Source organism: Tympanuchus pallidicinctus, unplaced genomic scaffold (assembly GCF_026119805.1).
Source record: "Tympanuchus pallidicinctus isolate F22 unplaced genomic scaffold, pur_lepc_1.0 scaffold22, whole genome shotgun sequence".
Taxonomy (NCBI): Eukaryota; Metazoa; Chordata; class Aves; order Galliformes; family Phasianidae; genus Tympanuchus; species Tympanuchus pallidicinctus.
The window spans coordinates 14,057,885-14,127,741 of NW_026294739.1; the positions used below are offsets into that span (position 1 = coordinate 14,057,885).

Below are 69,857 nucleotides of genomic sequence, written 5' to 3' on the forward strand. Positions count from 1 at the left end.
CGTCGGGGAAAATCAACCGGCGGCCTCGCAGCGCAGCCCCGCCGCAGGCCCGGTACGAATAAATAAACGCACACGGCTGAGAGATGGGGCATCAATCAACGCGCCGTATTTTCATCCAGGGCCATACATTTCCATACTCGAACAACGCTTGGCCGCCGGCCCCATCTCGCTCCCCCCGAGAACCCGGCTGCAAAGAGCAGTGCAAACTGCACGGGCCCCCCACAGTCCCCCCCCCCCAACCGCAGCACCGCTCCGTGTCCCCGTGCCGGCGGAGCCCCGCCGGGTGCACACTTACGGGGCCGCTTTTTGCAATAATAACCACAACGGCTACAAAGAGCGCGAAAGAGTCCTGGGAAGAGAAAAAAAAATGCATCAAAAAAAGAAAAAAAAAAAATTGTCACAGTCTTTTTTTTTTTTTTCCTATTTTTTTTCTCCTTTTTCTTTCTCCTTAAAGATTCCAGTATTGAGAGCAAAGCCAAAAAAAGAAAAGAAAAAAAAAAAAAGAAAAAAGAAAAGAAAAAAAAAAGTAATATATAGAGATATATAAAAGATAAGAAAAAATAATTAAGATTCTGAGAGGGGAGAAAAAAGGGATAGGGTGCGCACAGGGGTGTCCGGATGGAAAAAGCTCCGTTCCCCCAAAGCGGATCCCACGAGCAGATGGATGGGTTACCAAAAATTTGCTAAAAGGAAAGAAGGGAAAAATAATGAAAAATAAAGAAAAATAATGAAAAAATGTAAAATCCGGTGCCATGCAGCAGGATGCTGGCTTCAGTCTTAGGGGGGAGGGCGACGCGCTCAGTGCGAAAGCGACCCCCAAAAAGCAAGAAGACAACAATTAAAAACCATTTCTCGTTATGAAAGAAAGCAGCAGCGCTTCTCGCAGCCCTCGCCCCGCGCCGCGCTTTGGGGGCTCCGTTCCGCACCGCTCCGCTCCGCGCCCCGGGACCCCCCGAACCCCTCCGCTCCGCGCCGCCGCGCGCCGCTCCGCGCCCGCGCGCCGCCACCCCGCCGCGCCCCCACGTCACACCGCCACCCGCCGCCACGTGACCCGCGGGCCGGGCGCGACCACTCGGGGCGCGGAAAAAGGGGGGGCGCGGAAGGGAGCGCGGAGCATCGGGGGGTCTCTCCGCAGCCGCCGCCCTCACGGCCCGGCGGAACCCCCCGCGCTGAGCCCTAGCGGAGTTCGGCGGGGGGCTGTCGGGGCGCGGGGGCGCGGCGGTGACGGCGGAAGCACGGTAGGGGAGGTCCTCGTCCCTCCCCGCGCTGGTGGCGGTGGTAGAGTCTGCAGCTCAAATTCCGAGAATTGGGCTCTGTTGATTCTTAGAACTGGGGTTCTTAGAAGTGGTGATGCAAGGAGTTTCTAGGAAAGCCCGGAGACCAGGTGATTGCTGCTTCTATTGCCGCGGCCGATTTTACCCTTTAATTCTCTCTCTCTCTCTCTCGCTCTCTCTCTCTCTTTTTTTTTTTTTTTTTTTTTTTCCTCTCTTTTTTTCCCTCCTCTCTCTCCCTCCTCTCTCCCTCCGCTCCTGGCGCTGAGCCGCCCCTATATATTTCTTCCCATTCCCCCCCGTTCCCGCGGCAGGTGCCCCGACGGCGCTCGGATATATTAAAAAAAAAAAAAAAAGCAACAACGACAACAAAAAAAAACCCAACCCAAACAATCTCCATCCTTCCATCCTCCCCCCCGCTCCCCTTTTTTTTTTACCACTCGCTCCGTGGCCCTAATTAACTAACCGACCCCCGGCGCTCCCCTCTATCCACGACGCGAGAGAAGCGCTGCCCCGTGCCTCCCGAGGCCGTGCCCGCACCGCGCTGTCCCGCTCCACCGCTCCGTCCCCGCAGCGCCGGCAGCGCGGCCGCCCCGCACCTGCAGCCTTCGGGCGGGCGCAGCGCGGAGCCGCTCCCGCAGCCCGTTCTGCCCGGGGCCGCTTTGCGCTCCCGGGGCCGCTTTCCTCTCTCGGGCCGTGTTTTATATTTTTATTCTCCTCATTTTTATCTCCCTTTCTCCTCTCTTTCTCTCTCTCTCCTCCCCCCCCCTCGCGCTGTCCTTCTTTTCCACCGCGCGAAGCCGCCCCGCAGCCTCCTCCCGGGGCCTTTTCCGCATGGTTTCCATTCCCTTTTGCTTTTATATTTTTATTACTATGATGATTGCGTTCTCCCCGCGTTTCGATTGTTGTTGTTCCGTCCCCGATGCGGCTGCGATTTTTGCAACCTGTGGCGGGGCCGCGCCGCGATCTGTCAAGCCCCGAGCGAGGAGCGGGCGCTGATGGAGGAGAGTTGCGGCATTTCCCGGCCCGGGGAAGGGGGGAGCCCGCGGGGAGGCCCGGCCCGACCGCCGCACGTCCTCTCCCTCCCGCCGGCCTCGGGGCCGATGAACCGCGCTGGCTTCGACGGGGAACCGGGGTGGCTGTGAATAAAGCGCGGTGCGACGCTTGGGAACGGGAGAGGAGGAGGGAAAGTGCGTGAAGCGACTCTGAAAATAGCACGCAGCGCTCAAAATAAGAACGACGTTTAGGAACGGGGGGGGGGGAAAAGTGCGTGAAGCGACTCTGAGTGTAGCGCGCAGGGCTCAGAGTCGGGATCGTAGTAACAAAACCGCGGGGAGGTCCGCGCGGAGCGCAGCCGCGCACGGAGCGGGGATCCCGGCAGCGCTGCGTCGGGGTTCGGGGCAGCCCCCGGTGCCCCCAGCGCGGCCCTTCCCCTGTGTTTACTACCGCGGCGCGTTTGGCGTGGGGACAGAGCTCGTAAATCTGCCGCCGGGAGCCGCGCGGTTGGCCCCCGGCCACGCGCTATTCCTGGAGCGGCCGCGCAACCTCCGCGCTTGGCCCCGCTGCGCTGCGCAGCCCCTCTTCCCCCCCCCTTCACCCCCCCCCCCCCCCAAAAAAAAAATGCAAAAAAGAGGTGTGCGAAAAGAAAATTCCACATTATCATTATTATTATTATTATTATTATTTAGCGGTTTTTTTTTTTTCCACAACCCACCCCCCCCCCTCCATTAAAAAAAAAAAAAAGACAAAACAAAACCGAAAAAGCCCAACTTTGTTGTGAAAACTTTCGTGATCGGGCGGCAGCGACCTCTCTCGGCCGTGCCCCCCACCCCGGTCATTCTACCCCCCCCCCCCCCCCCCCCTTCCTCTCCTGTAGTTTGCAAAGTCACAGTATGAAATGTTATGAAATCGCCTCTTGGGAAGGAGGGAAACAGAAAGCAGGGCGTTTGTTTGGAAAAAACTGGCAGCGGCCTCTCAGATGTGCCTAAAAAGCTGCCTTTGACCCCCTGTTGCATTTCCAGGGAAGAGGCAAATTTGGGCTTAAAACCGTGAGTCGAAACCAAGGCAAACAGAGCCGGCCTTGCTTTTGCTTTTTGCCACTGATTTCAGGAGTGTGGGGTTGGTGCAGAGCTGGGCTGGGAGCGGGCAGATGTGGGACCAGGGCAGCTCCATGCTGAGCCACATCTGTCTGAGCCCCAGCTCTTACCCCGTGGAAGTGTCACTGATTGGGGTCAGCCCTCCTTCCATCCGGGGCTGCACGCCGAGCCCTGGCCAGAGGTTTTAAGTGGTTAGAAAATGAGGATTTGCTGTATTGTTTTGACTGCTGGAGGGATGAGAGCTTTGCGAATGAACGCAGGCTTTCTCCATCCGTCCTTGGGGGGTTACAGCTCAAAAATCCCTTAGAAAATATTGTAGGGCAGCCTTCTCTCTATCTATAGAAACAGAGAGTGAGGCAGAACCTGAGCTCCTGTTATTTTCTTCTAACGATGGGATTGCTGCTTTAAAGCCGTGTAACGCAGACAGCAATTTTTGCCCCGTGAAACAAACCATCAAGCCATTCAAATATTCAGAGGGTGTCGAGCAATTTTCCAGGGGAATGGATTATTGCGTCGTTCCAGTAAGGAAAAAAAAAAAAAGCTCTGTCTGCAAGCAAAGCAGATCAAAGAGGTGGGGATGCATTTCGGTCCCAATTTCCAATCCCCCTCCGTTCCGACTGAGTCAGTATTCGGAGGGGAAGTGAGGGTGAACCGGGTGGTTGTTGTTGCAAAGGAAGAAGTGGGAATGAGAAGTGATTCTTCCCGATCCCGCTGAAAGAAAAAAAAAAAAGAGAATCTGTCAGGAGTCGTCATGATACTTTGTAGACATCGCAGGGAGGACCTCCAGGCTGCCCGATGAGACAGAAAGAAACCCCGCAGGAACACGAAGATTCGAAAAAAAAATAAAAAATAAAAATTAAAAAAAAATAACAAGGCTGGAAAAGCTCATAAAAAAATAATAATAATAATAACGTCGCTCAGACGCGTTTTAAGAGAAACAGAATTACATCGAGCAAATTATATGTTTTCCAGGTTTGGTCGGAGAGTTGTGTTTTGCAAAGGGGAGAAGCTCCGTCCCGCAGCGCAGCTGACTGCTGCCATCCAGCGGTGCTGCGCGCTGCGCGGGGACGGCGCTCAGACAGCGGCGATAGACGGCCGTGGCTTTTTTCCCTTCCCCCCCCCCCCCCCCTTTTTTTTTAAATCCGAATTTCTGCCTAATTTAGAACGGGACGTAAAGCTGTGCTGCTTTTATTTCGTTATTTATTAGTTTGTTTTTACTTTCAGCAGCCTGATGTTGGACTTGTAGGATTGTTGTCGTTTTGGGTTGGTTTTTTTTTTTTAGTAAACGCATTGACTCTGCCCTCCAAGTCCCATTACAAAGCCAGGTGGTAAAACTCGGTGTGTGCTTTAGCAGCGGGGGTGGATATCCTCTTAATGTGTTTGAATACCCCATTAAAAAGATCCTGTTGTTACAAAGTCCATAGGTGAGCAGAACAGAGCTCTCACCTATGCATTTCTCAATGCAGTTTCTGTCCGTCCACGTATTTCTTGTGGTGAAGAACCATTTCATGCCCATTTTAGTGCTGCAAAATCCCGATGAAGGGCTTTTATGGGTTCGGACGGAGCCTAAAATGTTGTTTTCAGGTTTCTGAGAAGTTTGTAAAATCTAAATTTGGTGGAAAGTTGCCTGCGTTCTCGTAACCTCTCATTCCGTTTTATAGCAGCATGGGAGTCTATAAACAGGAGCCCTGTGTGTTGAGTGCCTGTATTCTTTCCTAGATCTATTTTTAAACCATTCTTCTGTTTGGCAAAAAGTGACACTCGGTTTCCATGTTTACAGCAGGCATTGGCAAACCTCAGGAGTTCACAGTTTGCAGTTGGTTTAGATGGATGTCCGAAAGTTAATGTCTGACCAGTCGGCTTCAGACTACAAATTTAGACTGCAAATGGAGTCCTCCCTGCATTTACTCTTATTTCTTTTTAAATCCGCTCTAGACCTTCTGTTCCCACTGCAGCAGGGCAAGTCAGCCAAAAAGGCACACGTACCCCTGAAGCATTTAGTTCTCCAAGATGCATGAAAACCCCTGCGGTGCCCGTGGAGCTTCATACCTGAAGCAAGTAGCTGGGAGAGGAGTAAAAATTTGGGGTCTGTATTTTCTCCCCCCATTTCTCCTTGCTGATGTGCTCCCTTTGGGCTGCCCACTGGGATCCTCTGAGAATCCACGGGTTCTGTGAGAAAGATGGGACTGCTGCTGGCAGCAGGCAGAGCTCAGGATAAGTACAGTGCAGGACAGTGGGACCCAAGGAAGATGTCCCCTCCTTAAATCTATTTGGCTCTACAAATACAGAGGTGCTCTCTCCTGGGTAGTGCACCCCGTGCTGCACTTGTCCCACTGCAGCCAGGTGGGATGCTGGGATCCTTGCTGCCAACTATGCTGCGTCCGTACAGCACAGAGATGGGGACGGCCGGGTCGGTGACATATGGAGCCCCACGGGGATGGGGACTCTGCCAGCTGAGCGGTGCTCAGCCTCACTCCATAGCTTCGGCTGGGACGTGGCTGCTGCCTTCCCTTGAAAAATTCATGTGCCAAATTGCTTGGGGTCATTGGGAAGGCTGCAGCAGGCTCAGCTCCACGCTTCCCAAGGGCTCTGCTCAGCTCCCAGCTACGTGCCCTCAGTGGGAAACATCAGGGGTGGCTCTGCTGCGCTCCCCCCGCGCTGCGTGGATGGTTGGTTTGTTGGTTTTTTTTTTCTGCAAAGACCAAAACAATGTAGAGACTTAAGCCGGGCTGGCTTTCAAGGGCAATCCTTTTAAACCCTCTTTTGAAGTACGAACTATAAAGTTCCCCGCAGTGCTCAAGAAAATATGCAGTTTTCCTGGTTCCAAATGCTGATAATAAACCCGTTCAGATAATGTATTGCATTTCCTAGAAACATTTGTTTGCTGGCAGGAAATTGGATCAGATTGAAAGTTAGCAGAGCGCTCGATAGAGCGAGTGCAATCTGCTGGCGGAAGGGGACGATGGAAAAAACGCCGGGGCTCGTGCTGGCAATGCTACGTTTGATCTGTGCTGACAGTGTGCTAGGACTCTTCTCTGTCTCTCCTTTGCTTATTATTAACCAAGCCACGTTTTGGCCTAGACGCCAACCAGAAGCTGCTAAATTAATAAAAAGTGCGCTGTGACAGCTAAAGGACGCTCGGTGCCCCTTGATTGCGTGGCACAGGGAAAGCTGAGCTGGGAGCTGGCATACCCTCAGTCCCCCACACTTCATTTCTTTGTCTGCCTCTCGGCACTGGAGGAACCTAGCATCCATCTGTGGGATGGGGGGCAGCTGGCAGTATGCCCAGGCTGGGGGTGGGGGGGCAGGATGGAGCTTCCCCTGGGCGGGCAGTTTCGGAGTGCTGTGTGGGATGAGGTTATGGGGAAGAGAGACTTCAGCCATCCACTACTCTGGGGTGATGCAAAGGAGTTCGGCACTGCGGGCGCTGGAGGGGTAGGAGAACAGGTGCTGGGGTGATGGGTGCCCTCCTTCAGATTATCAGTATGGGGGGAGAGGGTAGGGTGAGGAGAAGCCTCCGTGCAAAGTGGGATAGGAGAGGAAGGAATCTCCTCTTTGTGGAGGGTGAGGGGACGGACGGACGGATGGACGGATGGATGGATGGATGGATGGATGGATGGATGGATGGATGGAGAGGGATTCCTTAGATGAAGGAGTGGATGGGTGGGAGGAGCTGCCTTGTGCTTGGCAGAAAGATGGAGAGATAGGGGTTGCAGCTTCTCCCCTCTCTGTGGTACAGGGGGCAGCTGTGGGGGTCTCCCCTCTTTGTGGGGTGGAGCTGGGGGTTCCTTCCCCACACAGTTGAACTGCTTGGCACTGGCAGAGCGGCACTGGCCCTGGGCTCCCTTCCAGGAATAGGCTTTCTCGGGGAGGTGCCAGCAGGGAAGGGCCGTTCCCTGAACTGCTGGGGCAGACCCACTGCCTTCCTGGAAGGCAGCGAGCACTGACAGTCCCATGTGGCCACCCCCGAAATGGGCCCCGACCTTCCTCTCCGGGCACAGCAAGCCCCGGCATGCAGCCTCCAGCACTGCCACTGGCCCACACCTCTGAGGTACTGGGCAGGAAAATTTCGGGGTGGGGGACGTTGGGGTGACGCTCTGAATGCAGCTGAACCTGAGGGAGCATCTGAGGGTTGGGGGCATGGGGATGGAGAAGATCGTGCTTGCCCATGGTGGTCTTCTGTGCTCCCCATCGTTTCTCTCTGCTCCTCATCATTGTCCCTTTCTCCTCAGAGCACCCTCCCTGGAGCACGGAGGTTGGGAGGGGCAGGGTTAATGCTGCTCTGTTAGAGAGGGGACGGAAGGATCCTGCATCCTGCAGTCAGAATGCTTGGAATGCACCTGCCTGCCCCAAGCACTGCGATGGGGAGAGGGGATCTGGGAGGGTGCATAGGGTCTGGGTGTCCCCCACCCCCCACACGCCCCTGACTGCTAATGCTGTGAGTAAGGGAATTTGGCGACAGCAGCAGCTTCTCACGTGATGCTCACAGGCACAGAGTTCATCTCAGTTTGTTGGTTTACAGACAGGTCAGTCCCTGTATCTGTGACACCGGGGTGAGCCACCGGGAGCGCAGCCAAGGGCGGGATGTGACCCAGCAGCCCCAAATGGTGGGAACACAAATGTGTGCTGAGCTCCTTGCAGAGCCCGGGCTTTCAATTGCGAGTGGCTGGCGGTGAGCAAGTACAGAAAGGTCAGAGCCTGCAGGATTTGGGAAATGAGTCACTTTTTGTGCGCAGGCTCAGAGTGGCAGGTCTTGAAGATTTGCATTTGGTGGCTGCAGTGGGACTGTAACACCCCTCTAGGCTCTGCTTGACATCACGCCTTAAATCATGCCAATTCTTCCTATCCCAGCCTCTCTGGAGCAGGAGGGGAGCTCCATCCACCTCACCTGCAGGTACAGGGCTGCACATTCTCTCTGCAAGTGCTGGTGGTCCTGCTGCATCACTCCAGCAAGCAGAGTCAATCACTCGCTAACTGTACATCTCCTTTTTCCTGCTGAGGACTTCCCCCTTTGTTGGTGCCAGGTTCATTGTGTTTGCTGGTTTTTAGTAAATGTGGAAGTAACAGTGTGAGTTAACTCCTGGGTTTCCTTGCCGTGCTGCCCCAGCCCTGCTTCCAGTATCGCCAGCTGCTGGAGACAAAGCTTGAAGTCTGGGGAAGGCTCTTCCAGCAGCTGGAGGAAGGCATTTGTTTGGGTCCTCATCCGTCCACGCCACCAACTTCCTACACGATCTTGGCCAAGTCATTGTGGCTCTTGACATCCGCATCCTCCCGCCTCTGTCTGGCAGTCCTGTCCCATAGTGCTTCTCCTGCTGCTCAGTAAGGGTGAGAACGGCTCGGGAGGACCAAACTCAGCTGCTGTCTAGGTTTCTGAGAAGAGCAGCAGCAAGTGCTGATGTGTAAGTCATACCTGTTAACGAGGTGCTGGGAGCGTGGCATTGGTCTGGACGTGGCGTTGGCTGGGAATTTGATGTTGGCAGGGGAGAGCTGTCCCTGAAAGAAGTGGTGAGAAAATTCTCACTTGACTTCCCTTCCCCACCTGCCTTCAAGTTCCTGAGTCATGGAAATGAAAATCTCCTTGGCATACGCCCATGGTTTGGGCTAGAGGGTGTGGAAGAAACTATGATTGGATTCTCAAAGCCTGTGGTTGTGATAAGAACATATTGTACCGGAAGAAACAAATGTTAACCTTACTGGAGAGTGCAGGGTTTGTTATCTCTAACTTTTATCCCACTGATACTGTAGGGAAACAGCAAGCTTGTGCCCTGCCACAGCCAATTCATTATTATCTGCTAACATGGTGTTTGTTTTCTTGTGCTTTATTTACAGGTTTGAAAGAAACTTTTGGACTGTGAATTGAGGCATTGGGTATGTACATTTCAGTATTCCCCCTAGCTCCCTTCCCTTTACAACATTGAATTAAATGTTTCATTAGACCCAGCTGAGATTCGTTTTCAGGAAAGCAGCTGCTCTGTAGAAAATACATTCACATGAGAAAGGAGGAGGAGATGGGGCTGGGAAAGAGGGGTCAGAGTGGAATTTGGTGCCGGAGGTGCACAAGTAGCCCAAACTTTAGATGTGGGGCAATGTGGGCTGTCATGGGAGGCTGCTGGACATCTCTGAGATGGGTCACTGGGTGCTGTGTTGGGAGCAGGCTGTTGTTCCTCTATTCACCACATCCTTCCTTGCTGGGAGAGGCTGGGCTGCAGTGTGGGCAGCAGCCCAGCAGGTTGGATGAGCTCCACTTCTCACTGCCATCATCAATTTGATGGGAAAGAGGAGATATAGCTCTTCTCTGGGCTGGCCACCTGAGAGCAGGGAAGAAGTCTGATGGTGGATGATGGCTGGTGCTCCACCATGTTGAAATCCTTCAGCATCAGCTGGGGGCTTCATGGCTCATTTTGATTCCCATGGCCAAGCTTGGGTGAGGGAACTGGCTCCTGAGGCTGAAGCTGTGCTGGGAGCTTCAGGAGGTGAATCAGAGGAGCAGTGGTGGTGGGAGGAGTGGGCTGGGGGTGGGGCTGCCATGGGTGAGGCAGGAGCCTGTGAGATAATCCTCAGGAGGGTCCAGTTGCCTTTGCTTGCAGGATGCGACTGAGACACACCAGCTTTTGATGCTGTCCCAGGGGCCTCGCCAGGGGACCTGGAGGCATCCCTGCAGGGCAGCAGGCTGCACATAGGCATCCTGGAGCAGCAGGGGGCTCTGCACTGAGGTTTGGGTGTTCTCCAGGATTTTTCTTCATTCCCATCTTTCTGCTTCTGTCCTGGGCAGACTCAAGATGGCCTCACCAGCAGACAGCTGCATCCAATTCACCCGCCATGCAAGTGATGTCCTCCTCAATCTCAACCGCCTTAGAAGCCGGGATATCCTGACCGACGTCGTCATCATTGTGAACCGGGAGCAGTTCAGAGCCCACAAAACAGTGCTGATGGCCTGCAGGTGAGTGGGAGCTCCCTCTGCTTTTAACCACTCCACAGGGTGAGTGAGCCCTCTGTGACCGGTGTGTCTTCTGCTATTTTTGGAGCTGTTCCTTCTGGCTCTAGGGCTGTGGATTTTCAAGCCCAGTTGGGTCTGAAATCCTTTTCCAGGTCAAGGATTGCTTCCTAGTGACCTCTAATTAGCATCCCCCCATTACCTCACCTCATTACTGCAGATGCCTTCCAGGGTTTCCTGCTGACATTCTAAAGATTTGGAGAAGCAAAGATCTGATTATTAAGACATCTGAAAAATGTTTTGCCAGCATTTTTTTTTTTCCTTTGGGTTGAAAGAGTGAGCATGGATGCCCCAAGAGGCTTCTGAAAGAAGTGAGTCAGTGGGGGAGAGGGTGGTGGTAAGGACAACAAAATAAGGGGAATTTCTAAAGCAAGGCAGCAGGGAGCTGTTGAGCAGGTGAGGTCTAAAAGCAGGCTGTGCTACTTGCTAAAAGTGCAGTGCAGAAGACGCTTACTAAGCTAGGAAACCAAGCTTGATAATAAGGGGGAAGCTCAGGGAATACTGTAATTGGACTCCTTCTCCTCCTTTCTTCCCATGCACAGGACTCTGTGAGCTAAGGGATTTCAAGTTCTCCTTTCTTCTTCTTAATTGTCGTAATGATTGTCTTCCTCTGTCTCCTCTCTGCAGTGGCCTCTTCTACAGCATCTTCACTGACCAGCTCAAGTGCAACTTGAATGTCATCAACCTGGACCCTGAAATTAACCCTGAGGGGTTTTGCATCCTTTTGGACTTCATGTACACCTCCCGCCTGAACCTGAGGGAGAACAATATCATGGCTGTGATGGCCACGGCACTGTACCTGCAGATGGAGCATGTGGTTGATACCTGCCGAAGGTTTGTCAAATCTAGGTGAGCACCAGAAGTGAACTTTGGAGAGCCTGGCACGGTGTGTTTGGGTGGGAGAGAAGAGGGCTGACAAAGTAGCTGCAAACTTATCTTTATGTGCTGAAAATGAATGCATCTCTTCCTTTTTGCCTGATTCCAGTGAAGCTGAGATGGTGTCTGCTGTGAAGACCCCAAGGGAAGAGTTTTTGGCTGGCCGGATGCTGAACCACCCAGAGGTGATGGCTTATCGAGGCAGAGATGTCTCAGAGAACAGCATGCCTCTCCAGAATGGGTCCCTCTGCAATGGGAGGGCCTTCGCACCTGGCTTATTCAACAGTTTGTCTGGATCCTCCATTTCCTACCCTGGGTACAGCCCTCTGCCTCTCAATGGCTTCCTCGTGGATGATGACTTGCGGGAGATGAGGATGCCTCTCTCTGAACTCTCAAGGGTGAGTGCCTTCCCCAAGGAGAGGATGCCGTGTGACAGCTCCAGGACGATCCCCACGGAGTACATGAGAACCATCACCGACATTTCGGCCAACATGTGCCACGCCACCATCTATTCTCCAAAAGAAGGTGCTGCTGAAGAAGCCAGGAGCGACATGCACTACAGCGTAGCTTCTGGCCCCAAACCTGTTGTCCCCTCCATCCGGAACAATCCTTACTTCTCTTGTGACAAAGTGGCCAAAGAAGAGGAGCGGACCTCTTCAGAGGATGAGATCAGCCAGCACTTTGAGCCCACCAACACCCCCCTGGACCGCAAGGGCCTGATCAGCCCCCAGAGCCCCCAGAAGTCAGATTGTCAGCCCAACTCTCCCACTGAGTCCAGCAGCAGCAAGAATGCCCGCATCAGTCAGAACTCCAACTCTCTTTTCACCAAGAGCCCCACTGATCCCAAAGCCTGCAACTGGAAGAAGTACAAATTCATTGTCCTCAACTCTCTTAACCAGAGCACCAAACAAGACAGCGCTGACCAGAACGAGATGGGAACCCTCTCTCCTCGCACCTACATGCCCATGTCCACTTGCCAGCAGTCCATGGAGCCAGAGCATCTCAACGTGCAATCCCCCACCAAGATGAGCGTGAATGGAGAAGACTCCAACATCCCCCAAGCGAGCAGGCTCAACAACATTGTTAACAGGTGAGAAGGTGGCCCCTGGCAGACAGGACTCCCTGTGTTGTTGGTGAGAGTTTGGAGGTGTGCGACATAGCTGTAGTGTTGTGTTGGGGTGTCCGGCTGTGAGCAGGTGGAAACCTCTGCGCTTGTTGAAGCACTGCCAGGGTTACCGGCTGGACTCCAGCTGTCCCCATGATAGCAGTGCCAGCTTGGCCTCATGGTGGAGTTGGGAACGCAGGATCAGGAATTCCTGACCTGCTTCACCAGCTCTGGATGGTTTCTGGAGCATGAATTTGGCAAGCATGGTTTTCACCCAAATCACTGCCTAGAGCTTGTGGTTGGCTGTAGGCACTGCAAGGCTGAATTAGCATGGAGCAATGTGCTGTCCCCTGGACCTGGATGTTCCTAGAGAGCTTTGAGGTCATTTTACAATGGGCACCTGCAAGGTGAGGCTCAGGGACCTGTTGTTGATCAGGGCTATGCTGTGCGTCTTAGCTTAGAAGTCTCCCCATAAACCATGGGTGTTCCTTGTGTCTGGAATGATGCAAACAACAAGGACCTGGTAGCTCAAGCACAGCAAGAGCCTTCTCACAGCTGTATGTGTTGCTGTCCTTCCACAGGTCCCGGGATGGGTCCCCGCGCAGCAGCGAGGGGCAGTCCCCTCTCTACATGCATTCGTCGAAGTGCAGCTCCTGTGGCTGCCAGTCCCCACAACACACTGAGATGTGCCTTCATACCTCTGGCTCAGCCTTTGGAGAGGAGATGGGGGAGACCCAGTCTGAGTACTCTGACTCCAGCTGTGGTGAGTCCTGCATCCTGTTCACCTTTTCAGCCAGCAGGCGAGGGGACGCGTTCACCCAGAGCCCTTCATCCAAAGGGATTGCCAGATCTGCCTCTGGTGCTGGTGGATCCCAAAGTGCTTTATGGTGTTAACTGGCTGCCCAGCTCTGTGCACACGTGTGAGATGCACACATGTGGGCACTGCTTCTGTCTTCCCCTACCCCAGCACCGTCCAGATACTTTGTGTGGGGAGTTAGTCACCTGCTGCTAACCTGGCAGCTAAGGACAGGAAATAAATTGAACTCCACCCTGCCACTATCATATGAGAACAAGCTTGGCAGATGTAACGATCCTAATGGGGATTGGGCAAGGTAGTGTGTCTCACGCATCCGTCACGATACCTTCATTATCAGGGAGCCAAATGTGCACATCTGGAGAAATGCAGATAATGAGCCTTGCAATCTTGTTGCAAAACCCCACAAGCCCAGAGACAATATCTATCTGCCCGTAGCTCGGGGAGAGGGAATGCAGAATTGTCACTGTGGTGTGGGCAGAGATCTGTAGCAGTAGCACAGGTGTGATGCTCAGAGCTCCACACTGCAATTAAGAGTTGGGCAGCCTTGTAACAGGGGACCTGCCTGCTTCTTTTGGAGATGGTGGTCTTCCCATGCTCATGGAAGACATCTATACTGTGAGAGTTTAAGACCTCTAAAGGGGCTGGAGTTGCTCCAGAACCAAGCATCCTTCAGAAGACGCCTAATAACTGGGGTGCATAGAGTTGTGCATCACCCGTCTCACCGCTCTCCAATCTGCTCCTCAGAGAACGGAGCCTTCTTCTGCAATGAGTGTGACTGCCGGTTCTCCGAGGAGGCCTCACTCAAGAGACACTCTCTGCAAGTCCACAGCGACAAACCCTACAAGTGCGACCGCTGCCAGGCCTCCTTCCGCTACAAGGGGAACCTCGCCAGCCACAAAACCGTCCACACAGGTACGGGGTCTGCAGCTCCTCTAGGGCTGAATTTGTTCGCTATAAAGCACTGGGTGTTTCTAAACGTGTGGCTGGGGGCAGATGTGTGCCCTCTGGGTTGCGCAGACAAAAAAGGAAAATAAAAATAATCATGTTGGGTTTTTTTTTTTTTTTTTGGTTGTTGATTTTCCTACATCTTAGAAATCCAGATCGTATCTAGCCTGGCAGAAAGTCTGCTGATAGGAAAATCTGTGAACAAATAGACCCTGTGAATCAGCGCAATGAAAGCTGGGAAGGGAAAGGGATATTAGGGGGTTAGTCATTTGCTGACAAACCTGGGGATTTTTATTTCATGCTTTTATTATGCCAACAACCAGTTTTCTGGCTGGAGAGGGAAGGTCCCGCAGTCCCACTGGAGCTCCACATGGCTGCAGAGACAAGCAGGGAGACACAAGGACTGGGCTGGGTCTGATAGTGCAGGTTCAAAGGCCCTCAGACCTCCCCCCTCCCCCTGGCCAATTAATCCACCAGGCAGGAACCCATTTGCCTTTGAATGCTGAACAAAAGAAAAAGGCAGGAAGGGACAGGCGATGGCTTGTTCTGCTCCCCATTGAGCTCATCTTCAGTCAGCCTGAAGAAACTAGCTAAAATCTTTCTGCAACTCCCCCCTTGCCATGAAAAGGCAGCCAGGGCTGACAGCAGGAGTCGTGTCTGAAGAATGAATGGAGCTGGGTCCCCAGGCATGCCTTGGCTTCCTGCTCTCTTGGCTCTTCTCGCTTCTCCAAGGAAGAATGGGACGTGCCTGGGACTGTCAGGCAGCTGTGTGTGCCCTGCTCAGTGCTGTGGGTCACTCAGGGTACCAGCCAGGAAGAGTGATTCTGTTAATCCTTGCTAGTAGAGCTGCCCGACTTTCTCTTTTGCCCTGGAGGCTGCAGCTCCCAACTCCAAAAACACCAATAGCAAGATGAACTCTGCTCCAGAGATGAGCGAGGCTGCTTCTGCCTGCTGTTCTCTTCCTAAAATGCCTGTGTGCTACAGACACCTCTAAAAGGGTCAGGCACATGGCAGGACCGTGCTTTGGGGCTTACATGTGTATGGCACGGTGATATTTATCCCCTTGTCCTTTCTGTTGGACTCTACAGGAGAAAAGCCGTACCGCTGCAACATCTGTGGGGCGCAGTTCAACCGGCCAGCCAACCTGAAAACCCACACACGTATTCACTCCGGAGAGAAACCCTACAAGTGCGAGACCTGCGGGGCCAGATTTGTCCAGGTGGGTGTGAGCTCTGAGATCCACAGCACCCAGGGGTGGGACATGGCCAGGATCCTGCTGAAGACCTGGAGGTGGCTGCAGGGCCATGCAGAGGATAAACTGGGGTTTGATGGTGGTGGAGGCCAGCTTGTCGGCTCAGTGGGAAACCTAACCTGGGGCTGCTCTCCCCCAGGTGGCCCATCTCCGTGCTCATGTGCTCATTCACACTGGGGAGAAGCCATACCCCTGCGAGATCTGTGGCACACGTTTCCGGCACCTGCAGACCCTCAAAAGCCACCTTCGAATCCACACGGGCGAGAAACCGTATCATGTGAGTGATCAGCCTCCTTTCTTTGGGGATTGGGATGCTAACCAACCCAAGGGGTGGGAAGACACCAAACCATTCAGATGGGCTTGCTGCAGCATTGCAAGTGCTCTGATGTGTGGCCAGCATTGGGTGCATCAGAGCTGCTTTCCTGTTCTTCCTCAGTTCTGGAAGAAGGTTACGCTTCTCCAGATAGCCATGGCTTAAATTACAGCCTCCTGCTGCATGTGGGGATGGGGAGAGGAGCTGTGGCAGCACGCCGTGCCTTGCTGGGGTCAAGGCTTGGGGGTTGAGCAGCTTCCCCACTGCTTCTCCCATCGTACCTCCACTTTCTCCACTCCATCTGTGCAATGGGCGCAGTACACGGAGAGGATGGCCATTTGCTCGGGCGTGCTGCTTGTCCTCTTCCAAGGGATGCATGCGTCCCCCGATGTGATTTTTGACCCCTCGTGCCTTTGCTTTCTGCTCTGCAGTGTGAGAAGTGCAACCTGCACTTCCGCCACAAAAGCCAGCTGCGGCTGCACCTGCGGCAGAAGCACGGGGCCATCACAAACACCAAGGTGCAGTACCGCATCTCGGCCAACGAGGTGCCTCCAGAGCTCCCCAAGGCGTGCTGAAGGCCGAGGATTTCCCAGGAGGAGGTCAGAGGGAAGCTGTCCAAAGGATACTTGCAACACTTTAATGGAGAAAAAAATATATATATATATAAAGAAAAAAATTCATCACATGATGGAGTGCCTCTAAACCCATAGTGCAGATAGGTGGAAAACATTAGAAACAAACTAAAAAAGCATAAAAAAAATAAAAATAAAAAAAAAAGAACAAACACGGGTTTTATTTTTCCCAGTTATGTGAAAGGAAAAAAAAAAAAGAAAGAGAAAATTATTCAGATCTTATTGTATATAGAACATAAACATGAAAAGTAGTCATTTTAAATGTCTGTGCAGTGGAGTGTTGATAAACTCTGGAGTCTAACCTTCACAGCCTTTGCCGTTTGAAGATGAGGAATGTAATGTTGATTTATGGGAACAGATTTTTTCTTTTGTATGCAAAATGTGTGTTCTTTTAAAGAGAAAGTATGCTATTAAAGAGAGGGCTTTAACTTTTTTAACCAAAGGTGAAGGAATCTATGGCAGAGTTGTAAATATATATAGATATAAATATATAAATATATATATAAAATAAATATATATAGACCTTTAAAAAAGCTATATTAAAAATATATAAAATGCATTAAAGGCTCAGTTGGACTCTGCAGGCAGAAGCCACTCTGAGAATCTTTATTATGATAGAGCACTTAACGAGATATTTTAAAGTATTGCATCTGTACAAGTAAGAAAATATTTTGTCTAAATGCATCAGTGTATTTGTATTTTTTTGCAAGTGAAGGTTTACAATTTACAAAAAAGTGTGTATTAAACCAACAAAGCTGCAGAAGGAATTTAAAATAATAATAAAATGTAACTTTTTTGTTCTAGTTCTCAGTCTGTATATATGTAAAATGTGGTTTCGCACGGTGCCTTTCTTTTCAATGGAAGTTTTCAATGTATGGACTATACTGAGCTCAGTTTCTTCTTCAAGGTACAGCCTGATGTTGCAGAAAGAGTTTTGGTGGAACTCTCTGTTGGGGAATGTTTTTATTTTGTTTTTGTTTGTTTGTTTTGGATTATATTTTTTTTTTCCAGTCTTATTTTACATTGCTTGTGTTATAAACAATCTCGGGAGACAGGGTTTGGGCTGTGTCTAAACTGCATTAATGCGTTCTGTAAAATATAGCTGTACAAATAAAAGAATAAAATGAAGAAAAGTGAAGCGCCACGCAGTGAGAGGTCTGGTTTTTTTTTTGCCTGCCTTGCTCCTGGAGCCTCTGAAGCATGGAATGGAAGGGGCTGAGCCCCTATTCTGCTCCCAGCTGCAGCTGGGTGGGCTGGGGATTCCTCTCAGCAGGGAGAGAGCAGCTGGGGCTGAAGCCATGGGGGGGCCCTGGGAATGGGGGAAGACCCAAAATGCCTCCTGCTGTGTGCTCACTGGTTGCAGCAAAGCAAGGGGGACTCACTGAGGGCGGCTCTGTGTGACATGGGCAGCGCTGCTGTGGGGCAGGACTCGTGTTCATTTGTGACTAATTGGGATGCAGGGCTGGAGGTGACTCACTGTGATGGCACTCAAAGTACCAGCGGGAAGAGGAACTGTGGCATGAGGTCCTGCTGGCCGCAAATCCAGGCACGCTGCTGTGCCCACCAGCCACGTTCAGGCTCCTCCCTGCTGCCAGGAGCTGGCTTTGAGGCTTCAGCTTTTCTTGGTCCTTGCATTTGGCACTTTTGGAAGCTGCTGGCTGTGCTGACAGCCCCCGCCATTCCCAGATAAGCAGGCCTTATCCCTGTGACCTCCTTTTCCCATTGCGTTTGCAAAACAAATACTATTTTCCTGGATCATGGCTGTGTTTCCTCCCCCTGACAGATTATCATTCTTTTAACAAAGATGTCATGCCTTATCCAGGCAGTCCAGCTGAAGTGACAGCCACCTCTGCCTTTTGTCCCCAGTTAGAGGTGAGGGAACACTCAGCTCTACGCTACACATTTTTCAAGCCTGTAAATGATGAACTGGTCAGGCCAGCCCATTGAAAACCTAGCTCCAGAGAAGGGGGTTGAGCAATTTCAGTCCTCTAAAGGACAACAGCCAGCTGATAAACCAACCGCTTTCCATGAAGTTTCCTAGAGTATGTCTGAGCAGCTCTTTCAGTACCCATCTCACTGCCATTCCATGCAAAGACATCCCAAAAGATGGGAATGTGGCCACGTTTTCTTTCAGATTTCATCTGCAACAGAAAGCACATCAGTAAGCTCACAGCTCCAGCCTCGTTTTACTTCTCATATGGGACCACAACCAGAGAAATGGGTCAGGTTCCTTCCAGCTGAGCATTTTGGGGGTTGCCTCTCCATTCCTTGGTGCTGCATAACTCATGCTGAAGTACAGAATATTTAAATGCAGGCGCAGCACCTGGGGCTTTCCCAAATGTGGCCGTTGACCTCAGAGTACAGGGGGACCAAAGGACGCTATCTGCACCTTATTTCTGCTGGCAGCTGCGAGGGCTGTGTCCCTCAGTGCCTTGCAGGATGGTTTTGAGGCACTTGGCTGCGTTCTGGCGGATGCCCACGAGAGGGCAGGCGAGGATGGAGTTTAGGGAGCGCTAGGAATGAATGATAAAAAAAAAAAAAAAAAGAAGGAAGAATCCAGCCTGCACTGTGACGTCTGTTGCTCTTGGGAAAAATCTTAAAATCTTGCACCTGAGGAAGAAATGCTACTGGGAGAAACCTTGGTTGGTTGGCATAAGTGAATGTCATGAAATTCAACACGGGCAAGTGCAAAGTGCTGCAGCTGGGTTGGAGCACAAATACAGACTGAGTGATGGGATTGAGAGCAGCTGGGGAGGGCTTGAGGGTCAGAAAAACAAATGATCACCACAACCTTAACATGCTCTAGCAGTGTGTGCCTGCTATTCAGAAAGCCAGGTATGTTGAGGCCAGCAGGTCAAGAAGGTGACTGCCTTTTTCTGCTCTGTCCTTGTGAGGTCCCACCTGTAGTGCTGTGTTGAGCTCTGGGGTCCCAGCATAAGAAAGACACCAAGCTGCTGTACTAGGTCCAGAAGAGGCCACAGAGATACTCAGCTCAACATCTCTCCTATGAAGAAAGATTGTGGGAACTGGGCTTGTTCAGCCTAAAGAGAAGACCTTATTATGGCTTTTCAATACTTAAAGGGGCCTATAGAAAAGATGGGGAGGAATTCTTCATCAGGAGATGTGGTGACAGGACAGGGAATGATGGCTTTAAACTAAAAGATAGGTGATTTAAGTGAGATGTTAGGAGGAAATCTTTCACTCAGAGGTGGTGAGACCCTGGCACAGCTGCCCAGAGAAGCTGTGAGTGTCCCATCCCTGAAGGTGCTGAATGGGGCCCTGGGCAACCTGAATTGGGGCAGAGCAACCAACCCACGGCAGGAAGTTGGGACTGTGTGGGATTTAAGGTCCTTTTCACTTGAAAACATTCTGTGAAAGTTTGCAGGCAGAAAGACATTGATGTCCTGCAGTTTGTCCCTGGCCTCGCTTGGATCTGTTGAAGAGAAAGACCAGCTGTAGCCCGTGGTGGCCAGGAGCAACCAGAAGAATTTCACAGCTCTGGGTCCCAGATCACAGCTTGGCACTACAGTGTGGCTGACTGCTGCAATGTAAGAAGAATGTTTTGTCCCTGCTGTCACGGCAATAATGTGTGGTAAAACTGTTCTGCTCTTGAAAGCAGAGCAGAGAGATCTTGGAGAGCATTTTGCAGGTGACAGCCAGGGTGGTGAGGTGCAGTAAGAGCTGTTCCTGCAGGCATGGTGACAGCAGAGGGCACACTGTGCAGGCACAGCGCTGAGCGTGCAGCCTGTGCACTCAGCTCAGGCACCGCTGGACTGCTCTGGATTTGTGTAGCAAGCTGGAGGAGAGCTGGGGTAAGGAAGCAGTCATAGGAATTCAATGCAGTTGAGTCGTCTGCAGAGCTACATGCCCCGCAGCGCTGCTGCAGAAAGAAAGGAATCGAGTCACCCTCGCCACAGACTAACAGTGATGGATTTATCTGGCTGGGGAAAAAATCTGAACGTGCTGATCCCACAGAGAAGCGGGGGAGTGGGAAGTGGCAGATCTGCACCTTGCTCCTCTTTGTTTAAACCAGAGTCCTGAGGCCATCTGACTGCCTGCATTTCCCATTGCCCAGGAGGAACAGAAGGAGATGCTGCAAAGGTGAACAGGGTAGATGGGCTCCCTTTTTCCTGACCCTCTCCGTTGATTTCCTTCAGGTCAGCACAAGAGGGTTTTCTGGACCAGAGCATGTGTTTTCACATTTGGTTAAATTGAATTTTTACTTTCAGATCTTTTTCTGAAATGGAATGCTGAAACTCTTCTGCTGGAGAACATCAGAATGATTCTTCAGAATTCTGCCTGAGAGCACCAAGAATTTTGATCCTTTCAACGTTTTACCAGGAACAAAGTTCAAATCTAATAGAAGCTCCACCTCAGTCCATTAGAACAAACCAAGACGAATTTTCCAACCAGTGCCCTGGCTCTGCTCTTACCTTTACAAGCTCTGCAACCTCAGCTGAATCCCAGGAGAGAAGAAATGGACAAGATGGGCGTCAGGGCCTTCCTGAGGCTGCTCTGGCTCAAGGGCCAAGCCATCTCCTGATGGGAGGCAGGACCAGAGACAGCAAAGAAGCTTCTGCTTCGCCCCAGTGCTGCGGAATGGCAGTCAGAGCCAACCTGTTCCTCCAGATCTTGTCTCTGTGTTGCTGGCAGAGTCACAATAGGCAGGGACACCATCAAAATCAGGGATCCCCAGGGGGACCAAGGGTTTCTGCTTGCCTGGGACTAGGCTGCAGAGATCATATATCTAACTACAGCAGCACTGCTCCTAGCCCGAAGCCTCACTGAATGTTACTACTTTGCAGAAGGATGCCTTTCATCCTTCTTCCTCGTGTATGAATATTAAAAAATGAAATCTGAAAGATAGGCAAGGACAGCAGCCAGAGAGGAATAACCTTTTGTTGGGGCTGGATTCCTTGCTGCAAATGGTGAGCTGAGAAGCTTGGATTTGGACAAGGCATTAACAATGGCTTCTGAAAGCCCCATATGGACTAGAGTGTTACCTCACACCTTTTACACCACTATGACCACACTGGCCATGGGAGACCTAGGGGTCACTTGCTGCTACTGGCACAACTATGAAAAGTAGGGGATTTGCTGCTGAGGGAAGCCGCCCCTAGGAAATGGCTCTTAAAGGTAACTAAGAGGGCCAGGATAGGAGTGGTTTTTAACATCTGTAGTCTTGGACACCTGCCATGCCCAAGGCTGGCCGTGATCCTTTGACTGCAGGGAGGAGGAGTGATGTGCTCAGGTCCAGCTGCTAGTATGGTGATGTGAGAGGTCTGACAGTCATGGCCCTTGGAGCCAGTCTGCTCTTTTTTGGTCCAAATCAGTTCAGTTGCATTCTTTTGCTCCAAAATTTGGGGAAGATGCAGCGGCTGAAATGATGTGTGGCTGCAGATGTCTGCCCAGGGGAAGGGATGCACCCTGCAGGGTAGGCAGTGTCTGCTCAGTCTGGAAGTCTGCCTAGTTGGGAACCAGTGACCAGCACCAATTTCTCTTGCTGGGCTGTAAAGCAGAGCAGGAACTTTTCCACATGTACTCTTTGTTCCCAGCTCAGCAACGCTGAAGTCAGGGAGTGTGTTGTTAATGGGAGCGTTAATTCAGTACTAACTGGAATAATCCTTCTGGAGGTTTCTGGAGCAGTAGCTCACTCTTTGTTCCCACAAGCCTTTGACTTTCTGCCGCTGGGAATGGGAGGAGGGATGCCCTGACACCACGTGTCTGAGTAGTAGCGGGCCGTTCGCAATTTTCTCTGCTCCGGACACCTGGGACGGGGCTGATGTGGCCCATCCTTCGGGGTGCAGGGAGCCGTCCTTCCAGCAGCTTTGCCCGCTGTGGGCTGCCAGGCAGCCCCCTGGGGATGGGCAGGGAGAGAGGGGGGAGACCAGCGGGACGGAAACGTTCCCGCTGAGATTTTAGTGGCTTTGAATCAGACACCGGGGGGGTTCTCTGAGGGCTTAGCGGGAACCTGCACGGCCAAGACATCGCCTGTGCCCTCTTTCCTGAGCTGCGGAGATGTCGCAGAGCCGGGCTCTGTGCGGCAGGCTGAGAGCAGAGCTGCCCCGACGGCGGCCGGAGCAGGTCGGGGACTGTTCGGAGAGCTCCGAGAGGACCGGGGAGGAAAAGAGCCACTGGGGGTAGCTCTGAATCCCTCTGTCCATGCTGGAACCGGAGGCAAATCCGCCTTTAAGGGAAGGATTTGCAGCTTCGCCGCTGTGCGGCCGTTTGTTACTCGGCGGGGCGGGAGAGCCGAGCAAAAGAGAAGCTTTGGTATCGGGGCCGTGGGGAGGGCGGTGCACAGCCAGGAACCCCTCACCGCCCCCTGGGGGGGCTTTGAAGCTCGGGGAGGAGTGAACGGATGAGTAGAGTCGAGAACGGGATAAGCAGCGGTTTGGGGAGAAAAACCCTCTGGAGAACGGATGGGGGGAGGAACGCAACCGAGGGGAGCACCGCAGGTGTCTGGCCAGCCCGGGGCAGAGCGGAGCATCCCCGGCCGCGGCCCTCCTCCCCCCCGGGCCGGGCAGAGACCCACCCCCGGCGGCTTGGGGCGAGGGGGGCGCCCCCGCCTTGACGTCAGGAGAAGGGTTTAAAAAGGCGACGGGAGCCGAGGAGATCCCCAACGCCGGAGCCGAGCAGCAGCGGAGCCGTCAGCTCTTCCCCGCCGCCTCCTGCCCGAGCCCGACCCGCCGGCGAGATGCTGTCGTGCCGCCTGCAGTGCGCCCTGGCCCTGCTCTCCATCGCCCTGGCCGTCGGCACCGTCTCGGCCGCCCCCTCGGACCCGCGGCTCCGGCAGTTCCTGCAGAAGTCCCTGGCTGCCGCCGCCGGGAAGCAGGTGAGAGCCCCGCGACGGGACGGAGCCCTGCTGGAGCCCCCGGCACCCTCGCTGCAGAACCCCGCTCCCCCTCCACGCAGTCCGCTTCTCCTCCTGCTTCCCCCTGCAGACCCTCCTTCTCCCCCCGATAACCCGTAGCAGAATCCTGGGTTCCCCGTTGCAAACCCCTCTGGTTTCCCTCTGGACACCCCGGTGCTATCCGTGCAGATTCTTCACCAGAGCTCCTCGGTTTCCCCACTCCAGATTCGGGTTGCTTGCTGCAGAGCCCGGTTCCCTGATAGCTCCCTGGTTCCCTGCCAGAGCTGAGCTTTATGACTAGGGGCAGGAAGGTAAGACCACTCTTCCAGCACATCCTACTGGGGGATAAGGAGCAGCTGCTGCCAAGATAGAGAGCAGAGCCTCTGGGGAAGCTTTCCAGGGCGCTGAACCAAGGTTGTGCTGCAGGAGAATGTCTTCTGCTATACAAAGGAACAGTAGGACTTGGAGGGATGAGAGAGAAAATCACCCGTTATGAGTGCCCCCACTCAGCTTCCCCTGTGAGCTTTTTCTCTTGCTGCACAGCATCCCTGCCGAGTCTGTCTTCAGTGCCAGACCAGCAGTGAGGAAAGGGGTCGTGGGTTGTTGTAGGGTGATGCTGGGATGAGCTCCTTCCTGGCACAGCCAGGACTGGGATCTCCTCACTGCATCAGGTATGTATCAGCGCTCTGCTCTATTCTGTAGCCACAGCTGCTCTAAGGCAGCTGCCGAGCTGAGCTCCTGCGGAGCCGTGTCCATCCGTGGGCACAAAGGAGGTGAGCCCCCAATAGCCGAAGAATAACTGTGATCTCTCTCCTGCTTTCTCTCTCCTCTCCCCAAGGAACTGGCCAAGTACTTTTTGGCAGAACTGCTCTCAGAGCCAAGCCAGACAGAAAATGAAGCTCTGGAGTCGGAGGACTTGTCCAGAGGGGCCGAGCAGGACGAAGTGAGACTGGAGCTGGAGCGTTCGGCCAACTCAAATCCCGCGCTGGCTCCCCGGGAACGCAAAGCGGGCTGCAAGAACTTCTTCTGGAAAACTTTCACATCCTGTTAGCTTTTGAAACCCACCTGTCCTCCCCATCCACCCCTGCCTTCTTCCTATTCCCCCGCCCTGAGCAGAATCTTCACCACGAGAGGCGAAGACTGTAAATACACGGTCCACGGTTATGGTGAAAGTAAACACACAAGGAATATTTGAGTTTGATTTCGAGTTGTTTTAATAAAACTTTCAGTTCCAATTGTACACGATTTGCTTGAGTTGTGATTTCTGACTAGTTCTTTGATGACATGCACTCTGCGATTCTTTCAGATGTACTATTTTTAATTCTTTGTTGCAATAAATTTTATGTTTCGAACAGTGATGCTGAGACTGGCTGGTCACTGAGAAAAGCTACGTCCCCTCACTCAGCCTTCTTGTCTTGGAAACACTGCCTGTCTCAGGGCAAAACCAGCAAGCAGTAGCGCAGCCTCTGCGCACACACACACACACAAATGCACAGGCACATTTTCTCTAAGTGAATTTTTTCGCTGCAGTCTTTCTATGGTACCCAGACACTCCACAGCATTTTAGACATCAAATCCCTGTAATTGGGGTTGAGTCAAATGCACAGCGCTGCTGGTTTGGCTGATCTAGAGGATTTACACCCAACACCACAGTAAATCACAGCTGCACATTTGCAGAGATGGGATCGTAAAAGAGGATCACAGTACAGGCTCACCCCATGCGTACCTTATTCCCTCCTCACTCACAAATACTGAAGTGTTTTCTTACCTTTATTCCTTGCACCATCCCCAACAAAATCCATCTGATATTCCCTTGGAAAGTTCTCCTTTGTTCCACTGCATCCCTGTAAAGGTGCAATATTAAGCCTGCATTATCAGTATCTCTTCATCTGTAAATTGGTACAGTGGTTTTCTACCCATTATGAATTAAAGGCAACATTAAAAGTGTCAGCTGAGCAGGAGATAGCATCAAGAAAAAGACACATCTCAATGGAAGAGAATTTCTTTGTGCTTTTCCAGCTTATCTTCCTAGACGCACTGGTTTCTGACGTGCAGTCGTTGGAGAGCTGGAGATGTGGGGAACAAGTGTCACTTTGATGAGAAATTCATCACTAAGGAGTAAAGATAACAAATATTTTGCACACATCGTATCTGAAAGAAAGCTGCAAAATGAGGGGGGGTGCAGAACAGATCACAGGCACAAGCCTGACCCCATGGAGGAGGATTCTCCCAGTGGAGAAGGCACTGAGTCCCCCTGGTCTGTGCTGGAGGCAGCTCAGATGGGCACAGCTACCGTGCCAACTCTGCACCTCCTCCCCCTGCAGGCATCTCCTCATGGCTGAGCTGAGGGCTTTGCAAGCCCAAAGGGACAGGTGCCACAGCACTGACACTCCCAGCACTTGTGGGAACTAAAGAAGGAACCCCAGGTGCTGGCACTCAGGGCATATGTTGTTACCTCCCTTCTCTCTGATGGGTGCAGCTGGGCAGGGTGCAGCATTAACTCACCCCCGGGTGGAGACAGATGGTGGCAACTGTGCAAAAGGTAATGGGAAGAGATTAGGGGAGCTCAGGTGGTGCTGATCAATTCCCAGCCCTAAAAGCAGATGGGGGGAGAATGGGGCTCTTATTAAATGCATGGAGGAAGATAGAGGGGAGCACGCTAGCCCTAGGTCTTTATTGGATTCCTTGGCTGTTGCACTTCCTAAAGGATGCAAGTTTCTGGGGCTTCTGCAAAGCAGAGATCTCCTCATCCCTGGGCACTCACTGATGTCTTGACTGAGGATCCACTTAGCCTTCAAAAAACAGCAGTTCTTCTGTGTTGATGTGGCTTCAGGAGTACAGCTACAGGAATAGGAAGGACATGGTGGGACCAGGGCTTGAATATTCTTAAATCATTTCCTTTTTGCTTGAGGTTTTCTTCTTGGTTGCTATGCTTGAGCAGTGCTTTTGAAAGGAGCTTAATCCTGCCCGTTGCTGGAATGGAACCCATCACCAACAAGGACACAGGTGATCTAGAACTAGACGAAGTGATTTACTTTCTGCACTATCCTGTTTCAGCACGACAGCACTAGCAATCCTGGGCACCGTGAGCTGTGCAAATAGATGCCTAGAGATACCCTTGCTTTGCTGAGCTAAAAAGACAAGAAAGGCTTATTGCTTCCCTTTGATATGTGAGAATTATGGGCTAAAGAAATGAAGTGGCTGTATGTAATCCTTTGTCACACAGCCACCAAGCAGTGCCCTGGACTGGGAAGGCTCTTGCTGGGTGAAGCTGAATGTGGGATGACAGCACACGGCGGGGTCAACCTCCAGGGGCTGGAGCTGCTGAAGTGGGGGCAGCATTTGAGAGAGGATTTTTAGCCTCAGCTCCATGGAGAAGCAGCCTCTGCACTGGCCTCAGGGAGGCTGAGGGCTGTGGTGCCCCATGCTCAGCTGATTCATCTCCCCTCTTGCACTCAGTGACGTGGGCACACCCAGAGCAGTCCCCATTGGAGATTCATCTCACGTTCTGCAGGGGAACGTCAGTGAGAAGCCTCATGAAAGGATGTGGAACTGGATGCCAGATTTCCAACATCTGACAAAGAAACCCGCATGGATGGGGCCTCCTCCCTCACCACTCCAGCTGCAAGTAGGTGCTATGCTGTGCTGCGGGAGGCAATGCTCCTGTCCTCTTCCCTGACACAACCAGGCCTGCAGAGATGCTCCCAGCCCTCTTGTGCCCATTCCTCAGCCATTGTTAGGCTGCATCCCCTGGATATGGAGCAGAGTCAGAGAGTCCCTCCCAGCCCCATACTCAGCTCAGTGCTAAGGTGCTCAAGGTACAGCATTTCCTCCCTTATACAGCTCAGGGTTTTGCCTTCAACGGAAAGATTGTTCTTCCCCTCAGGCTGGGCCTTAAGGAAGAAAAGGATCCTCCTAGAAACTGGCTGTTGTGTTTGCAAGGCTCTTTCCTCTATTGGCAATTACGTTGTTGTTTATCATCTGTCTGAATTCCTTACTCAGTTGTTCAAAACCTCTCAGCAGGAATAGTGGGGGCAGAGGGAGGAGGGCTATGCCCACTTAAAGGCTCAGGGGACCCTATGTTACATCTTGGTGGCACTTGGGCACAATGTATAGCAATTACCGTTTCCAGGCTGCTGGGAGGCTGCATCTTCCTTAGCCTGAATAACTCGCTCTTAAGGGGCAGTGAGGGCTGGAGGTCATGCTGCTGGCTCAGACCCACCTGCAGAAGAGCAGGGTCTGCTGTGGCTCTTTAATGAAGCAGCCTGGGCATGGCACCGACCTCATGAGTTCCATCACTCGTGGTTGGCTGCTCTGGGCACCCAGCTGGTGGTGGTCCATTGGTGATGGTTAGGACCCCCCCAGTCAACCCCTGCTCAGACACATAGAGAGATTAGGAGCAACCAACATGGATGAACCAGAGCCTTCACTAAAGGAACGCAAGGAAAAGGCAGAAGCTGTACTCCCTGACACCTGCATTCAATGCTTAGAAAGCCATAACTGGGAAGAGCAGGTGTGCAGCCTGGATGTGATTCAGAAGGCAAGTAGTGGTGGATGCCCTCGCCTTCAGGCAGAGAGAGGGGAGGAGTGGAAACAGGAAGGAAAATGGAAGGGGAGCATTGGGGTGGCTCTCTGTCAGGGAGTGCTTTGATGTTACAGAGCTTAATGTTGGGAATGACAAGGTCAAATCTTTATGGTATGTGTGTCCAACCTTTCAGCTTCCCTGGCCTGCACTGAGTGAAGAGGAACTGTCTTGGGCCACGTGGGTTGCTCTAAAAGTAATGCCTCCTATTTATTTCCATGGAAACTACTGCAGATACAAAGAGCATGGTGACGCTGTTTGATAGAGCAAATCCTCAGCTACAGAACCCTATTTTTCAACATAGTCATTACCATTAGCTGTGCATTATTTCCAGCAATGAACAAGAGCTTGCATGCCACACTGCATGTAACAGTCTGTACCAGTGGAAGTGACTTGCTGTCTCCACTGCTGAAACTTTGTCAGACTGTCCCCTCTGCTGCCCTCTTTTCCACAGCAACAAAATGTAACACTGTGGGTGGGAAGGTTCAACCTCAACTGCCATACCACCAGTATCCACCTCTGACATCGTGGGACAACATAATAAAGTAGAAGGTATTACTTTTGGAGTAGCCTTCATATGTAGCATGTAATATGGTTAATTTAAGTAAGTAACAAAATTTATTTTAATGTTTAGTACTTTCAATTAAAAAATGAAGAAAGAGGGCTACAAAAACATAACTAGTAGGGTGTGCGACCTTATTTGTAGTGGAACTGATGCATCAACCTAGTTCCATGGTACTGGCTGTGATTCCTAATGAGTTCTCAAGGTGCTCATCAGTGATTTTTGGATGAAATTTTATTCTTCCTGTGCTTCATCCTTAATAATTTTTCACTGATGTATCTACTGCCAAAAAAAGTGGTGCCGTGAATAAGATGTGACTGTGAAGTGAGGGATATTTTTTCTTGTAAGAGAGGTCTCAAAGTCTGGTAAGGAGTCATATTTGAGCTGAATATCTGATGTCAGCTCTGTACATGCAATTCGAAAATTTGCAGATAATGTATTTATGTTGAAATAGGCTGAAAATAGAGTTGCAAATTTACCAAAAAAAGATGATTTTTTTTTTTTTTTCAGCAATCTCGTAACCTATTTTCAAATTCCTTTATCAAAATGGAAAGCAAGGCTGTATATTCTTCTCTTTTCACAGGGCTGTTCAGCAAGTGTGTTAAAATACATACAGTTATTTCCTGTATTTTGAATTATGCCCTTGCCATGCTGTGGTTTCAGCCCAGACAGCATTAATAGGGGAAAGTCATGGAGCAGATCACTTTGAGTATGATTATGCATTATGTGTGGAACAGTCAGGAGACCAGGCCAACAGGGGTTCATGAAAGGCACGTCATGCTTGACCAACCTATGATCTTCTATGACCCAGTGACCCATGTAGTGGGTGAGGGAAAAGCCATGGATGTGATTTGCCTAGTAGAACCTTTGACTGTTTCCCACAACTTTCTCCTGGAGAAGCTGGCAGCCCATGGCTTGGACAGGTCTACTCTTTGCTGGGCAAAAAGCTGGCAGGTCCAGGGAGTGGTGGTGAGTGGAGTTAAATCCAGCTGGTGGATGTACACTTGTGGTGCTGGTCCTCAGGGGTCAGTACTGGGGCCAGCGTTGTTCATTATCTTTATTGATGATCTGGATGAGGGGATGGAGTGTATGCTCAGTAAGTTTGCAGATGACTCCAAGCTGTCATCTGGGAGGAACTGTTGATCTGTCTGAGGGTAGGAAGGCCCTCCAGAGAGATCTGTATAGGCTTGATCAATGGATTGAGGTGAAGGGGATGATCTTCAACAAGACCAAGTGTTGGGCTCTGCATTTTGGTCATAACAACTCCATGCATCACTACAGGCATCACAGGGGCAGAGTGACTGGAAATCTGTTTGGAGCTGGCTGAAAGCGAGCTATCTGGAGCACAAGTCTTGTAGTGGCTAAGGAAACTGGGATTGTTTACTATGAAGATGAGGAGGTTCAGGGATGTATCAGAGCAAGCAAGACCTTCTCCTCACACATCAGTCGGCAGGTGGTATGAAGCTCTAGTCAATAATGGAACAAATCTGGCATGTGTAACGGGTTATCTGGGAGCTGGCACTGTAGGCATGCAGACCCCAGGAAAATGTCTGAGTTTCTGCTTTTGTTGCTGTTTTTCAGGAGAGGAAAGAGTGGGAGAGTGGTACTGGAGGAGCACAGGTCCCAGCTGAGAAGTGTCAGAAGAGTGCACGTCCCTGGGCAGGGCACAGCTCAGGCCTGGGCTCAAGTGAGTGTGCAGAGAATGACTGCTTCCCCAGATAGATCAGGGGGATGATGCCCTTCCCAGCCAAGGAGGACCTATGTCTTAGAACTTGGAGAGTACTCAGCAAGGAGCTGTCTGAAGATGTCAGAACAGCATCTCTGCATTTCTGTGATAGGCACTAGCTCTTACAAACTGATCAGGTGCAAAAGCTGTCATAGGAAATAAGAAAAGCCATTTCTGTTTTGGTAAAACTAGTAAGAGGTAGACTTTTACACCCAACTCTGTGAAACAGAAAAAGTTCAAGAGCAGAGTTGCTGTGGACATCCACAGAACATCAGTGCCTAATCCCAATTCAGCCCTTCCACACTGCCCAAGGAGCACTCTGCTATTTTCGTTGTATACGCCCTTGATTTGTCTTTGACTTTCCTCTTGTCTGTAAGTTCCTGTAGGTAGCAGCCCCCAGTCTTTTGTTCTGTAGAACTGTGAACACTGTAAGGATATCTGCTAAATTACAAAGCTTATTTTCAGTTAGTCGTTTCAGCCAATACCATTTTTAATTAAAATGCATTTTAACAGAAATGCATGGTCTGAGCATTGGCCAACAACCAAAAAAAAAATACACCCCAGAGATCTCCAAGTTCTCTGAATGGCCAAAATGTCTTGTTTGCTTCAGGCTGTAATTGACTCCGCTGCTGCAGGGTCACACAGAGTTAGAAACTCTGCCCTCTTCACACAGAGCCATACCTGCCCTGGGGCTGCTCCAGGGCACATGAAATCAGTGCCTGGTATGACCACATCCATTTGCTGGCTGGGTAACTGGAGAAGAGACAATGTGGCTGAAGAGTCTATGGGTTTTTATTCTTTGATTCCTTCCTGCTTTGTCCTTGGGTTGCTCTTTCTTTGTGCTGAAGGACTTTAACTGCTTTGAGGCTGGAGGAGAGCATGTAGCTCAAATTCAGTATAAATGTGTGACCATGATGTTGCCATTCAATTGCACATTCATACCCATGTTGAACAGTGAGGCCAAGCAAATGGATGTGGTGTTCCAGGAGATTTCCTACAATGGTGGTCTCCCCTCTGGCTGGCTAACCAGTCCCTCATAAGCAGGTGCTTTTATATCTTCCTCTCCATTGGCTGCAGAAAATGCTCTGTAAGAATGAGCATCATTCCAGCATGGTTATCAGGGAGTGCTTTCTAGCTACTGGCCTGTCATTCTGTCCACACTGGTTGCTGCCCTTGCAGAAGTTGCAGAGACTGTAGGAAATGGGGGAAAGTCAGGCATTCCAATCCCTTCAGCATTTGCCAAGCAGACAGACTGCTCCCTGGAGTCCTGCAGGAGCAAGTGACCTTGCATATTTGCCATACGTTGTTACGTGTACCCATCAGTGTCCAGTGGGAGTACCTATTCCAGCCAACAAGGTGATGATCTGCAAAGTACTCTTTCTTGTGCCTCCTTGTGCCTGAAAACAGCAGGTAGTGGGGTTTTGTGGTCTAACGTGCTTAGGTGCACATTTTGGATTTTACCCAACAATCACGTTTATGCTCATGATGCTAAGGAAGAGAGCAACATCTGGAAATATGATTTGCTTTCAGGACATGACCTATTTCCAGCACAGACAGCTCAGCCTGCCAGAAAACCCTGCCTTCTTATTAGGGGGTCTGCAGAACACAGAGGGCCACAGCTATCACTAGTGAAGCAGTGCTTAAGGAATTGGTCCTACTTACACAGGAGGAAACCTCAGGGTCCTGAGATGATCTGGTCACCACTATGGGTTCACTATGGTTTTCTCAAGGACAGTTCCATCTTCCTCCATTCCACTTCACCGCCAACCATCATCATCCTCTACAGCTGTGGGGAAGAGCAAATAGCAAAAAAAGTGCTGGGGTTGGTAGGTGAAAAAGAAGAGCTGTGAATTGCTCAGGAGGGGAGAGCTGATGGGTACCTTTTGCTCTTTCCTGGTTCAGGTCAAACTCCCTCTTCCATTTGCTGGAATCGTGACCAAACTGCACGCTCAGGAGACAGCAGGGTCAGGGAGATCAAAGAATTATAAATAAATGCAGTATAAACAAATCAATCAGAGAGATAAAACATTAGACAGAGCCGCACTAATTAAAAATATAATAATCCACATAACGGACATTTGTTTTAAATGGTGCAATTACAGCTTTTAATCATCTTGGTTTAAATTAACGGCAGCAGCAAAGTGGCTGTGCAAACGTGTTCCCTGTAATGAACTGATATTAGAAAGCCAGCTCGCTGATCTCTCCCTCTCTCAGGCTAATTCTCCCTCCGCTTGTTGTAAAATAACCTTTTGATGTCGTTTTCTTGTGGAGTCTTGAAGATGAAGACACAGTATCAGAGCTAAATTAAATCCCCTTCACATATTTCTCTTCTTTCAAGCTGTAAAAATTGCTGGTATCAGTCATTCAGCCTCTAGTGCTGACGCAACCACACTCGAGGAGAACATCTGGGGGCCCCAAGAGTCATTATAAGGAGAATAAAATCCCATACTACAATCAGTCAGCAATTAAAAGACAGGATGCAGGAGGGCTGATCCTGCAAGATGGTCAACTTGTGATCCTCTGGGTCTCTTTTCTTCTTCTCTGACTAGATGAAGAGGAGGCTAGCAAGTTCCTAAATCTGCTCCTATCCATGCAAATGGTCTTGGAAGTAGATCCTTCGGGTTCAGATCTATGCAGAAGTCACAGGTTTAGCACCTGCTCACAGCCAGGTCTGTGGCACTGGAGGGCTGCTCCTGAACTTGGCCCTGGTGTTTGAACAGCTATGGTGTGGCTGAAGGCTACGTGTGGTGTACGAGGTGGTGCCCCCATAGGAGAGGGGCTCAGTGTTGCCACCACCAAATCAAAGGCATGGTATCTCTGTGTCCTGCTCAGTTCTGACCTACTGAAGCAATGCCTCTTACCTCTCCTTAGCAATCTGCATGTTTTTCCCCACAAACATGTAACTACAGCTGCCCTATAAAAGCATCTTTCCTACAGAAGAGCTCAGTGCCTACCAGCCAAGATGCCAGCCAGTGCTCAATGCAATGACAGAAGTGAGGAAATTGATGAAGTCAAAGCCATCCAGACAAATCTGTCTCAAGGTGGGTTTAAACCAGCTGCCCAAAAGAGATGAATCTCCACTGCCTGCAGAAAGAGCTCAAGGAGCTCCCAGCAGTCGGTCCCACACATCACGCTGGTGACAGCGCAGTGCTGGTCCTGCTCCCTGCATTAGGATGCGTCACGTCTCAGCTGGGTGTCCTTACGGGCTGCAAAGGAGGAAAAAAACACCAAGCAAACATGGAAAAATAGTCATTTTGGAATCGTGGAAAGATTTCTGTGTGGGAAATGTGCAGGGAGAGCATCCATGTGAGTGTGTGCATGTGTGTGTGCCTACACACATTTCTGCCTGCGAAAGTCATGGCTCCGGAGCTGCTCACCCACCCACTGCTGGGTTTTGGCCATTGCCACCAGGCACAATCACCGACCTGTGTGCATTGTTCTGAGCACACAATTAAAACCAGGAGCCCTTTGCAAAGAGGATTCTGTCTTGCTAATTAGCACCAAACCCTCTTCATTTTCCTGTTTACCCAAAGAGTGTGCAAACACAGAGCAAGAGAGTCACACGGTCTTGAGTGCCGCAATGGGCAATGCAATTACCTGTCCTGCACATTAGGATTAATAAATATTAGCTTTACTTGCGTTTTTACTGTCCACCTAAGATGGAAACAATGAGCTTTGCCACTTAATCAAATTAGAACCATAAAATAATTTCCCTTTTAGAAGGTTCACTTCTGTTTCTCTGGCAATTAACGCTGATGATTTGAGTCCCATCTTTAAAACATTTTGAAACTGGGAAAATGGCAGAAATGCCACAGTGCATTAATGGAGCCCTAATACACATCAGGTAATAAAGCTTGGAGAGCCTGTTTACTCAGAGCACTCTAATTATTTGAGAGCTTTCTTTAATAAAAGACAACAAATTCAACATGTGAAAATTTTTATCTCATTTGAATTAATTTTTAAAAACAAACGGGGGAAAAAAAAAAAAAAGAAAAAAGAAGCACCCTTTTGAAGTGTTGCTTTGAAATTCCCTGCAGACAGATCAGGCCCCAGGCAGACATGGAGGAGAAAATTCCTCCTCCTGTTTTTTCTCCTGCTTTTATTGCTTTGGGGTGGGCAGGGCTGAGGGGCCAGGTTGGAGCATCATACAGTCACCCTGACACCCCCCAGGGCATCAGTGCCATCCTATCATGGACCCTTCACTGAGCTGCGGGAGACGGGCACTGCCTGGTCTGAGAGCTGACAACTGCTTCACTTCTTTCAGCACAGCCTCGCAAGCATTCCTCAGCTGTGGCTGTGGCCGCAGAGCAGTCAGCATTGCATGGAAAGGACCGAATGGCTGATAGTAGTGAGAGAAAACACAGCCACATCCTTGCAGTCTCCCTCCAGCACTGCCTGGTGAGGGTTTCTCACCACTTCCCTGCAGCTCCATGAGTTCTGTGCAGAACCAGCCCCCGGATCGCATGGCCTGATTTTTCCAAAGCGGTCCATGGATCGCTTCACCAGTCAAGTGTATCTGCAATGCTGTACAAGCCAAGATAAATTTGCCCCAAAAGTAATAAGTTTTCAATTACCTTCATTATTCCTTGCTCAATGCAAGAACAGCACAGCACCTCTTGAGGGAGCAGCCAAGTATTCCTCTCCAGGGTGCGTATTTATTATTTTAAGAATCATTTAATTTTCCATCTGAACATAAGGGGCAAATATAGGTCCTGAATGACTCCAGGGCCCTATTCAATACCATGCCGTGTTATCCATCATGGCAATTACACAGTAATCTATCTCTGAGAAACTTCGATAGGCAGCTCAGAGAGCATTTGAGGTACCTGGCATGGCTCACTGCTTTGGGAACCCAAGAAGGCGTCACACGTGGGCAGCCTGGCTTTCCAAGGCTTCCATAGCAGCTGCCTGCCCCATGCACGTCTGTCCAGGGACAAGAAGTCCAAGAGGATCCCCTCAGTGCTGCCACTACTTGTGTCCACACTCAGCAGCTATGGCAGCACAGCAAACCTCAGAATGTCCTGCATTTCTGCACTGGAAAAATCCACAGGAAAGCTTCTGAGATATAGATTCAGGGCAGAAATTGTATGAGATAAGCTCAAACCTGGCGTGCTTGGAGCCAGACCTACCCATGAGGCCAAGATGGAAATGATGAGCAGTCTGAATGACGCTCTGCTGAGGAGCTCTCCACACAGCTCGTGGGAGCCAACCTGAAAATTTGGCTAATTGGAAAATCATCTCAAATGGCTGTGGAAGTAAAGAGCCACTCCTGAATTATCACTGCTCAGAGAACCATTACTAACAGGGAAGCAGAGAAAAGATATCTCATGCATTTGTGTTCCCTGCTATTTTTTCCTCTATTCAACTGGTTAAAAATATTTCTTCACAGTTCTTCAAATTATCACAAGCCTGGAAATGCCTACCTGCTGCCTCATTTAGGAAATAGCCCCTACAGTGCCAAAAAGCATATGGGTCACTCAGCTCCAAAGTCCTCAAATGAAATCATCATTCCCATATTCCTCGTGCTTTTTCCCATTAAACTGTCCAAGGGATTCAGCTTTGCTTTTGATCATTAAAGAATCATTAAAGTTGGAAAAGATCAAGCCCAGCCTCAACTCACCACCATCATGCCCACTAAACTATGCTCCTCAGTGCCACATGTTTCTTGATGACTGGGCCACTTCTATGCCTAGATCCTCCTGTTTCTAGGGGTTCAGCTCTGTGCACCAAAACATTTGATGGGGTATTTTGAAACAAAAGTTAATGTCTGACAGGACAAAGGTGACTGTGCCAAGCACCGCCCCAGCTCCGCTGAGGTTTGCCAGACTCATGTTCTCCTTTATCTCACTGCACTCCCGCAGCACAAAATACTTTGAGCTTGGGGAGACTGTGCCAGGACCATGATTCCATCGCCAGAAAGGTCCTCTGGAGTGGCTGGAAGAGCTACACTTAAACCTTTGCAAGAGGCTAAACCAACAAGTGTAAATACAAAGCATGTGGCATGTGTAGCTCTTTTGTCTCTGCCTTGTCTCCCTCTTGAAAAACAAAGCACTTAACTCTAATTGTGCAGGCTGGCTGTCAGCGAAGGGTAGGACAGCAGTCGGCGTTGCATGGAAGTGATTTTTGTAGCAGTGTGGGGTAGGCTTTTGTGCAGTAAGACCAGACACGTGGAAACAAGCAAGAGAACCACCACATTTCGGTAGCAGCAGCGGACCAAGGAGCTCTGCAAAGAGCCACCAGCCCCATGAGTTCTGAGCAGAGCCAGAAGCAGCACGACCGACCTTCCAGCACAGCGCTTGCAAAATGCCCTTTGTTCGATTGGAGGGTGCCCTTTGTTTCCTTTGGCTGGTGTTTGGAGAACAGTCGCTATCAAACATCTGACACTGTGCAAGGGACCCAGAAATAACAAGAAAATAACACGGCTAATTAGCCCCGCCGGTGAGTTAAAGCAGCTCCCTCTGGAATACCTCCGTGGAACAGGTTTAGGTTTCTTCCCTTCCCCCCAGAGCTGATCATTTAATTACACTGGAAAGCTGGCGGTGCCCGGCTCGAATGAAGTATTTTACTGCTTATATGGTCTTTGCAGATAAGAGATGCTGCTCCAATTGCACAAGTGAAGTGGCTGTGAGAGGCTTTACATCTCCTTTGGGAGGCTGCAGCTCCAGCCACCTCCAGCAGTGCAACGCAGAGGCAGAAATCTTTGAGGGGAAGGCAATAACTCCCATGCCCTGTACAGGAGAAACAACACTGCCATTGTCTCCATCCTTTCATCTCACTGGAGAGGCTAAAAGTGTTAAATCGTCAGGTGAACAGTCCATGTGGGACAGAGGAGATAGGATCAGCTCCACCTGAGGCCAGACCAATCTGCCAGGCATAGCTTGCTCAAAGGGTGATGACAGGTGGTGTCTGGAGGAGCAAGGCTGTGCTGGGCGCCCGTTCCAGACAGGAGTATTCAAGGCAGTTTCACCCATGCTAGGGTCAATGGCTGAGGTGAAAGTGTAGCACGTAATATCTTCCATTCCATCAGTAGATCAATACATTTTCACAGAACAACAAAGTGGGGCCCCTGGGAGAGAACTGAAGATCCTATGGGTAGGAGAAGATAATGGGCCGGAAACTCAGCATTTAATCCACTATTTTTTGCTGCCAGCCTTTGATCAGATCTCTAAAATGGGGGCAATGTTATGCTTGTTTCCTGAGAACACCACATCTATTTAGATCATAAATTCTTTCACATCAAGGCCTTGACGTGTCATCTTGTTTGTGACCAGCTATGTGACACACTGCCTCCACCCACAGCCAGGCACTGTGTCTGCTCCAAGACAAGACAAGCAGAGAGCCACGGGGCCCTGGAGCTCTTCATGTGGCAGACGAACTGGGTTTCCATGTTAGACTGGCAAGGATTGTTCTTGAGTCATGTAATCATACCAAATTCTCATCCTCTCTGAAGTTATTTTCTCCTGACAGATTGAATCCCTCCCCTGTGTCTCTTCTCACACTAATATGGAGCTTTTCAGACAAAAATCTCAAACTAATTGTGCGCAGAGGCAGGTTAATACGATCAAAGGAGCTAATAGGCTTTTATATGTATTTACATGATATAAGGCTCTCACATTCAAAGACTGGATCAAGAGATTTGTGATAAACTGCACGAGGATTACTTGTCTGCCTGTCGTGTGGTGGAGAACTTCTCTGTTCTGTTGCAAAGTCTGCAGAGCATTTCCCTGGGCTGACAAACAGAAGGCGCTGCTTTCACCACCCCTGTGCACACATGGGAAAGCCTCAGCAGCTGGCATCACGCTAACCATCCCAATCATACAATGGAGAGGAGAGCAGCTCTGCCCTGCTGAGAGCCAGGTTGAGTGTCATTGGGAAGATGGCTGTGGGCAGAGGCTTCCTGCTGAGAAGTGCATGCACACAGCAGGAGTGAGCAGAGGCTGAGGGAGATACATAAGAAGGAATGCTTTGGGAAGGTTGAGCACACTTTGCCGAGCAAAAGCCATGCCATGTTCATCATTTACTGTTTAAAATGAGTCAAAATATGGCAGGGAAAATTACAGGCAAAATCTAGCAGATGTATACAAGCTCTGCAGAAAGGAAACAATTTGAATGGAGGACAGTGAGAGAAGCTTATCAGGGAGGGATTTTATTGTATTTTATTTTATTTTTTGTAGGAGAAGTAGGTTCAAATTGAGCAGCAGAGGGATGTGAACCCAGGTTCCCTACGGTCTCCATGTCAGTCCATTGGTAAATGAGTGGGGTGGGAACCTGTGTTTTGTTTCATGAAAATCCCACCAATTCTTCTCTTTTTTTTCCAGATCTGAAGCATGCAAACACAGAGTTTTAAACTTCTCCAATGCTATTAATTTCTGAAAAATGTTTTAATGGAAATGTTTATTTTAGTGAATTTATCTTCTGTTTTTCTTTGACCTTTGAAGCTGTAACCGGTGTATTTATATATACATAAAATAAACTCAAGTTTTGTTTTTGAGTGAAAACAGAGGAAAAATAAAAATAATCCAGTGCCAGTGTAAAAGTAGAGGACAATTTTCTAGGCAATATCATTCAGAAATTGGTATGTTTTGAAAGACTTTCATTTAAACGAAAATGGCCTTTTTCATTCAGAACTGAAAAGCTTTTCTGGCCAGCTCTGTTAGGGGCATGCTTGATTATCAGTCTCCCTTTCCCGGTTCAATTGCACAGAATACAGCAGAGCCCATGTCTGCGAGGCTGCAAGACAGGGCTGTGCCATGCAGAGATATTGGTGCAGCCAATGGGGATGGTGGAACGGGGTGGCGATGAGATAGAGCTGGCAGGGTGCCTTTGGGAATTCTTTTTTCATATCTCCTATTTCTCAATTTTTGACCCATTGAAGAAGATAAAAATAGAATCATTAAGGCTGATAAAGACCCCTAATATCTTCAAGTCTAACTACCAACTCATCTCCGCCATGCCCACTAAACCATGTAGAAGGGCACTGGGAGACCACATTGAGTGTCATCTTTATGATACTCTGGGTCTGCAGAGCTCTACAAGATCTGCCTGTGGATGATGATGCTTAATGAAGCACTTTGCATGGCCCGTTTACTTCACCAGCGGACCCCTGGCTTGGCTTCAAAACAGCACTGTCTGAAAAGAGAAAAATGGCCTGAAAATTGGCATCTGCTTAGAAAGCAGAGAGGGGAAATGAGAGAAGTGGGGGAAGATCTGCCTTTCCAAGATGCCCTGCACTACCGCCACAAGTCTACTCAACATCCTGAACAGGCATTAGGCAATGAAATCCCCTCCTTCCACCAGGGCATAAAGCCCATTTCCTGGAGACCACAGCAACCAGGCTGAGCCTTTCTGGGGAAAGAAGGAGTAGGGACGAGTTCTGGGAGACAGAGAGCTGGAAGGGTGGAAAGCTTGGTGTCAAGCAGTGCCTCAAATATCCTCTTTGCATCATACCAGCTCTTAATTGTCACCAACCACAGAGGAACTGATTGAGCCCAGCAAGGGTCCGGCAAAATAGATAATTTCTCACAGGCATCTAAAATTCATGAACGCGGCGGTGGTCCCGTTGCACCATTGCTATGTTGTTCCCTGGCCCAGATTCTCCCTTGAAGGGCGAAAATATCAGGGGTAATTCTTTTTTCCTGAGCGCAGAATACATTTGGGTGGTTAACATACAGCTTGCACTTCAGGCGGGTCCTCAGCGAAGGGCCGGGAGCTCGTCTCAGCCCGCGTGTTGTAAATTAACTCTTAATGTGATGAATGCATTAGGCCTGAAGGATGTGCTTGGAAACCTGAACTTCTGATTAATGGTTTGATTCATAAAAGCTTTACGCACCATTTACGCAGGTCTCTTTATTGGAAATGTTACTTGGAAAGAGCTCGTGAGTGGCTTCTCCTCTGAGAAGTGGAGTTGGGAGTCAGGACACGCAGGCACACGTGTGCTCGGAAACATAGGTACTTGCAGAGGCAAGCAAGAAGGAAGGACACATGTAAGAACGTGCAGGGATGCACACACACTCATTACATGCCACTGTTACACATGGCTGGTGTGCACCCCGTGCAGCAGGCAATGGCTGTCCTCCATTCCCTTACATCTCTCAGGATGCAAAACTAAGCCTTTCTCTGGCTTTTCCAATAGCTTTTGGCAACTGCAGCCTGCAAACAGGGAGGACACTACCTGGACTGCTAAGCACATGCAGCATATGTTTCCAAGGGGCACTGATCAGTGTCTACAGCCAGAAGCAGTGAAGCATCCACTAGCTTTGCTACCTGTGTTGCCTGGGGCTGAGTATGCTGCTTAAGGAAGCAAGCAGTTTAATTTCCACATCAGCTGTATAAAAGGAAATATTTGCCATTTTCTACATCTTGCAGATCCATACAGAGGAGCAGTCAGAAAATTGCTGGAGGATAAAAAATAATTCACTCTAAGCGTGTAATTCCAGGGGCATCTGGATGAATCAGGGTTTAAGTGACTGATCATGGCAAATTTCCCGCTTGCAAAACAGTCCCAGGAATTCCACAGACTTTACTTCCACCAGGAAGCAGAGGAGGGCTGGCTGAGTTGCAGGCAGCAGGACACTGTGGAGCTGCTTGCTGCTCCCATCCCATGATGTACAGTGAAGGACAGCATGAGTACAACGTGCTCCCATGTACCAAAGCAGAGGATTCTGCAGAATCTGTCCTCTGCACTGCACCCGGCGTGCACAAAGCCAGAAGCTCTTCGCATCAAAGTTTAGTGATGACATTTATACTGGTTTTAATTATAACGTGCTCCTGTGAGTCTGTTATTAGCAGGATAGCATAATGGCCCGCTCAATGCAAGCAGTCTGCCTGATCCCAGAGATGTTTAATCAGGCAACCATACCTGAAATCACCGCATTAGCTGTGTGACAACATCCCTCCTCTCACGATGCCACGATAATGAGTCCTTATTCAGCCAGCAATGGGTTTTAATTGAAGGGCATGAGAAGAAGGACAGATCCTTCTCGGGTTCAGCATTTACTCTTATCAGCAAAGAGAGATTGCTCATTTATGGCATACACATCTCTCTCAAATCCAAATGTTCCTGCTGAAGAATTTCTCAGCAGGTGAGTTCGTGGAAACAGGTGGCTGGAAGCAGTGCAGTGGCTGCACTCAGGCTGTGTCCTGTGTGCCTGCACCCAGCAGGAGCACTGCTGCACAGCCCTGGGGCACCCTACGGCCAAGGCAGAGCAATGGGCGGAGCAGGAAGGAGCCAGTGGAGCTTTGCCCAACTACAGAGGGAGCCCAAAAAGATGAAGCCTGGGAAAAATAAGAACCTGAAGAGTGCAAAATCAAAATGAAAGATGAGTCTTCCTTCTGTGTTTGAAAAAAAAAAAGCAACCAAACAGCTCAGTCTGGCAATTTTTAAGTGAATCTGAGAAACTGGAAGGAGGAGGCTGCTAGTGATTGCTGTTTGCTTTCAGCATGCACCAAGTGAGCAGGGTAAGCTGGAGGGCTGCTTCTGAGACCTTGTTTACAAAGCTACTACTTTTTTTCTTCTTCTTCTTTTTTTTTCTTTCTGGGAACATATAGCTTCAGTTTAATCACTGTTCGCAGAGGAACAGCCACAGGAAGCTCTGCTCCCTTGAGCAACAACCAGAGACATTCAATTTTGAAGCTGCCAGTCAACAAAAGGGCATGAAGTTATTAGCTCTGAAGACTGTGTTACATGCCAGCCCGGACCTCTGGCTCCATCTCTCATTGATGTTTCTGGGGATTCCCATTATGAGTAAGGTCAGGGTGATGCTAGGTATACATCTCCAGGTGGGACTGGCACAGTGAACACAACATTCAGACTTCATGCAATCAAAAAATATCCCAAGTTGGAAGGGACCCATAAGGATCATTGAGTCCAACTCCTGACTCCACACAGGTGTCAGTCTGACCCCAAAATCAAGACGATGTGCATCACAGCAGTGTCCGACCGCTCCTTGAGATCCTGCAGCTCAGCGCTGCGCCCACTGCCCTGGGGCAGAACCTTTCCCTAACACTCCCCTGCCCTTCCCCTGGCACGGCTCCATGCCATTCCCTCATGCCCTGTTGCTTTCCCCAGCGAGCAGAGCCCAGTTCTCCCCCTCTGCTCCCTGTGAGGAGCTGAACACCGCCATGAGGCGCCTGTAGGCCGTCAGTTTAAAATGACTTGTTAAAAAACAGCTTATTAATAAAATAACTATGCCCAAGGATATTTTCGTCCAGAGTTGCAAGTGCTCTTAATGTAAGAAGATAAAAAGCGCAACGATGATAAATTTCATGGGCTGAGGAGGCTGCTCTCCCTCCTGTCCCCTGCCTTTCCATACAGGCAGATGCTGCGCTGCTTCCTTTTACCCTGGCTTTCCCATACTTTTTCCCTTGCTTTCCCCTACATTTCCATTTGCTTTCTCCTTGGTCTCACCTTGCTTTCTCCTATGTTTCCCCTTGTGTTTCCTTACTTTTCACCTTGCTTTCTCCTATTTTTCCCTTTGCATTCCCCTGCACTTCCCATACATTTACCCTGCACTTCCCCTATGTTTCCACTTACTTTCCCTTACAATTCCTCTTGCTTTCCCCAGTGTTTTCCCTACACTTCCACTTGCTTTCCCCTAACATTCCTCTTTTCTTTCCCCTATGCTTCCCCTTGCCTTCCCCCAAGATTCCTCTTTTCTTTCCCCAACACTTCTCTTTGCTTTCTCCTGCATTTCCTAAAGCTGGCAGTGCCCCCATGCAGAGCACAAACCCGCAGAGGCAGCACAGGCCGTGCCTTGTAGGAATGGCAGGAACAGTCTGTTCTGAGCAGCAGGAAGAAAATAAATAAGGGTTTGCTGCTTAATCCCTGCTCCAGCCAGGACTATTTCAGATTTGTCAGTTTAAGCCTCAGGAGGATTTATCTATCAAAGAACAACTTTGAACACCTTAAAGAAATGCAAGCAAAGGCTACTGAGTGGTGGTGTCAGGAGCTGAGCAGATATCGCAGTGAGGAGCAAAGGAGGGATCTGTCCCTCCCGCCTGCCCGTCTGCCTACATACATAAGTGGATTAAATGAGGAAAGTGAGCAAAATCCTCCCAAAGGTTTAAACTCAGTATCTTTGGTACATGCCCCAGTCTTGATTGTTAATAGACTGGGGAGCCTTTTCAGCGTGTTCCTCTTGGAGCTCTTCCCATCATTTCTATCTAGAGCAATCAGAGGCTCCCTGGTCCCCATCCCTCCATACACAGCACTAATGGGAGTGTCGACGGCTCTCTGAGCACAGCCTCCCAACTGAAGCGCAGGTCTATAATTTTACAATTTGCCTGTGGGTAATGGAGTAAATAGACTGAGTTCAGATAGTCAGGATTTAAAAGGAAAAAGATCTGTATTTATGGGCTGCAAGGAACGTGCTTGCAGATAGCCATCCTGTGAAGCTCTTTGGGATGATGCTAAGCAGCTGGATGCAAGGATACAGAATCTGCTGTGTTTAACAAGCGGCGGTGGCATCTGGACAAGATCAGAGGAGGGGAATGACCACGGGAGGTGGCAGGGAGTCGTGAGCAGCGCCAGGGCGGTCTTGCTGTCTCTCAGGGCTTCAAACAGCATGAATTCATGGGGGGTCTCTCTGTAGTGCAGGTAGTCGGAGAGCAGAAAAGGCATTTCCAGAGGGCAAGGGGAGGTGGCACAGCATCTGAAGGTCTCTCTGAGCACTGTGGATGCCCTCTCTTTGGAAAGAGAAAGGAAGGAGAGGGCTGGGATCCAGGCAGCCAGCATTGGAGTTCAAGGATAGAGCAACATCCAGTGCAAAACCACCTCACATCTCACCATGACATTCAGCACAGGGCACTGCTGCTTGGGGGATGGCCCCATAGAGGTGGGGTCTGTGAGAAACCTCTGGCAGTATCGCCCACATCGTATCAGAGAGCCCCAGCCTTCCGGCACATTAGGCCAGGTTGCTACCCAATTTATCTCTCCTAATCTGCTCTTTTATAAGTCTGTTAAGATAGAAATCTCTGAAATGAAGAGAGAGCTGCCAGAAAGCTTTTGAATTGACTGTGGGTTGCTCAACTGTTTTAGCACGCTATCATTCTAAATTGCCTGCTGCTCGGTGCTCGCACCGGCTGCCCTAATGGCACTTCTGCACCACGCAGAACTGGAGGCTTCATCTTCCCGTGTTTATGAGAAACTAGGACATTATGTGAAGGGAGAATAAAACATCTCAGAGATCAGTTGTTAGCACCAGGGACATTTTATTTGCTGGCTCATGGCAGAAAGTTTGGAGGAGCAGAAGGGATGCCCCCAGGGCTGAGCAACCAGATATGGTCAGTGCCAAAGGCCAAGATCAAGCCCTATCATAAATTTGCAGAGCAGATGAAGCACCAGCAGCAGCAGCAGGAGAGGGCTTGTTAGTGCTTTTTGGCCACAGTTGGGAAGGATATGTCCCAGCACAGCCTGTAACTGCTGTTCAGAGGCTGGGTTTGAAAATAATTTGTTTTGATGTTTTCCAGCACAGTGATGTTCCCCATCTTTGTCCAATAGCCCTGTCGTGATCTCAGCACCTTAAAACCAACCCAAGAACTGCCTTCAGCAGGTTTAATGGGTGTGGTGGTGATGGGTCAATGGTTGGACTACATGATCTTAGTGATCTGACTACATGATCTTAATGATTCTGTGATTCTGAACGAACACTACTTGTACCTGAAGATGCAGCATCATTCAGTCCTTGCTTCAGAACACCATTTTGTGAGGTGTTTTTCAAATGAGAAAAGTTGGAGCCCTGCTTCTGAAAGCCTGTTTGTGGCCAGCAATATAAACTAAGCAATTGAGTCAGAGAAGTGCTGGCTTGGGAGACAGCCTTTCTCTGTAGCTGATAAAAATTAACTGGAAAAACTCTATTTTATCATACATGACTGCTGAAGGAGCAACGAGGAGCAAAAAAAGTGTTTCTCCTGCACTGTGTTAGGAGGCAACAGGGCTTTGTCCAGCATGGAGTATGTCCAAGCAACCCTGAGCCTTCAACAAGGGATCCCGTGTTACTCCTGATGCAGCCACTCACATCTCCCTGCCTACTGGTCTACATGGTTCCAGGCATGGTTTCTGGGGAAGGAAGACCCGCTTGGCTTGGCCAACCCTTGTAAAACTGAGGCTCTGGGTGGCCAGCCCTCCCATTTCCCTGCACAAAAGCCATCGTATCACAAAACCTGTAGGGGAAGGGGTGGTTTTCCAATCCAACATGAATCAGAAGACGACAGCTCAATCCCTGATCTGCACCACTCGCTATTATATCTGATCCGCTCAGAACAAAGGCATCCCACATCCTGGCTGTGGGCTGCCAGCTGCTTACACTTCCTCAACCTCCCTTCAATTATTGTCTCGTTGTTGAACCAGAGCGCCTTCCACCATACAGCATACGCGAAGGCTGCAGCAACAAGGAACAAGGTTTCCTACAGCTCTGGTTGGAAGAAACAGTTCTATTTCCAACAACTAGCTCTCCCAGCTCCGTAACTCTTAACCTGGGGCCAGCAGCAGGCACAGCGACAGCTCACAGCGGGTGTCATTAAGCTGCTGCCGCAGGAGGGTCGTGGCTCACGCTGCCGGAGCATCTCAGCACCTGCTGCATGCAGAATTGATGCACAGTGTTATTGCTGGTGCTGTTGTAGTGGAGAGGAAGCAAACGTGTTGCATTAGCAGCCGAGGTGGGTCAGCAGTGTGATAATTGAGTACAAGAGCTATCCAGAGGGGGGTAATAGAATAACAAGCAATCAGCTGCAATACAGGAAGAATAAATTAGGCAGCGTGTGTCTGCTCGCATCCAGGCACAATTAATGTCGTTAGTCCTGTGAGATGATCTGGCTTTCAGGGGATAACTCAATCAGGCTGAAAGGTGCTGGGTCTCAAAACCCAAGTACTCAGAGCTCCAGAATTTGCTCCCAGCTTGAAACGTATTGCTCACAGCTCTCAGCCAAACAGCTGAGTAGCCTCTTTCCTGTGAGTGATATTTGTCACTCTATAAATTAATCACCTTCGGCCCATTCCTCAGCCGGAGCTGTTAAGATCCAGAGAGTCTGGGACAGTTTAATCTACAGTAAACAACTCCACAGGAGCCCTTCTTATTTCTGCCATGGTTTTCATTTCTCCTTCTGTATCACACACACAGAAAAATAAATAAATGGTTATATTAATACTATCCTGGTGTTTCATCTCGGGAGCAGAACTTCAAAGTGATTTCACGGTCTAGCTCACTCCTGAAAGGAAATAAATCACAAAGTCAAAGAGGTTGGTGGCAGAGCCGTGGTGGGGATTGTTAAAAAAGCTGTTTTCAGCCTTTTCCATTTTCCAGGAGCTCTCCCAAAGACTACCCGAGGGAGACATTTATTCTGTATTGCTGCCGGGAAGACACATCGAACAGCCCAGGCTCCTTCTGCACTGACTGATGTGACATAGCACAGGGCACCATGGGCAGCAGGGGCATTGGGGCTGGGGCTCTGCTGGGTGATGGGGAGCGGGGGGGCTGTGGCTGTGCTGGCTGTGCCCAACCAGATGTACTGAGGCAGTTTGCAGCCCCTGTTCCCTCCCAGCATCACCCCTAAAATGCCAGAAAAGAGATCTGATATTTGGAATTACTTCCCTCTCTCACAAAGTTCGATGCCCCAAGCAGGGCACCTGGATAAATTTGTGCACTTCATGACTTGGAAAAAAAAGAGGCAGACCCAGTCGGCTGTGGTTTGAAGTGGGTGGGGATTCCTGGGCCCCCATCTCCACAGTGGGGTTCTCAGGAGAGCACCAAAGGTTGCTTTCTGCAGTGAGCCAGAACCACCGCCGTCTGAAAGAGAGCTCCAGGAGAACAGCTACGCTAATGCGTGAGCAATAGTGGTGCTGATTAGTGTACTGTCAGCGCTGAGGCCTCCCACACAGACAGCTCTGTCTGCACTCTCTTCCCTCGCATCCTCAAGGATGCTACATTCATTAGCGTGTTTCTGTGCTTGGTGCCCTCCATCCCTCACCTGGGGTCCCACGCCTGTTTATTCACGCTTAATGCCAAGCAAATAACCCACCTACATGGCACTTCTTCACACTGCTGGAGAGATGCTCTCTGGTCTGGATTAAAAGCAGCGGCTCCAGCAGTGCTTCACCCCTAGGAGGGCTGGGGGTGGAGGCAGGGCTGGGCACCACACATCCTGCACCCAGAGACATCACAAGTCTCCAAGAGATGCTGTTCCTGCCCTCTGGCATCTGTGAGATGAGTCTTTTAGTTTTAAAACGGTGAGTCTGGGTCTCTACAAATCATTTTTTGCCTACTGCTGAAGGAAAAAATAAAAGTGTAGAAGGTATTGTGCAATGGTCTCCCTGCCCTGAATGGCTTAGGAAGAAGAGATTTGTCTGTTGGCCATGCAGAGACACCCGGACTTGGAGCATGCCTGCACCCCTCGCTCTGGCATAGCACCAGAGGCAAAGAGGATCCCCTCCCACCATGAAACCCTCCCAAGAAACTGAGGAAAACCAAGTCTTGAAGTCTCTAAGACCACTTCAGTCTTAATAGGTGGGAATTCAGTGTTCTGTATAGAAAACCCATAGCAGAAAGAAGTGAGCTCTGAAGAAAGCCGAGCTTTGTGTTCTCAAACATGGTGCTCACCTGTGACATAAGGCTTAATTGGTGCTGTTCAAAGTGCAGCTGTGGAGCTGCAGGGAGAGGGCATTGCCAGCACCCAGCAGAGCTCTGTGACTCTGTAGGGCTCCCTGTCCTCCCTCAAGGGCACCCTCCTTTTACTCGAGGACCATCATAAAAGCACAACACCATCTGTGTCCCTGCAGCCTGGGACTGGTGGGGATGTGGCTGCGAACATGGAGGAATCATGGAAAACAGCCGCAGTTCTGAGCTGGATTTGGGTCAGTCCCAGGGAGGTTTCACTAAGGGAGCCCCAAACCCCCTGTGCTCATCCTCATTAGCAGAGCCTTCACCAAGCAGCAGGCTCCGTGGGGAGATAGACAGGGTGGATTTGGAAAGCGACACATGCAGAGGATGCCCCGGCTTTGTCTTGGCATCTCAGGCTCCCAGAGGAGAGCAGTGATAGCAGTTACACAGCAGCCAGGCTCTTTTCCTTGCTCTGATGTGCCCTGACGTAAGGGAGCCTGGGATGCATAGCGTGAGCTGGGGATCTGGAGGTGGGAGCCCCTAGGAAATGAGCCGTGGCCTCCTCTGATTGCCACCTCCAGCTAGAAAATGGGCCTTTCAGTTCTAATTAAAATAAGAAAAAAAAGAAGAGGAAAAGATCCATATGCGTGTGAGCATGGATATAGAAAGCAATTGCAGCCCCCACAGAGCGAAAGGAATAAATAAAAGAGTGGGAGAATGATTCAGTAGCAAAGGCTGGTTGCGTGCTTGCCCATTAGAGAGGAACGGGACTAATGACACCGGGATAATAAAGTCATTAGGGCGAGCAGGCGGAGTGGCGCTTACACCTGTAATGCTGCGGAGCAGCTGAGTAGAGCGAGTTCATCCCAGTGACCGGGCTGCCTCTTCTAAAGTAATTATTGACAGATCCGAGAGCTGTTTGCTCTGTGTTTAGTAATCAATTAGAATGCAAACGCTCTCCAGGCAGGCAGGAGCGAGGGGATGTTTCTGTAGCTAATTATTGAAATGCTTAGGTGACAGGATAACGGATTTCAGGAATTCTGTTGTATTTAAAGCCTGGCTGCGCCCCGCGATGTGGAAACAATCTGAGTCTCATTTCAAAATTTCCATCCCAGCGAGAATTCGCTCAGTGAGAGAGGGGAAGTGTCTGCAGATGCGTCATTAAGAGCACACAATAAAACGTGGTGTTATTGCAGCACTGTGAGCTGGCTGGGGAGCAGGGAGATGCCAAGAGAACTGGGAACCTTCTCACCCAATGCAGCCATTGGGGTGTTGGGAAGGCATCTGAAAATCTGGGTGTAGTGGGTGCAAGAAGAGGATCCTGAGCAGAGTCAGGCACAAGCAATAGGGAGAGGTGCACTAAATCTGAGCTCTGTCCTTCCCCCTCGCTGCGGGTGGTCCCCAGGGCTCTGAGCTGCAGCTTTCCTACAGCACAGTGCTGGGGGCAGCAGGAGGCGTGACGTCCCGCTGCTAACCCTATGATAGCATGATAGCAGCTAGGGACATCAAAGTCATACCACGTGTTTGGCCATTCCCATCTCCCTGCCTGCATGGAGCTGGCATCTGCAGATCCATCTTCCCCATACCTCTGTCCCATTATCCATTTCTGAAACCAGCCTGTCTTCCAGCACTCTTCACGCAGCAAAACACCATTGATTTCAAAGCCAGTTTCACAGTCCTGCTATTCATTTAGCATGAAAAGGCCAGTTTGCACGCTGCCTCCTTCTCTGCTTATCAGTCAAGAGATGTTTACACAGTGAGAGGCATCTGTTAAGACAACAGCATCTTTCTCCATAGCAATTTGTTGTCCCTAAAAAAAAAAAAGGACTGGGGCAGTTTAATATCTTGCTAACGAGTCTGTCAAACAGACTGTGATGGCCAGGGCAAAAATTCAAAATAAAAAATGGAGCTGATATTGAAATCAATGGGAGCTTAACTACTTTATAAAATGGCATTTTTCCCATTGGATGTCGATTAAGCTGTCAGACTTAATAGGCCTGCCCCAGAAAAAAAAAAAAACAACCTTCAATAAATAAATGGCTTAGATAAATACATTAATAACCAGTATGTACTAAGGGCTCCTCTGTTATTTTTTATCTTTTTTTCCTCCTCTCTCAAGTTTACATAACTGTCTGAGAGCTAAAAAGCACTTAATTCTCTCCTAGCATATGGCTATTAAGGAGGATTTACTGTAGAAAGTGCTTTCTGACATGTGGCTAATAAAGCCTGGGCATGTCTTGCTCTGTAATAGGTACTTGAACTGCTGCTGCACTGCCATGCTGCTGCTGCTGCTCTCTGCCAGCCCCACATTCATGGAGCAAACTTGGGCTCTGCCAATGCACTTTTTCCTCTCTGCTCCTCATTCCTTCCTCCCAGGGTACGTGGGCTCAGCACCAATGGGTGCAGACAACGCCTACTGCCATGATTTTCTGCCAGCTTCTGAGCCTTGCCCATGTTTCCATCATCCACGGTGTCAGCACCCATGGGGAGAACGTTAAGGAGCTTAAAATAAAATAAAATAAAATAAAATAAAATAATAAAATAAAAGTCTCTGCCCTGACTTTTTACCCGCTGACTCAGCCATGTCCCATTTATCTGCCCTAAGACACAGCTAGAGGACTGGATGCCAGCACCAAGCCAAGAGCTTCTCCTGCTCTGGGTTCAAGCGGCAACAGAGAGCCCTAAAATGGCTGGAAATCCCTTTGGGGAGACAACTGAGGCTGGGCTTAGGATCTTGCAGGCTCCATAGCTGTACTAACTGAGTGACTGCCTGGTAGTTATGCAATGCCCAAAGCATACTCAGCCCTCATGCTCAGCAGGTTTTTCAGCAAATACCCCTCTTTCCATCTGGATGAAGTCTGTGTTGGCTCTCTTGCCCAAGCCCCAAGCAGCATCCCGCTGAGCCCAGCAGTAGCCCCCCTTGAGGAGCACTGGTCTGTCTGGGGCTCGTGCTGCAGCAAGGAAGGTGCCCATCCATGGATGCCATTCCCATCAGAGCAGTACCAAACGTAACTCACAACAAACCCAAAGCCCTGTGGAGCAGGGCATCTGCAGCTTTGCCGCAGGGCACACACCCATGGGGGTCCCACATCACAGGGCTCCAAGACACAGCAGAACCCCCAGGGCTGAGCTGCCAGGTACAAGTGGAGTTATATATTCACAGCCGTGGCAGCTACTGGGGATTTATATTTCTGTGAACTCTTTGATTTCACCATGTTTCCTTTCATTCTTCCCCCGGGGAAGGGCCACAAGGGGAGGTTTTATCCTTTGCTTTTCAGCAAAGCTTCCAGCCCTCACATTCCAATTTGGCATGTTTGCTATTTCCATTTCCCTTCTCCGTTTTCCTTCAAACAGAGAAAACAAAGAGCCAACAGCCTCCCCCACCTCCACAACCAGCACACGAGAGCCCTGCAGCCCCCCTGAGCATTTTCCCTGTGCTCTCTCCTCCACTTTTACCAGGAAACGGAGCAGCATCACCTGCAGCTGAGCCACTGCACTGCCTATCCTGCCCATCCATTTGTCTTGTCCGTCTCTCTGTCCCATCTGTCCAGTTGTCCTCTGCCACTTTTTGGCCACTGATCTGCACAGCTGGCAGTGCCGGCGGTCCTGCTCCTGCAGGCAGCCTGTGGGCCAGATGCTGCGTGGATCTGTGCTGCAGTAATAAGCGTAATTAATAACAATAACATGCCTGCAAACCATGGTGACAGCAGGCACTGATCTTTCATAATACTTTTAAGACAGGAAGAGGAGATTCCTGCCGCACAAGCCCTGCTCTATATCAGTTTGGAGCCAATACTTGGAGGAGGCAGAAGATCTCTTAAATGCTGTGCAAATTTATTTTTCATTGAGCCAAGTTCTATCAAAAGCACCAGTCCTCACGTTGCCTCTGGATTGGCTTTGTCCCACACTGAATCTCTAGCATTAGGCAGCAGACTCCCCTCCTTGCAGGCAGAAAACAAGCAGGAAAATGTTAATGCGATGTGATTACAGCTGTCCCACCAAGGAGAAAGGACATCCTGCGCTGCAGTGTGCCTCCTGTGCTGCTGCGGGGAGCCAGAGGTGTTTGCTCAGTGCAAATGTGCTGCAGTGGTGCTTTCCACATCAGCAAGTTGTCCACCTCATTCCTGGCTCTGTCTGCTGGTGCACCATTTAATCACATTTTACCCCCACAGCGAGCAAGAGGCTGCTTGCCCCATAGCATTGAAAAGTTTTCAGGGGTGTTTTTTGGACCCCATGCTCCTGCTGGGCAGAGGGGACTGCTCTATTGCTGTTCTGTCTCACAACACCCTGCCTCAGTTTCCCTATCTGTGAAATATGGGCTGGATAATTCCCATGGATGAATTGGGATGTTTTCAAAACTGTAGGCAGCCAGTAGTGCTTTGACACTGTGACTAGCCTTTGTGAAGCCAGCAGAGCTCAGGGCAGAGGTGCTCCAACGCATGCGTCACAGAGACAACAGAGGTTGTCAGAGCAGGGCTGTTGTTTTGTCTGCTGGCCCTACAAGCAGGGGCTGTAGAAGGGTCGTGGTGGGATGTCAGCACTGACGGGCTCCTTCACCCTGAGTTATGGGACTGTCTCACACAGCAGTCACTGCACCTCAGCAGCCGGGTGGGCTCTGCAGCAGCGGCCACATCTCCTAATTACGTTAATGAGGTGCAAGTCCCCCGGAGAGATCTGGAGATGAGATATGCAACTCGAGGAGGGTTTTAATTGGTCTGGAAACTACCGGAGTCTCTCAGGGGTCCTGCTCCTGTCTGGGCACAGAGGCAAGGCCGGGTGGCACATTACAGCCAGGAGGGGACATGGGGTGACCTCTACTGGGACAGGCAGCAGTTTGCAGCCACACCACTGCAACCCTCAGAGGCAGCCATGGAAAATCACAGCTTGCTCCTCGGAGGGGGTGCTGGCCCCACATCCTTCCTCCTTGGCTGTCAGCTACCCGTCAGCTGCCCCACATGTCTCTTCTCTCTTGTGTGCTCTGTCCCCCATCCCTTGCTTCCCAGTTTGCTCCTTTCTCCCACTGAATGCCACCATGGTTGGGGCTAGCATCTCTGCCAGGAGCTGCCCATAACCACATGCCTTCCTGTGCCAAAGCACAGAAATCCCAAGGCTCCTCTTTCATTCACAGTATGGCGATACTTGCCACAATAGCCTGTTCCAGAGGAGTTAGATATCATCTGTGGTAACTCATTTGTGTTTGCTTTATCAGGAAGGCGACCTTGGGAGGAGCAGAATAAAATTTGCTGAAGGAAAGATATCTTTTCTTGACAAGCACCGTGAGGCCCCGCTCTGGGATCTGCTGCTGCTGCATTAACAACCCCAGCACAACAACATTTTGGGTTTTGGGCTCTTGTTCCCCTGCAAGGATGACACAGGCACAGCGCAGAGTACCTGGGGAGCCATCTCCATACATAAGCTGCACAAACATAGCATCCTGCCCCGCTCTCCTAGAAAGGACCCTGTAGAAGGACTAAGCCCCACACGTATCTCCTTGGGTCCTTTTGGCAACCACTGGGCCCGAATCACAGAGCCCCAGATGCTGCAAGAAGTGACTCTAAAGAAAAGAAAAGGAAAATAATAGACTTTATGAGGCTTTTGATTGATGTGCACTTAGTGAGAGCTTCATTGCCATCTGAGCTGTGTCCCAGCTCAAGAGGAATGGCACAAATCTCTCCTGTCTTGGCCAAAGGACCAGCTCCAATTAGTGCCAAGTATTGGGGCAAAGTTGTATGCTCCCATGTTGGCTATGTCTGAGTGCTGGTACCTTGAATGCTCCATCCGGAGCATCTCTAGAGAGGTATAAATGTGAGAGTGGATTTGGGAGTAAAATATAGCGCTGTACATCAGTGCATGGATAACTTCAGGGCTCATGAGGATGGCTGGATGGCTGGATGGCTGGATGGCTGGCTGGATGGTTGGATGGCTGGCTGGCTGGCTGGATGGATGGATGGATGGATGGATGGATGGATGGGTGGGTGAACGGATGGATGGATGGATGGACAGATAAACGTACTTGCTAAACTGTAAAATCAAATCCCTAGAAACAAGTTATTTGAAAACTCTTAGCACTGTCTGGTCTGAAGTCACGGTGGCTGTCTGCTGTTGGGCTCAGGCTTACAGAAATGGAACAGCTTTTACAAATCTCCCTCATAATGCCAAAGGGGTAAACAAACAGGACTGCCTGCTCCTCTAACTTGGGGTAAACTTGTCCATCAGGTGATTGGAAATCTGAAAGTAATGGGAGTTTTAGAAAGCAGTCATTATCTACCAGCATTGCATTTGTATTCTGTGTTAATCCTTTCTTTGTTTCAACCCAGACAAAAACAAGGCTTCATTCTGGGGGGGATTTTTGGATTTCTGGTGCATGACTGATATTTTTTAACACTGCAAAAAGTGACTGTTCTGTAGGGGAGGATGAATATTACTCTTCCTGCTGAGGAAACTATTAATCGAGGCAAGGAATGATTCCCCTTATCTTTATTTCAAGTGCAGAATACTGTATCATGCACCAAGCTTAGTGTTGTAATTCCCTTCCACATCTGCAAGACTAACATAATCTTTCTCCAGAAGGGCTGTAGGCAAGCTCAGGAAAGTTTAACATACGTTATGTGTAAGTGTACCAAATTGTTCATATTTCAAGTGTAGGTAGAATTTATCCATTCCCTCCAAGTCTGAGTGCTGAACACCAAGCATGACAAGCTGATCACTATAATTAACATTTTCTACAACAGTTTAAAGGAAATAAATTCATTTTGGCTGCTTTGGGTTTTTGTTCTTACTTTCAAAAGTAACTACTTTCTATCTTAAGAAAAGCCTGCAGATGAGGCAGAGACAGAAACTGCTTATTCAGAACGTTCCTTATTATGGAAATGTTTGACTGCCCTTTTGGGATTATTTCAGAGGAATTAGGCACACAAGACTGGAAGGGAAGAAAAGGGTCTTCACATCCCCTGAAATCTCAGCCTTGAGGCAGCCATGTGATGCAAGAGTCCCCAGAGCATCTTGCCTGCACCCCACATGTTGGAGCTGGGTCAGAAACACAAACCACGTCTACAGCTTGGCACAGGGAGAGGGAAGAAGAGACAGCAAAGGTGTCCCCAAACACCTGAAATCACTGTAGAATTTCCTGGGGAGATGGAGAGATGAGTATCTCAGGAGGTGTAACACCGAGTATCGATGCCCATTGGGTTTCACCCATGGCTCAATGCTGAGCCCAGTTGTGTTGAAAAGGGTTTGTGCTGCAATAAGACCTGCAGGCTGGGTTGGGAAGCACTGGGAGAAGAGGGATGCACCATGCTCCTCAGCTGCCTGCTTCAGGTAGGAGCTGCCTTGTTAAAAATGCATGACTCACCCAGTGATCTGCCTCAGCCCCCAGCTGCTCGCTCACCTGCTGCTTTCTCTGCCTTCCCACAACGCCTTCCAGCACACTGCTTCTCCCCTTTGCTCTGCCATCAGCTCACCCCCAGGCTGCCAGCCAACAAGACGAGCAGAGGTCTTGCTGAAATCCAGCTTTTGCCATCTGCGCCATGCAAGCAGCAGATGGACAGGCTAGATAGAGGTCCTGAGCAAAGGCCCATCTGAGCCCTGGATTTTGATGAGCTGTCTATCAAACCCCTTAGCAGGGCCAGCTCTGTGTACAAACAAATGAGATTGTTGCCTGGCCAACAAACTGATGATAATGGTGTTAGAACCACGGAGCCACTGCTCTCTTTAGCAAGGCCAACACTGTGTAGAGTCAGACTGCTGCCAGGAGATGGGGCAGAGCACCACTCATAGTGGCTCCATCCCCCGGGGAAGAAGTGGCCTCAGCCAGGGACAGAGCGCTGTGGTCTCCTGGCTTTTTCTTTTGTGTGTCCCTTCCCATTTGTGTGGCAAGAGGATCCCAACTCTGCATTTTCATTGGGGGCCATCACTTGGACCTAGCCTACAAAAGCAAGATCTGAAAGTTCAGAAGGATCTCAATTAGTAGAAACCACAGCTCCAATAACAAAGGTCCAAGGCACTGATGACAGAGATTGCTTGAATGCCAACTAACCCACTTTTGACCTCAGGGACATACTGCAGAGCCACAGCTATGACTGCATGACCCACAATCCTGGCTGTAGGATGAAAGGATCAGCAAGCAGCTTTCAAGCCCCCCGCATCTCTCTCCTGCAGCCGTGTCCCAGATGAAAGCACCAGTTCTTCTCTTTTTGACTCAACAGAGCCAGTAATGGAACGGAGGGGCAAACGAGCTTCCGTTCTGCCTCGCACGTTAGCAACAAAACATGACTGACTGCGTCCTGATTGCAGACACTTTATTCTTGGTGACAGCGTGGTGGATGCACAAAGGATACAGCTGGATTTGCAGAGCCCAAGATGAGCTCTGCAGAACTGATAATTAGAAGAAATCATCTTTTTGACTTGTGAGCTGAGCACATTTGAACTGAGATCAGTGAGGGGGAATAAATACGAAAACCAATTATGTCATTTGAACCAAGCCACTTTCCTGATTATAATCACCTCCCCGTACGGGCATAAGAAAGGTGAAAAAATGCCCATGTCAAATTATTAAGCGAATTAGGGTGACCAGACTGCGCTTAATGACTCTGTCGCTAGTAGAATGTAAGGAAGTTGTCTGATGGGATTCTGAAGTCAGATGTGCACTGAGAGGGATAATTGGAGCATCGAGATGAAGATTTATGGCACCGTTGTGGCAGAGGACGCAGTGTAGCTTGTACAGCACTGCTGCGCTCCAGCAGGAGCTCTTTCTGCTGCCGGGGAGTGGAGCAGTGACAGCAGAGCCTCCAGTTGTTCTGCAGGATGGCTTTCACTGTGGTGGAATCTGTCGTTATTCAGCTTGGCAGTCCAGCACCAATCCTTGCATCCTGGCTGTGGCTTCTGAGAGGCAGGAAACAAAGAAAGGACGTTTCATTTGGAAATGAAAGAAGGATGCATCCCCAGCCTACTTGTCACCTCTAAAATGCTGAGCATCCTCAAAGAGGCACCCAGCTTCTTCCCTACAACATATTCAGATTTTCTCTCTATCAGGTCTAAATTCACCAAGATTAGGACTATACTGACTCTCTCACTGTGCTCCAGGCAAAAGATCCCACTGTGAGCCAGTAGTCCTTGTATCCAGCTCCAGCACACACCTCACGTGGCCCTCTGAGACAAACAGCTGTGGGTTGCTTGCTGGTTTGAGCTGTGGAGGCATGGATGAAGCCTGTGCTTCAGAGTTTGCTAAGCAGTGCTTATGCACTTAAGCCCGCCGAGCTTCAGCAGCTGTGTTACCTCTTAGTGGAGATGTACTTAAAAATCCCTTTTTGATCCTTTGTTAGCTACCCACCAGAGGTCCCACGGAATCTGAATTAAATACCATTAGGAGACCTTTAATCTGCAGTGTTTCCAGCAGAACCAGCTGGTTCCTCTCGAGCTCTCATTGACCAGAGTGTCTCCAGCACGCTTATTCCTCCCATTGGAGAGCAGGCAGGAGCCAGGCATGCAGCAGCACAGTTTGGCCAGGTTCCTCCACTGGCAGAGGGGAAAAGCCAGCCTGCGCCAGCCCAGGGGCTGAGCCAATGTTTGTGTGCATGGAGGAAATCAAGGAATTTGGATGGTTTTTCCCAGCAGAGTGCCAGCAGCATCACAGAGCCTACATACAGCCATCGCTGTCCTCTGTCTGCAGAATGATTCAGAGAGGTATGAGTGCTCATGTCTCTCAAACTTTTTAATCTCTCTGGCTTCAGCTGCCTGTACAAATTGGAAGGCTTGCTGGAGGTTCCCCAGACTTCTTGTAACTTCATCTTACCCTTTTATTAAGATGAGGAGGATTATTCGAATCTTTTGTTCTTTACAAATCCCCTTGTGCAAAGACAAGGTGGTGCTTTAGATGAAATCTCCATCCTGAGCATCTCAGAAGAGATGCTCTCCCTTCCCACAAAAGTTATAATGACATCCAATGTTGAAAACTTGTACCAAAGTGTCCGGGTGACCTAAGGAGCTCCAGTCTTCACGCCTGCTGCTTTCCTTCCTTTGAGCCCTATGAGCTGTATCTCTTCAGCTCTGCAGAAGGAAGCAGAAATCTCTCATTCCTGGTGCTGGATGTATAAAGATATGCAAATTTCCACTTGAAATGGAGGACAGGAAAAGAGTTCCCTCTAAGTGCTTGAAAACATTGGCTGCTCTGACAGCCTCTTCTTGGATGCATCACTTGTTCTTATTTTAACTCAGTTTAACAGCTTGTTAATCAGCAGCACGCAGATAGAGCACATACCAATCTCAGTCCTGCAGCTCTGCAAAGGGCAATATGCATTGGGGGTCCCTGGGATGAACGCTGAGAGCTCTGGGCAGCAGCCATCAGACCACGAGCATTGTAACATGGCTTAGTGGGCATGATGATGGTTGAACTAGATGAACTTAGAGGTCCTTTCCAACCTTAATGATTCTATTATTCTATTAATCAGCAAGTTCCTGGCTCCTGTCACGTGCCCCATGCACTCAGGGCCCAGTGACGCAGTGCACCCACACCTCATGCATCCTCCTCGAGTCCTGCAGGGCCCAGCTTTGGTCCCACAGAGCAGGTGCTGGGGGTGAGTCACTTCCTTGCTCAGTTTTTCCCAGGCGTTGCTCAGCAGAGGGAAAAAAATGCCCCTTTTGTTGATGAGACACCAGACTGGGAGCTGTGCCAGTTTTCCTGTGGCCTTGGGGGACTTCCTTGACATTGGTGAGTGGCTGAGGTGCCTAAATACCTTTCTGTATCTGGATTTCCATGTGCCTGGATGTCTAATCTCTGTCTTTTGCACAGTCCTCATAGATTGTATATATTTTGGAGCAACCCTTTTACTGGCACCCCAGAGCCCACTTGGTAGTGCCACCGAAAGCTGTGCTAAGTGCCACAAAGTGCAAGGGTGGAAGCTGAACCAAAGCAGCTCTCATTAGCAGGGATGTCAGAGGAGCTGCCACGCTTTGTGACATGCTCCATAGGCACCCAAGGAGCCCTGTGATCCCCTTGCAGAATACAAGCATGCCAGCAGGGAAGCAATATCCAACAGAACAGCCTCTGGTTCCTGCTGTGATGCAGAGGATGTTGGCAGAATCAGGTGTCGGATCCTGCTCTCTGTTTCTGTATTTCTCCATGTTTTCATATTGCAGAGCCTTCCCCCTAGGTATCTTGCCAGCAAGTTGCGGTGACTTTGGCTTAGTCTTTGGGAAGTGGGGAGTGGAAAGTGGAGCATCCCGTAAGCAATTAGCAGGAGGAACACGTGCATTGCAGATGGTTAATCTGCCTGCTTTCATGTGAACAAAAGAGAAGTCCCTTGAATGAAAGGAATCGGGTAACTTTAATGCAAGCTACAGTAAATGCAAATTAATTCCACAAATAAAGAAGCTTTCCTTCTTGGAGCCAAGAAAACATTTCTCAGTCTGTATTTTAGATATACAATAATCTCTTTTATACCTCAGAAAGCTGTCCCTGCCGTGAGCAGTCTGATATCTCCCATGCAGACAGCAATCAGCTCATCACCAGTGCTCAGGGATGAATATTAATATCGGGTTGTTCTCCTTGTGTTCAGGCACATCCAGTCACAGGGCTGGAGCTAGCTCCCTTGGCCCCGAGCTCTGGGCACCCAAAGTGCTCAGCATGGACCCACTGCCCTCCTCAGCACTAGGATGGATGGGATTTGGAAGCTGCAAAAATGCTGCATCCATTCAGCTTGCTCTGGAGATGGGCAGGACTGCGTGTCCCTATGAGGACATCCCCAGCTGCCCCAGCACAGCCTGAGGCAAAGCTTTCAGCTGGTGGGAGCACTGTGGCACTGAGGGACATGGTTTATTGGGCATGGTGGCGATCAGTGCTTGGACTGGATGATCTGAGAGGTGCTTTCCAACCTTAAAGATTCCGTGATTCTGTGATTCTACAGCTGAGGCAAACTGAAAGATGGGGCAGAGCAGCACATCCAGCAAAGCCTCTGATGCTCCCAGTGCTGGCTCTTTCCACCTTGAACTCAAGGAAGAGCCGTGAAATCCAAAGCAGTATTAGGCTTCTCAGCCTTTTCCAGCATGACAGATTTGGAAGCCAGTGAAGCTGATGGCATTTGCAAGGATTTGGTTGCAGATGAAACAAAGAAAACCCATCCCCGGAGAGAGAGCTTGCAATGAGAAGTAAAGGCAGTGTGTGAGACAGAGAGGAGGGAGCACAGTGGAGGTAGAGGAAAGGACACAAAGCAAAAGATGACTTTAATTTATTTCTCCTTTTAGGTTCTTTATGAGCACCCTGCCAGATCCCTGGCTGCTGCTGCAGTGTCAGGGTGCAAATCAGGGGCAGAGTGCACTGGGACACCTGCAGAAGTCCCATCTCTCACTGCAGCTCTAAGAGCAGCAGGAATGGGGACACAGCAAAGGGCACTCAGGTCCAGCACCCAGTCATGGAGCTGCTGAAGTTTCACCTTCAGCTTCCAAAAAAGAGGAGAATCCTCTGGACCTGATGCACGTTGCAGTTTCATGAGTAACCAAGCAAAATAGAGTCAGGGGCCTGGAAACAATAAGAAGGGGAAAATCCTCACTTTCCTTGTCTGGGCACAGAAACATCTCCTGTTCTCAGGACTGAGCAAGGGAACTTGCACCTATCCAAACCCATCTGCAGCTTCAGGTTCTCCCCATGCCACTAGGGCAGGGACAGGACAGCTGTTTGGCAGCAGCCCACATGGAAACCTCTGTTAGGGGCATGGGAAGCTGCAGCAGTGCCAGCGAGACAGGCCCTGGAGTATTAGGGCTAATAGCCATCACGACCAAATTAATTCAAATTGCATTCAGCCTACCATTAAAGCGTTGTTGGTGGCAGTGCTTCCCCATCCGTTCACATTTTCGTGAAGTAATTAAAGTCATTAGAATGTAAACCAGCTTTTTTGGCTTGGAAAGGAAAAGAAAACAGGAAGGGAAAAGGGAAGCTGAAGAACAGCTTATCTAATATTCCCATTGTTTCCATATATACTAATGAGTTCCATTCTTCAGCCATCTCCACACTGAAACAGAGGTTTTGTGCACAAAGGAAAAAATATAACTGTGAGTCTCTATGAAAATGGAGTGAAATAGGAGATTTGGGGTGACCTGAGGAGCTGTTGCTCCTCCCCTCTTCCAACCCTCCTCATCCTCCTCATCCCTCTGGATTACCTTTGGGGCACTGCAGGTTTCTGGGGTCACATGTGTGCCTCTGCCCACACCACACAAATCATGCTGCATTCAAACCTGAGGGCAGAGCTGGAGTACATTGCTGATTTCCATGCAGAAAGCCCTGAGGTGGACAGCGAGGACAGGAATCAGCCCAACAGATATCTGGGAGAAACCCAGGATGCTGTCCCTGCAGTTCATCACCCACAAGCCCATAAGATATTTATTTTCAAGACAGAGCACATCAGAGGAGTTCAGGGCATCTGGGAGGCTTGTTGTGTCTGCAAACAGAGCAATACGTTCCTCTCTGCAGAGACCTTGGAGGAGACCAAGGGGCAAGTAATATTGGATGTGGCAGCTGTCTGGGGACTCTCAGAGCTCAGTCTGTGCTTTATTGGGCCATCTCTCATCCTGCCTGACTTCTTCCAGCGTCAGAGTTGGAAGCAGGTTGGAGGAGCAGGAGAAGGCTGAGAGCTTGGCTTTCCCAAGAGATCAGTCAACCTAAGGATGAGGTCCTCAAAAGCTAGGCTGGATTAGCAGGCTTGTGAGTACCCCCGGCTTATCCTCAGCAGATTGCAGCACTGGGACAGGGGACAAGCAACAGCAGGCAGGATGTGCCAGAAATGGTGGAGTCACTGTTCCTGAGGGTTTTCAAGAAGAGGATAGATGTGGCACTGAAGGACATGGTTGAGTGTGCATGGTGGTGATGGGTTGGTGGTTGGACCTAGTGATCTTGGTGTTCTTTTCCAATCTTAATGATGATATGATTCTACCCCTGAGCTGTATTTGCAGGCAGATGGATGACAAGGTGGAGCAACACTGTACCTCTGCTTTCCCAGCTGTCCCAGTATGGCTCAGTCCAAGCCCCAGGAAGGCAGGGTGGATGTCAAGCCTAGAACATCCTTTACCCAGCCCTGGGATTCCAAATTGGGGTCCCCCTCAGCAGCTGCTCCTGCATGCATGCACTGCAGATGGGATAAGAAGCCCTGGGAGGCAGAGCAGGGAGAAGGAGCATTTATTGGGCAGATCTATATTGAGGGGCTGTGCTCACCGCCGCCCGAATCCCCCCACCCCATCTCCCTGCAGCTCAGACAAAGTGCTCCTTTGAGAGCACAATGCAGCAATCACCCCGGGCATTCAACCCACCTGGGCCTCTCATCCGAGCAACGCTTTCAATCAGACAACATGAAAAATAAGAGAGATTCACTTTTCCATTGGCATCAGCAAAAAAAGAAGAAGAAGAAGCCAATTGAGCCCAAGGGGCTAAATAGCGTCTTTCACTCCATTTTCTATGGGCTCCTGAAACCATGGGAGAAAATTGAAATCTGTCTCTTCCTGTCTCCTTTTCTTTCTGTCTTTCTTTCTTTCTTTTCTATTTTTTTCTTTTTTTTTCTTTTTTTTTTTTTTTAATAATTCCTGGTACGCAGGGCCTTGTACCAGCACTGGCGTTGTGGGGGATGAATCTCGAGTCAGGTGGCAGGAGGTTTATGTCCTATCTGTGTGTGCGTGCTGCAATTTGGGATAACACGCTGCTGGCTTGTCAGGTGCTGATGGGGAGCAAGCAGGAGGGGTGGGGGGTTGAATGCATTTTTGATTGCTATAATTGCCACAGATTGGCTGCTTGAGAGGAGCTAATTAACAAGGAGGCTATGGGCGGATTATACTTGCAGAACAAAATCCCATGCAGATCCTTTCCCTTTGTGCCACACGCATGAGATCATTGGTAGGTGATTATGGCTGTGAATGTAGGGCTAATTTACTTTGCACGGCTGACGAAAATCCTGCACATAATAAGCCACAGAGGCAGCTCAAAGTGGGCCGGTTCAGAGGGGAAGAACTGCTAAAGCCCTCAGCCCAGAGCTAAGTCAGTTCCTGAAGCCCCTCATTTCCCATGTAAGTGTAGCTGGCTGACAGCTCTTCCCACTGCCTTGGTTTCCCTCCCTACCCTGTAGAGAAGGCAAGCTTGTAGCTCTGGATGTCGGCAGAGCACTGGGCACCCTTTCAGAAAGGATGCTATAAAGGAAAGAATGGAAATATCATCATGCCATCAGACAGCACAGCAAAAATAGCACCCAGAAAGCTGCGCACGTGGAAAAAATAGCAACATCGTGAGCACTCTTGCTCTCAGAAGAAATGAATGTAAGCAGCAGCCCCAGCTGTTCCTGCATCCTCGAGATTAGGGAGAAATGACAGGCTGGGGTAGCTCCACCACCCTGCTCCTGCTGCTCTGACGTTTTCTCGTGAGCATATCTCCTACATGGTCCCAGGTTTCCTCCACCCATACGTCTATCTACCCATCCACCCGTCCATCTACCCATTCATCTGCCATCCACCCACTCACCCATCCATCCGTCCATTCGTCCATTCACCTATCCACCCCCCCATCCACACCCCTACAGCCCTTAGGATTTAGGAACAGGGTAGACTATGCTGTCTTGATGTGGAGAGCTGGCGGAGGGCTTGGCCAGGGTCCATTGCTGCTGTCTGGGTTGGTGTCACTTTGCTGGCAGTCAGGCAGCTTGATTAAATACCATTGCGGTATTCCTCCTGAATAAATCATGTCATCCCACTCAGAAACAGAACTGATATTGCGGGTTTGGTCAAATCTGTTGTAGTACTGGTTAATTTTCATTCAAAATATTTTCTACAATTTCAGCGGAATTTTTCTTTGTGTGTTTTTTAATTTTCATTAAAGTCAGCATTTTCAGAGGAAAAGAAATAAAACCATTTTCCAAGGTGCTTTTTCTGTTGTTTGTTTGTTTGTTTGTTTGTTTGTTTGTTTCCCTGTAACTAAAGTCAGCACTTTGGGCTCCAAATCATGGACAGGGAGATGATCTGAGGAAGGAAAAGATCCGTTTTACCACTGTGATTTTTTGATTAAGGCCACTGTTTCAATAATAGTGGCTCCCTGTTGATACCAAAATGAAATCATCACTGGAGTATCTCCTAATAAGAATATGCTGTTCCGTAGTATTTCCTCAGCTTTGTCCCATTTTCTGTTTGTTTATGTGTTCTGTTTGATGGTTCTTAGAAAACTCCAAAGCTGCTTTTGTCATAGGAACAAGAACTGCTCACTTAAATTTAAAATTCAAATGAATCAGGCCCAGAAGAGGAGATCTGGGTCTTCAGATTTGGAAACGGCACTCATTTCAGCAGCAAGAAATGAAATAAGTAAATTAATAAATAATTAAAAATAAAAAAATAAGAAAGAGCCAGAGCTTACGCCCTCAGTGAAATGACCAGAGTCAATGGGGCTTTTTAGTGCCCATCACTCCTGCCCCAACATTCACTAGTGATACTCCCTCAGGAGCCTAGACCCAGCAGAAAGCCAGCTCTTTCAAGACTCCCTACCATGGAAATCATTGGTGACATCTTGGTCCAGGTCCTGGTTTTGATGCTGGCCATGGCCAGAAGACATCCCAGCACTGGGAAATCAGCCTCCACTGGAAGCCCAGGCTGACATGAAAGAGGTACGAGCCTCATGGCCTGGGATGCAGCCAAGAGGCAGGCAAGTCTCTTCTGCTGGATTGTAGTTAGATAGAATGCTTGGGCATCCTTACAGGTGATCCCAATTGAAATTCAGTGGCACCTTGATATTTGAAACATTGTCCCCATCATGCTGAAGATTCTCCTTTCAAGCAAACCCTCTATTCATTTTTTCCCTACTTAACAAGATGCTTTCCATCCCTCCGGGTTGAAGTCTGGAAATTTCCCTTTGGAAAGTTGGAAAGGCGACACTACAGAAGGTGAGGATCAAGCCTAAAGATGTGAAGTCACCTCCAAATGCAGTGCAAGCTCAGTGGGAGAATCATAGAATCATGAAGGTTGAAAAAGGCCACTAAGATCATCTAATCCTACCATCAACCCATTATCCCAGCATGCCCACTAAAGGGAGGGAGGTGGTGAGAAGGGAGGATGCTGTCAGGGGTTGTTTTCTTTTTAATCATTCCCATTAACACGTTAGCATGATTTACCCTCATTTCTAAGTAAAATATGTATCTCCAGTGCTGTGGAGAGACAGGTTGTCACAGAGGTGACATGCAGGACGGAGATAGAGGCCGTGCGCATGGCTGACGCGGCCCCATTAACACGATGGCATTTGGGCTGGCACCTTATCTGGGGCTGAATTTTGAATTCCAAGTCATTTCATTGCTGCTTCATTACAGGGCCGGATCCTGCCTGGGGGCGGCTGTGGAGGCACAGTGTTGTCTCCCAAGAGCACAGGATGAGGGGTGGCTGATAAGGGAGGGAGGGGAGCAGAAGAAAAGCATGATGACGGATGCAGCCCAGACAATGGAGCAGGTGGGAAGCTGGCGGGTGCTCAGCCCAGATAACAGCACTGCATGCATGCAGCACTCACCAGCTTGCCGCCATGCTGCAGGTGCTGCTGGTCCCTGCACATCCTGGTGTACCCCTTCCCAGTCCCTTTCCACAAAGGGCTATGACCCTCTCATCTTTAAAGGACAGAAGAATCCTGTTAAACACTGGAAAGAGTTTATTGGCCAATGGGCAGAACGCATGGGTTTCTTTATGACTGCAATGATCATTAATGAAACTTTATGGTCCCTGTTGAAGCCGTGGAGCAGAATAAGTGACCTCTTGCTGATCGTTCTCTCAGTTGCTTCCAGCACTCAGAAATTATGTTGCTCCATATAAGGAAAACGGTGGCTATGAAACAGACTGAAGTGAAAGCACCTCATGCCCCTGCTTTCATTGGACTGTGATGGAAAACAGACCTAGAAGAGACATTGCAATGGGAGGAAGCTCATTTAAATATTCCCTCCCAACAGAAAAATATTTAAGAATTAAATTGAATGAGATTTTCTGTTCAGTGAGACTATCCTTCCGTCACTGTTCATTACAGACACTCAAAAGATTCGGAGGAAAAAAGTTGAACAACATACCAAGAAAATGCAACGTTAGAAATAGCAAAACCTGCCCCCCACCACGAGCTCCAAAACACCACATTCAAACTAATTTCTGTATTCTCATCACTACAAGTGGGAACGTTTATAAGCAGTGGCAGCTCCTTGGCAAGGCCAACTGATTTGATTCTATCTTTCTGAATTCAACTCTATCAAAACAAAGGCAGAACAATCTGGTCTTGGTCTCAAACACTGGCTTGACCCACAGGCACTGCAGTGAGGTCAGACTACAAGGTTTGGGGCATTTGGATCCAAGGTCTCAGCTATGGGTCACAGAATAACACCACGTTAAGAACAAATACGTATCATTTGATCTCTCTTTGGTTGTGAGTTGTATTTAGGGTCAGGCTCTTTTGGAGGAACTGTAACTAATATTCAGAGCAGGGTTTTGTTACAAAGTGAGACCGAGAAGTTGTTTTCCTTGTTCCAGCTGATGGGAGCAGGCAATTAGTGAGATCAGCAGCACTCTTTGTTAATTAGCATTTCTCCATGTGCTGCTTGTTATCTACAAGCATCCTGCTCCTTTTATTGCCTTCTCACCTACAGTGCTTGCTTTGGAACAGCACTTTGAAGCAGAGTTGGGAAGTGCTGTGGGTAAACCCACTGTTCACTCATCATCTGATGCACTGTCACCCCCTGAGTAACCAGGAGAGCCTCTTAATGGTGTACCAGGTAAGAAGAACTTAGTTTCATTGCTCTTCTCCTTGCATGTGTGCAAGTAGGCTCTATGTCAATGTTTGTAAATAGTTTCTTAGAGGAAAGAGGCCACCTGTGAGTTCCTTGTCTTGTTGCTCTCCAGACAGTAGAGCAGGACAGATATGAGAAAAGAGGAGGGCTCTTGGAGAATGTGAGAATGCTTGCTTTCTTTCTTTCTTTTTCTGGGAGAGTATTGTAGTTAAAGCCCCATGATGTCCATACAGTTGGAGTTCAGAGGTTTTGGTCTACTGGTTTTCAAGGAAAAATGGAGGACTTGCTGCATTCATTCAAAAGGTGTCAATGCCCACTCTGGCAGCCCTGCTGGGGCAGCAGCCTGGTGAGTGATGCCTCTGTTCATCCCCATGCTTATGGCGCAGCAAGGGAGAGAATTTTATCCCTGCTGTCACCTCAGCACCATCCACCCCTGCCAGAGGCTTGGAAATTAAAATAATAAACAAAGCAACTAGAGCTGTGTGCAGAGGCTAATGTACCATAATGCTCCAAAACCCAGGCAGCCACCACGCCATGCTGTGCAGAAAGGATGTTTGAAAAATGCATCTTCCTCTGACAGCGATTACTGCAACATTACCTTTCTTTTATTTTTCTTTCCACTTCAAATAATGCACTTAGTTTCCCCCAGCTCATCATCTTCTTACAGAGAAGAGCAGAGGGCAGGGGGGAAAGGCGAAATAATTCCACTTCTTAAAGCAGTCAGTGGGATTTGAAGCCTGGACACCTCTCCAGGCCTGATCCTTGCAGTATGGATGGGGTGGCTGTGCTGGGACTGGGGACACAACAGCCTCTGAGCACTGGTGTTTTGTCATGGGTCAGCTCCCCAGCAGAGCTGTCCTACCTCCTCTTTATGAAAACAAACCTGAAAGTGCACAGCCAGAACCACTGGCTTTGTTGAAAGAGCAAAATCCACTTCAAGGTGCCACTTTTCCACTTTGTGAATGGTTATATGTGAGCATGGTTACAAAGTGACGCCTTGTGCACAATGGCTCCATTGTGGGGAGAAAGTTTTCCTGCAAGTGGGCCAGGTCTCCAAGAGCTGCAGGATGTGGTTAGAGACTCTTTTTAATGAAATCACTCTTAAAAAGCAGGAAGCCCTCTGAGAAGTCTTCATCTTGAGCGACTAAGAGATGAGGTCCAGATTGTATGTCTGGCTCAGAGGAAAGAAAAGGGGATGGAAACAGCATGAGTCTCATTTGGAGGATGGAAAGTAAAGGAGGGAAGAGGATGGACAGGTCAACTGCTGTCTGGTGGAAGTGGGTTCCTGCCCATCTCAATAGCTGGGTGGATTTCCACCTGATGGCTCCAAATGGAACCCATAAACCAACCCCAGTGGGAGCAGCTTTCAGCTGGACCTTGACATCCCCTGGGCAGCTCTCTGCTGGGAGCACACTGCATGCTGGAATCTCTGCAGCGAAACAAGAGCACAGGACTCCATTGTGCCTGTGGAACCAGACAAAATCATCAGCTGCAGCATCAGGGGAAGTGAAATCAAATGGATGGTAATGCACCAAAAGGATGAGCAGTCCTCGTTCTTTGCCTCTTTCCTTTGGAAAGCCTGCAGTGAAGGCACTGGGGAGGAAGGTTGTTGGGAAGTTATCTGTGGCAACATGAATGTTGTAATTCCAGAGGCACAAACGCATCTGCACAGATGGGAAAATTACCATGATGGTACTTGGGTGGTATGACAAGTAACTTTTCTTTGGCACCCCGAAAAACAACTCAATTGTGGGAGGAATGTGTCAGTTGCAATTTTGTGACTTAATGAAATAAATCAACCAGATAGAAAGAAGAGATGAAGATGAGCCCACACAGCCTCGTGGGAACACAAAGGCCACATGAAGGCAGCTGCTGGCAAGCCGGGAGCTCATCTGGAGAACTCCAGGGCCACCATTGGAGCGATGACAACAAATTTCCCAAGTGAGGAAGCTGCTTTGAACTTTCTCCAGCCTCTGCACATGAGATTTCAGGAACACATGGCTGCTGGGTTCCAAAAGGGCCCCTTCGCACTCAGCTCAGCAGCTGTCCTGGCAGGGATCCTGCTTCTCCCAGCCTGCTGGGGGTCTGCCTGCAGATATCACAAAGGGCTGACAGAAGATGCATGTCTTCACCCTACTAAGACTAGGGGATGTTGCTGACACTCTCATCAGCCCAAACAGGCAGTGCAGTAAAGATGGAATCAGAATATCCTGAGTTAGAAGGGACCCATAAGAACCAGCGAGTCCAACTCAGTGGAGCATTGCTTGGCGAACCCCATGCTGCTCCTTGTAAGTCAGGTGAGAAGTGAACAGTGAGTAAACCAGGAGCATTTTCTCATGGCAGGAGCCCACAGAGGCTCATTCTTTAGCTGTGGATATGTATTATTGCTTGCCCAAAATAACCACCAAAGGCCCACAGTACAAGGTTCTCCAGAGCTTTGCAGTGAGAAATTGATTTCCATAGTCTCCCTCATTAATTTTCATGGCACCCACAGTGTGTTTTTAGAACAAGCAGAATTATTAATGTTCAAAGTTACTTGAGCACTGTTGGGAACACAAGGCCCCCAAAGAGGAGCTGGCAAAAGGGGGAAGGGAAAGACAATATGGAGATCCATTCTTTAGACTGAGATTGTCCAGTCCAACCATGCCCACTAACCACACATCTCAGTGCCCCAGCTACCCTTTTCTTGAGCACCTCCAGGGATGGTGACTCCACCACCTCCCTGTGCATCACCACTCTTTCTGAGAAGAAATTTTTTCCTATCCATCCTGATCCTCCCCCAGCACAATTTGAGGCTTTTACCTCTTCTCCTATCAACCCAGGTGCAGCCCCATGTAGCCGAAGAACTTGGCTGTGTAAGGGATGATGCTCTGCATTGCATTGCCTGCGGTCTGTCCCGTTGGAGCAGGAGGAAATAAGCCCCATTTGTTAACATGCCAATCGTGCTTTATACCGGCTGATTAAAAAATAATTACCCACAGCCATTATTGAGCACTCTTGCAAATGAGCTGTGGGAAGCTGTGACCGCGCACTTAGCACACAGTGTGTTTTGCTTGTTTCAATATTATTTTAATTAAGTATCTGGGTAAAAGGCCTTTTTAGTGTAACTTTCTTTTCATGAGCAGGGCTGAGTGGGTGGCTCCGGCTTGTGGCCGATATGGTGACTGGATCCTGCTCTTATCCAAATCCAAGCAAATGAGAGACCCAAAAGGGGAGGAGGACTAAGCTGCACCCAGGGACACAACAGCCGTCCTTACTTTAGACGGCTTGCCCATTCATGTGTGCCTTCACTCTCCCAGGTAGCTTTTAATCTGCAGTTCTGGCTTCAATTATCTCATGTTTGCAAGAGAATTAACTCAGCAAACACATTTCTGATCCTCAGCTGATGGAGAACCACCATTGCTGTGGAGAAATTGAATTACCGCACAGATTAAAGCAGCAGGCCCAGAGGTTCCTCTTCTGCTCTCCAATCTCCTCCTTATTG

General features: G+C 49.5%; 2 protein-coding genes and 1 long non-coding RNA gene across 5 annotated transcripts; all 3 read left to right on the forward strand.

Annotated features, from left to right (window-relative positions):
• The first annotated feature begins 1,281 nt into the window (after window positions 1-1,281).
• On the forward strand, window positions 1,282-17,439 carry BCL6 (BCL6 transcription repressor). 3 transcript variants are annotated; one of them, XM_052685957.1, is made up of 10 exons: window positions 1,282-1,384; window positions 9,197-9,235; window positions 10,140-10,307; window positions 10,989-11,210; window positions 11,347-12,327; window positions 12,924-13,105; window positions 13,904-14,071; window positions 15,193-15,323; window positions 15,496-15,633; window positions 16,101-17,439. In XM_052685957.1, exons 3-10 carry the CDS (start codon window positions 10,147-10,149, stop codon window positions 16,242-16,244), a joined length of 2,127 nt encoding a protein of 708 aa, XP_052541917.1. In that variant the 5' UTR covers window positions 1,282-1,384; window positions 9,197-9,235; window positions 10,140-10,146; the 3' UTR covers window positions 16,245-17,439. The 3 variants fall into 3 exon arrangements, with proteins under 3 accessions (XP_052541917.1, XP_052541919.1, XP_052541918.1); XM_052685959.1 differs by lacking the exon at window positions 1,282-1,384 and adding an exon at window positions 6,791-6,814; XM_052685958.1 differs by lacking the exon at window positions 1,282-1,384 and adding an exon at window positions 7,300-7,418.
• Window positions 17,440-22,507: 5,068 nt separating this feature from the next.
• On the forward strand, window positions 22,508-24,512 carry SST (somatostatin). The gene is made up of 2 exons (XM_052686563.1): window positions 22,508-23,136; window positions 23,993-24,512. The coding sequence occupies exons 1-2, from the start codon at window positions 22,999-23,001 to the stop codon at window positions 24,203-24,205; spliced, it is 351 nt and encodes a 116-aa protein (XP_052542523.1). The 5' UTR covers window positions 22,508-22,998; the 3' UTR covers window positions 24,206-24,512.
• A 1,269-nt stretch (window positions 24,513-25,781) lies between these two features.
• Window positions 25,782-33,539, forward strand: LOC128082479 (uncharacterized). Its single transcript, XR_008207691.1, has 3 exons — window positions 25,782-26,782; window positions 28,071-28,288; window positions 29,880-33,539. It is a non-coding gene; the product is annotated as an uncharacterized LOC128082479 (long non-coding RNA).
• Window positions 33,540-69,857: the final 36,318 nt, after the last annotated feature.

What these genes read in the sequence shown, in the direction of transcription:
- BCL6 (XM_052685957.1), top strand. Translation starts at nt 10,147, where the DNA reads ATGGCCTCACCAGCAGACAGCTGCATCCAATTCACCCGCCATGCAAGT. An exon ending in ACAGTGCTGATGGCCTGCAG is followed by an intron (nt 10,308 to 10,988) that starts GTGAGTGGGAGC and finishes TCCTCTCTGCAG; the next exon opens with TGGCCTCTTCTACAGCATCT. An exon ending in CTCAACAACATTGTTAACAG is followed by an intron (nt 12,328 to 12,923) that starts GTGAGAAGGTGG and finishes GTCCTTCCACAG; the next exon opens with GTCCCGGGATGGGTCCCCGC.
- SST (XM_052686563.1), top strand. Translation starts at nt 22,999, where the DNA reads ATGCTGTCGTGCCGCCTGCAGTGCGCCCTGGCCCTGCTCTCCATCGCC. An exon ending in CTGCCGCCGCCGGGAAGCAG is followed by an intron (nt 23,137 to 23,992) that starts GTGAGAGCCCCG and finishes CCTCTCCCCAAG; the next exon opens with GAACTGGCCAAGTACTTTTT.